The sequence below is a fragment of the Macrotis lagotis genome, chromosome 1 (genome assembly GCF_037893015.1).
Source record: "Macrotis lagotis isolate mMagLag1 chromosome 1, bilby.v1.9.chrom.fasta, whole genome shotgun sequence".
Classification (NCBI taxonomy): Eukaryota; Metazoa; Chordata; class Mammalia; order Peramelemorphia; family Peramelidae; genus Macrotis; species Macrotis lagotis.
The window spans coordinates 271,343,862-271,415,950 of NC_133658.1; the positions used below are offsets into that span (position 1 = coordinate 271,343,862).

Genomic DNA, 72,089 nt, shown 5'->3' on the forward strand with positions numbered 1-72,089 from the left:
TGACCCTTTATGTACCCATAGACCATAGTAGACCAGTACTATCTGTAATCTATGGGGTCTTCTTGGCAAAGTTATTGGAGTGATTTGCTATTTCCTTCTCCAGTAGATTAAGGCAAACAAAGGTTATGTGACTTGCCCAGGTCACACATCTAGATTCAGAGGCTGAATTTGAACTCAGGTCTTTCTGACTCCAGGCCCAGCACTCTATCCACTTAGCAACCTAGCTACCTCCTTTAGATGCACTTAAGCATGCTCTAATGAGATTCTCTAAAATGATACTATGTGATCTACCAACCAAAAACTTATGATTCCAAAATTCATTCCTGACTATATATGTACTTGAGTGGTCCCCATAAGTAAGCGTGCTGATCTATGGAACAAAGTATGACAAGACACTTTAAAAAATTAGAGATAAATATTTATAGGGTTTGAAAGATTACACCTCCAGATTCTAACAGAAAATAAATACATTCAGTCAGTCAATCAATAAGCATTTATTGAACATCATCTCTATTCACTGCAGTATAAAAATAGCAGGCGAGTTACTGTTATTATTCCTTCTAATCTGTAACTCCAAAGGTCTTGACAGTGGTAATCCAATCTATTTCAGCAAGAGTGTGTCAGTGTATTAGTAAATTAAACACAGAGTGTTATTTTTAGTGCCTTTTTTTAACATTTAAAAAAATATTTTAATAGATATCAACATATAGTATAGTCAAAATCTTCAAATTGCATGAAATTAAAAAAAACTTTCAGAATATAGACTTAGTGAAAGAAACTGCTACCCTTTGGGAACATGATGAGCTTTAACTCATTCCCATTGGGCTTCACACTATGGCATAGTAGTAAGTAGAGAGCCAGCCCTGAAGTCAGGAGGACTTGATTTCAAATCTGGCTTCAGACACTTACTAGCTGTGTGATCTTGGGCAAGTTCTTTAACCCTGATTGCTCAGAAGCTAGGGCAATCTCCCTAGATTCCTATCTGGTCACTGGACACAGATTACTCTGGAGGAGAAAGTGAGGCTGGTGACTGAGCACAGCACCCCCTCACTCAAATCCAATTCACATGCATGTCATGGCATCACCTCCCTGATGTCATGGTTTTCTTTGAAAATGAAGGGAAAACATTAAGACTTGTATTGTTCCAAAGATGCTTTCAATGTCTACTTTAAATGAAATAACATCTCAATTCTTTTTTTAAATTAAAAAGCCAATTTTTAATTCACAGGTAATAGTCTAGATGTCATTAAATTTCATACAATAATAGCAGAGTAGAGATTTGTCTCAGGACTACTTCTTTCCAAACTTCATTGAAAAAGATGAGAAGGTGATAGTGATGGAGACTTCACTTGTAATTTAATTGGAATAGAGAACTTCTAAGTGAGGAAACTTCTTTCAGGAATACAGATTGATACCTTTTCTGCTGATAGATTTAGAGTTTGTTAGGTCACTGAAAACATAAGGAACCTTCACCAGCACCAGTTTGTATTGGGAACCAGTCTGAACCAGGTCTTTCTGGTTCCAGAGTCAGATTTCTTTCCCTTGTACTTGATAGAATGAAATATAATTAGTTATCCCTTCTACTTCATGACTTACTCCCATCCTCTTTCGCTATATTTTGGGTGTGAATAAGAAATTAAATCAGAAATCTTGGAATTTTTGTGAAAGTCACAGATGACACAAAAAAATTTAGAAACTAAGAGTTGGACTAGTTTACAACTACACTAATTGGGCATTTATCTCAATTTTTCCACATCCCCTCCAACAATTATCATTTCCCTTCTCTGCCATGTTAAGCAATCTGATAGGTATGAGATGATATCTCAAAGTTGTTTTAATTTGTATTTCTCTTATCAGTAGTGATTTAGAGCATTTTTCATGTAACTATTGATTCCCCTTGAAAACAGTCTGTTCATATCCTTTCACTATTATCAACATGGAATAGCTCTTATTTTTATAAATTTTGTCTCACCTGCCTCTGTATTTGAGAAATGAAACCTTTATAGAGAAACTTGCTATAAAAATTTTCTACTTTCCTGTTTTCTATCTAATTTTATCTTCATTAGATTTTTTGTGTAAAAAGCTTTTTAATTTGTGTAATTAAGAGGATCTGTTTTGCTTCCTGTGATCCTCTATATTTCTTTATTGTGCATATGCTCTTATCCATAGATCTGGCACATAAATATTTCTATGCTTCCCTAATTTGCTTACAATAATCCCCCTGTATGTCTAAACAATTTATCCATTTCAACCTTAACTTGGTAAATGGTGTGAGATATTGTTCTATGCCTAGTTTCTGCCAAACTATTTTCCATTTTCCCAGTAATTTTTTTGTCAAATGTTGACTTCTTATCCCCCAAACTTGGATTTTAGGATTTATCAAACACTAGATTAGTATGGTTATTTACTAGTGTGTATTATGACCCAATTCCATATCACTGATACACTTCTCTGTTTTTTTTTTTTGGTCTGGAAACATGTATATTTATTTATTCTTATTTTTTGTACAGATGACTTTTTTTATACATTACTAAAATATTCTTGTTTAAGTAAACATAATACCCCCAAAAAATATAGACCCGTATGAGTGAGAAGTAAAGGAAAGAGAAAAATTAAAATTAAAATTAATAGTAATAATAATAATAGGTGCAGCCAAGATGGTGCAGTGGATGAAGCACTGGTCCTGGAGCCAGGAGCACCTGGGTTCAAACCCGGCCTCAGACACCCAACAATCACCCAGCTGTGCAGCTCCAGGCAAGCCACCCAGCCCCATTTGCTCAGCAACCCCCCCCAAAAAATAATGCTAATAAAAATATGCTTCAGTTTGTGTTCCAACACTTCCAGCTCTGTCATAGGTGGATCACATTCTTTAGGATAAGTCCATCACAAAAGCTACTTCCATATTTTTCCACCATTGCCAATGCTGATCACAACTCCCTCCACTCGTACTTCCCCACTACCATATACTATATTTTCTCTCTCCTTTCACTCTGTCCCTCTTCTTAAATGTGCTGTAGGGTAGCTGAGTGGTGCAGCAGACAGATCCCCAGCCCTGGTGCCAAGAGACCCCAAGCCCACATACCACCCCTTAGGCCCAGCATCCACTCAGTCCTATGGTCCCAGACAGGCCATCTAATCACAGTCCATTGTAAGAAGTAAAAAAAAAAAGAAAAAAGAAAATGTGTTTTATCTGATAACTCTCCCCCCCACAGTCCATCTTCTCCTCCATCACTCACATGCCCCCCTTTCCCCCTCTAGATGTCTATACCCCATTGAGTATATATGCTATTTCCTCTCCTAGCCATCTCTGAGAGCAAAGATTCCCCCATTCCCCCTTGCCTTCCCCCCTTCCATATCATTGCAATAGCTCATTGTAATAAAAAAAATCTTATTAAATTAAATATCTTAGCCTATTCCACCTCTCCTTTTTCTTTCTCCCATTACCTTGGCCATTTAGCCATTGACTCCATTTTTACACCACATTATATCTTCAAATCCAGCTCTCTCCTGTGCTTCATCTGTAAAAGCTCCTTCTACCTGATCTATTAAATGAGAAGGTTCATATGAGTATTATCAGTATCATTTTTCTATGCAGGAATACATGCATTTTATCATCATCATTAAGTCCCTCATATTTTACCCTTCTCTTCCACTCTCTGTGCTTCACCTGAGTCCTGTATTTGAAGATCAAACTTTCTGTTCAACTCTGGCCATTACAACAGGAACATTTGAAATTCCCCTAGTTCATTGAAAGTCCATCTTTTTTCCTGGAAGAAGATGTTCAGTTTTGCTGGGTAGTTGATTCTCAGTTACATTCTGAGCTCTTTTGCCTTCCAGAATATTATATTCCAAGCCCCATGCAATTTTGATGTAGTTGCTGCTAAGTCCTGTGTGATCCTGACTGCAGCTCCACGATATTTGACTTGTGTCCTTCAGGCTACTTGTAAGAATTTCTCTTTGTCTTTGTAGTTCTGGAACTTGGCTATAATATTCCTGGGGTTGTTTTTTTTTTTTGGAAATCTTTCTGGGGGAGATTGGTGGATTTTCTTAATTTCTATTTTGCCTTCTGCTTCTAGGATATCAGTGCAATTTTCCTGTAGTAATTCTTTGAAAATGATGTCAAGTCTCTTTTCCTGATCATGACTTTCAGGTATTCCAATAATTTTAAAATTATCTTTCCTGAATCTGTTTTCCATATCAGTTGTTTTTTCATTGAGATGTTTCACATTTTCTTCAAATTTTTCATTTTTTTTTGGTTTTGGAGTATTGTATCTTGATTTCTCATAAAATCAGCAGTTTCCCTCAGTTCCATTCTTTGTCTGAAGAATTTGTTTTCCTCAGAGAGCTTTCTTATCTCTTTTCCCATCTGGATAATTCTGCTTTTTAAAAGCATTCTTCTCCTCAATAGCTTTTTGAATTGTTTTATCCATTTGACCTATGCTGGTTTTTAACATGTTATTTTCTTGAGCATTTTTTTGGATCTCCTTGACTAAGCTGCTGACTTCTTTTTCATATTTTTCCTGCATCTCTCTCATTTCTTTTCCCAATTTTTCTTCTATCTCCCTCACTTGATTTTCAAAGTCTTCTTTGAGCTCTGTCATAGCCTGAGCCCAGGTTCTGTTTTTCTTGGGAGTCTTTAGATGCAGGAGTTTTTACTTCCTCACCTTCAGATTGAGTATTTTGGTCCTTCTTGGGATCATAGAAAATGTATTTCTCAATGGTTTTCCTCTTTTTTCTCTGCTTACTCATTTCTCCAGCCTGTGCCTAGTTTTGGGTTGCTTCCTGAGCTTTTGAGTATTATTGGGACACCCCCCCCACACACACAAGGCTCTGTCTTCCCTCCTGGTCTGTGAATGACCACAAGTGCACCCCTCTGCCATGGGGCTAAGGCGTGGGGGGGGCCTGCTCTTCTATGGGGGGGTCTAGACTGTGATCAGAATCTGAATGTGGTCAGAGCCCCAGAGTCCTGTTCCAGGGTCATAGGACAGACCTCAACATTCTCTCTCCACTCCCCTACCTAGGCTCAGCACTCATGCCTGGGGGCTCCTCCTTACCAGCTTCATCTGCTTCCAGTTCCTGGATCTGAGCTGCCATAGCCACACTGCTTACTGAGTGCCCTGAGGGCTGGGCTTCATGTGCTCACTCTGGTAGAGGTCTCCCCGCTGATCCCCCAAGTTGTTCCCAGTGCTCCCTGGGATGTAGATCAGGAAACTGCCCCTGATGCTATGAGCCAGGGCTCCCAGCACCCTGAGGCTGACTCCGGGAAGCTGAAGTTACTTTACTCTGGTGGGCCACCCATATAACCCCATGAAGCGGAGCCTTTCCACTCTTTTCCAGGTTACCTTGGGCTGCAGAACTGCCTCACTGGATCCCTCTGTGGGTTCTGTCCCCTCAAAAATTCAGTTAGAGTTCTTATTTTATAAGTTTGGAAATTTCAGAGAGAGAGCACCTAAGAGAGGATCTTCTCCTGTCGCCATCTTGGCTCCACCACCTTTAATGCCCTTCTGGATCAATGGATCATACTTCCATAAATCCATAGAATTTTGAAGCTGAAGGAACCATAGGCATTATATCTTCAACATAAGATATGAAAGAGTTTTGTTTCTTCTTTCCAGCTTTGGATAATATTGCAGAATTTTTTGAGACTATTTCATATAGGACCAAGAAAAAGAACAAAATACCATCAAAATTTTTGGAAGTTAATTGAATTGAATTTGTGACCTCTGGTTCCACAGGACCTAGAATGTTAGTCCCATTTTCTTTCCTTTTCTCATTCTTCCAGACTGTTATGGCTCTGGGAGAAGAGAGAAAGGGGAATTGATAAAATTCCATAGGGAAGGGATGAAAAAAGATGGTACCATGGCAAAATTACATTGATGGCTTTTCAACTTATAGGAACATAATTTGTTCACCTGGGCTCATGGTGCAATAGTGAAGAGATTCTCATGACTATAAACCTTGATCTATATTTGAATGAATGAAAAATGAATAAAACAAAAATTAGGTGCATACTGCTTATGTATGTGTAAAGTATATCTGGGAGACAGATAGAAAAGCAAAACAGTCCGTATTCTCAAGGAATTCGATTTCTAATAGAGTAAAATAACATGTATGGAAATTGTGAGTGCAAGGCAGATGGAAAGGTTCCATGGTCTTTCTGGTGTAGTGTCAAAGCAGATGTGTCTTCTTTAATGTCATTTCCATTGATAAAAATCTTATCTAAAAGTAAAGGACTCAACTAAAGAAGAAGCAAAGGGCTCAGGGAGAGGACAGGGAAGCAGCCTGAAATGTTTTGTTGACATTCTTTTGATCAAGACATTGATTACAAACCAAAGCACAAGTCCTACCCCAATGACTAGGGAACCTGCAAGTTCTTGTCCCTGGTTCTAGGTCTCTCCTTTTAGAAAATGGTTATCTAAAGCAACAACAAAAGAAAGCATTGTAAATTATTTTGAGAATAGGAGTTTTCACTGCACATGATATTGTAATGAACTGAATTTACAAAGTGATAAGGGAGTGATTCTTTCTATTATTAGAAAGGTCACCAAAGAGTTCTTTTAAGGCAGAGTTCTCAGGATGCTCTCAAGTATTTGTTTACAGACCACAGTCTTATGGAGAAGCTAGGTCTCTGGATCAGCAGCTTAGAAACTTCAGGCTAAATTGCTAGGAGCCACAGAACCTAATGAACAAGGTGAAATTAATTTAGCACTACTCTAAAATGATAGTGTAAGTCACTAAGAAATTAGGATTTAATTTACATAGATTCAATTTGTATGCAACATTTCTGGGACATAGCTGTTTTGTCTCCACTAAAGCATTTCTTAGTGATGTAAGGAAAAAGAGTATCAGATTTAGAGCCAGAGGAGCCATTATAATTTGTGTGATCTTGAAGAAGTCCTTTCTCATCTCTAGGTCTCAGTTTCCTCATCTCTAAAAAGAAGGGAGTGGGTTATATGACTATGAAATTCTCTTCCAGCTGTTTATTTTTGACCCCATGATAGCTCATGATGTATAACAGGGGTTTTTACATTTTTGTGTGTCTTATGGATCCCTTTGGTGCCTTGGTGGATCCTATGACCCCTTCTTGGAATATTGTTTTTAAATAATATAAAGAAATGCTAAGCTCCAGTTATGGTAGTGAAAATAAAGATAGTTGAGTTTTGTTTTGTTTTGTTTTTTAATCCTTGAAGTTCATAAACTCCGTAAAATCTATCCATGGAACCCTCTATAGTCTGTGGACTTTAGGTTAAGATTTTCTATCAAAAGGAAAGTGACATTGGGTTTTCCAAGTTTAGGACAATGGAGCAATATCTTTGGCATATCCTATCAAGCTGGAAAGGATTCAAGATACTTGGAAGATACTGAGTTCACCCTCAAAATCAGATTATCAATTATTGAGGACTTTTATAAAAGAGATTCCTGTTCATTTATGGGAAGTCTCTTTCAGCTCTGAAATTCTATGTTTTTGAGTAAATTCCCCACAACAGTATATTTGCCATCCAAATATTAGCCCAGCAGAATGCTGAGAGATATAACCCCAGAAGGCTAATAAATATTCCTGAACTGATGAATATTTTTGACTAGAGCAACTAATGAAAATTGTCCACAGAGTATGGGGGAAGTCTCCACATTGATAAAATTACATGCATTTTAAATTATTAATTAAATTATTAATTATTAATTAATTTAATTAAATTATTGATTTTATATTATACTTAATTTCCTATTTAAATACCCTAGGAAGTAGGTCATGAAAGTATTATCTCTCACATTAAAGTTCAGAGAGGTTTAATGACTTACTAAAAGTCACACAGTAAGGACAGTGTTGAAATAGCAATTTCTTCCCCAAAGATAGTGTTAAGTAGTAAAAAAGAGGTTGTACAAATTTGTTGATTAAACAAATGGAGATGAACACCTTGATAAGATTCTTTGTCAAAGGTTAGTCTGAGTAAACAGTGAAACTCATCTTCCTTCTGGAGAGAGAGAAGAGCTATGCAGGATTTGGTGACTCAGAATCTTTCTCTGAAGTCAAGGATCAAGCCAATATTTATTCTCCTACAGGACCCACCCCTGAGCACTCATGCTCAGAGAAACAGCAGCTATCTGCCATCTCCTTTTAAAGAAAGAAGATGAAAGTAGTTGGAAAAGCAGACAATCTACAGGGAGAAGTAAAGAATAGAGTAAATTTAATAAGGAGAAAAAACTTTAAAAATCATCGTGTTCAATGTCCTGGAAAGGGAAATCCTTTTAGGAGTAGTGGGAAAAGGAGCAAAATCTGAGTCCTGCCTTTTCTTTCTCTGTATCTCTTGAAGAGGAAGGAAGGTCATAGGCATTGATTAATATGCATGTGCTAAGTGCTTTACAAATATTATCTCAAGAAGCTTAACCTCTCACAGTTTGTTTTCTCATCTTTGAAATAAGTGAGGTTTGAATAGATGAACTAAAGGTATCCTTCAAGTTTAAATTAAATATCTATGATTCCTCAATTACCTTACACAATTATCCTTCCTGTGTTTTTTCTAGGTACCCCAAATACCACTGGTTCTATTTAGGATCTTAAGCTGGGCTGTTGCCACCATCTTTAAGAGAAAACATGCACTTTTAAGAGAGATTAACAGCAAGAATTTAGGAGAAAAACTTTAGAATGGCTTTATTTCCCTTTTTTGGAAGGATTACTAGACTGGTAGACCAGGGGAATGCCATATACACAGTATACATCAACTTCAACAAACCATTTGGCAGTCTACTATGATGTACTAGTGAACAAGATAGAAAAAGAGGGGGATAGATGAAAGTAGAGACTCTGAATAGCCAGATCCACAGAATAGTCATTATTAGTCCAATTGGCAGTGTCCTTTCCAAGGAGGTACACATTGACAGTGAAGTTGACACACATTACCAGAGCTAGTTCAGTATTTGGGGGACTCCAAAAGAGCTAGTTCAGTATTTGGGGGACTCCAAAAGAAAGTCTGGGAGGGAAGAGATATTAGACTGACTACCAAACTCTGAAGGTCTACAGAGCCACTGTGCTAACCTCATTTCTGTATGCCTGCCAAGCCTGGAAAGTCTACCAGCACCATGTCAAGAAACTGAATCATTTCTATTTAAATTGTCTTAGGAGGATTCTGAAGATCACCTGGCAGAAGAAGAAGAAAGCAGACACTGAAGTCCTTTCTCAAACTAAATTGCTAAGCATTCAAACATTACTGCAGAAAATATAACTAAGATGGGCTGGACATGTTGTTAGAATGCCAGACATTCACTTGCCAAAAATATTATTTTATGGAGAACCCACATAGGGCAAGTGCTCACAAGGGGATCAGAAAAAGCAATACCAGGACACCCTTCAGATCTCATTGAAGAACTTTAGAACTGACTGTACAGCATGGAAGACACTGGCACAGGACTGCCCAGCATAGTGTGTCCTCATCAGTGAGGGTGCTGCACTCTATGAGGAAGGCAGAATTGAAGCAGCTCAAAGGAAATATGACATTTGTAAGTTTAGAGGATCCACCCCAGGTGTTCACATAGACTATTTGTGCCCAACCTGTGGTAGAGCATTCCAAGCTTCTATTGGTCTGATCAGTCACAGTCAGACACGTTGTAATTTGTCTCAAACCTAGTGATGTAATTTTGGTCTTCTTTGAAAACAAAAGACAATGTCAAAGGAGAGGAAAGTCTCTAGTGAAATGCCTTTTGGGGACCTGTTCTTGGTCCTACAATTAATATTTTTATCAACATCTTAAATAAAAATCATAGATATCACATTTATTCTATTGACAGATGATGCAAGCCTGGAAGATTAGCTGAAATAAAGGATAACATATTCAGGATTCAACATTTTCTTGATAGATTATAAGAACTGAATCTAAAAAGATGAAATGTAATGGAAAATAATGTAAATGTCTATATTTAGGAGGAAAACAGCATTGCTAAACAAATTTTTATATAAAAAGACTAGAACTTATAGTGAATTACAAGTCAAATGTGAAATAGAAGTGATAAAAATCAAATGTGATGATTTCAATAACAGGTATAGTATACAGAATGAAGAAGATGATAGTACTACAGTATTCTTCATGTGGTCAGTCCATGCTAATGAATTCTATTCATTTGTGGTACCACAGTTTTAGACGATCATGAACAATTTGGCGTATGACCAGAATAGTAAATGTGGTACTTTGCTATGATCAATCAATCAACAGGCATTTATTAGCATCTACTGTGTGAAAAGCATTATTCTAAGCAAAAGAAAAGAAATGATTTGGAGAAGAGACGTTTGGTCTGGGGTGGTCAAGAGAGGAAGTTGTGAGTATTTGTTAATTTAAAGTATTTGAAAGATTATCTTGTGGAAGAGGGATTGAAGTTATTGCCAAAGGGGATCCCCACCACTGGAGTTCTGTCAAAAGTTGGATGTCTGTCAGAATATTTTGGAGATGATTCCTGGTTGGATATAAATTGGATTAAATAACCTGTGAGGCCATTTCTAATACTAAATTTTAGTTTTTCAATTGGGAGAGGATTAAAGAGTCATTGGGAGGGTTTAAAAACCTAGGAGGGTACAAGTGTTAATCTCCTCCCTATCACACTTTCATTTTCTAAATAGAGAAGAACAGTAAAATTTGTTGATTAATGGAAAGACCATGAAGTCTAAAGGGTGCTAGACTGAGTCTCAATTTTTGACATCAGCTAGCTTCATGACTTTGGGCCAGTCACTTATCCTGGTCGTTTGTTTCTTCATTTTCCCCAAATCTCATGACTTTTTAAATCAATTCTTGTTCCCTTTGACTCTGTAGCCTTTGACAATGTAGATAACCCTCACCTCCTTAATATTCTTTTCTCTCTATCTTTCAGAACATCTTTCTCCTCCTACCTGTCTGATCTATCTCAGTCTCATTTGCTGGATGCTCATTCAGATCATGCCCTTTAACTACAGATGTCCCTCAGGATTCTATCCTGAAACCTCTTCTCTTTGCCTTTTATTTTGCTTCACACAGTAATCTCATCAGCTCCCATGGATTTAATTGTCATCTCTATGTTGATGATTCTCAAATGTACTTATTCTGTCCCAACCTCTTTGATGACCTTCAAGCTTGCATCTAAAATTAATTTCAGATATCTCAAAAGGGATGGCCACTAAACATCTTAAATGGAAAATATTCAAAATCAGACATTTTCTTTCCTTCTAAATCCTCTCACTACTACCTTCTTTATTACTATCAAAGGCATCGCCACCTTCCTTCAGGCTTGCAACCTAATTGTTAACCTTGAGTCGTTACTATATTTCACCAGCACTACCCTTATCCAGTCTGTGGCCAAAGCCCATGACTTTCACTTTGCAACAACCTCATATACACCTTCTTTTCTCTTATGACACTGCCACCACCCTGGTGCAGTACCTTATCACCTCATACCTAGACTATTGCAATAGGCTTCTACTGAGTCTTCCTGCCCCATGTCTCTTCCCCACTCCAATCCATCCTCAATCAGCCACTAAAGTAATTTTCCTAAAGCTGAGGTCTGATTATGTCACTCTCCCTTGGCCTTTCACACATCTATTCATCCACCCAATGGTATAAAGGAAAATGGACCAAATGACCTTTAAGACTTCTCCCAGGACTGACTTTCTGACTTTCTACTCCCCTAAAACTTTCAGTCATTTCCTTATAAGTCACAAAGTAAATGACCTGCCAAAGTCATCATTGTTATCATCATCATCATCATCATCATCATCATCTCTTTTTCTTCTTCTTCCTCTTCCCCTCTTTTTCCTCCTTCTTCTTTTATCATTGTTACAACATACATTAATTACAACATACATTAACCAAATGTTTTATATACATTATCTTGTTTGATGCCCACAACAAACATGAGAGTTTAGTGTTATTTTTATTTTGCAAGGCAGGAAACTAAGGTTCTGAGAGAAGTTAAGTGACTAATTTAGGGTCACACAGCTAGGAAATGACTGAGGAGAGAATGAAACCCAGGGCTAGCAAACACCAAATATAATACTCTATCATTTGTTCCATGCTGTCTTGAATTGGTAAATTGATAGTTGAACCAGAACTGGACATAGGATTCCAGGTAAGTCCCACCCTCATCCCCCTTGTCCCAGAAAACAGTATCCAAGCTCAGGTCAAAGCTTTTTCTTTTTTTTTTAATTTTAATCCCTACTCTAAGAGGAATCATTTTTGAGTATAAATAATTGATCATAATGTGCATGAGCTCAGAGTCTGCCATGTGGTTGGACCAGTGGCTTAGTTGGGAGGAAGAAGTCAGAGAGCTCATGCTTAAACACAGCCCATTTGGTAATGAATAGCAAGGAGGAGAGGGAAAGGTATGGGGCATGACAGCTTAATGGTGTTGGGTTAAAAGATTTTCTAAATTTGCTAGAGAGAGCGAGAAGCTCTAAGTGGAGAAGGTCCTACCATTACTCTTTCCTGGGGATGTCTCCACTGGCACCAGGGGGCAGAGGATGAGCTCTACATACAACTGATGAGCTGCAAGAGAGAAATGCATCCGTTCATTTCTATTCAGAAGGGGCATTTGTTGGCGCCTCATACTGAAATGCCAAAGCACTCAGACAGAGATATTGGACTGGGACAGGAAGGGGGGGAGGTTGGGGTAGATAGAAAGTCTCCTGCCCTCCTGTCTGGGCTGAGATCCAGAAGAGACTATACCTGTCCTGGACCAAGCTCCTAATGACCAGGGGCTACTTGCTCTTAAGCTCTTTTCCAAAATGCTGCCAGTGTTCTATTATTTTCCTTCAACTTCTACCCTCCATATCTCCAGTATTTCCTTTCCTTTCCTCTACCACTCTCCCCAGGGTCTTAGTGCAGATGCATATGATGTCACTGGACAAGAGCTGCATCCAGAAAATTGAGGGAACAAGTCTGCGTCTTTTTTTAAAATTTTAGTTCAACCTGATGAATTCTTTCCAGTTTTGAGTTCCAAAGCATATTCTCATTTCTGCTTGGCCAAGGAGGTCATTGTCAGAGTCATGATATTTTGTGTGTCTGTGTGTGTGTGTGTGTGTGTGTGTGTATGTGTGTGTGTGTGTGTGTGTGTCTGTGTGTCTGTGTGTCTGTGTCTATGTCTGTGTGTGTAGGTTTCTAAGGAAAACAATCTTTACTCCCTGAGAAACAGCACACCACAGTGTCCACTTGTAAAGGAACAAACAAAATTTTAAAGGTAACTTGGAAAGAGTTTTAGACTCCAAGTTAGAGAATCTGCTTTTGAATCCCACTCTACTTCTTGCTCACTACTTATAGGACTCTAGGCAAGTAAGCTAGTTACTGATGCTTTCTAAGCCTCAGTTTTCAGAGGGCAGTAATATTTTATTTTTGCATTTGTATTTTAATCTCCAAAGCCCAGAAAGCTCCCAGAAGACAAGAATCTTACTCAAACTTTGTTTCTCTCCTAGTTCTCAGAATAGTGCTCTCCATATAGTATCTACTTATCAAATATTTCTTGAACTTTCATTCATATATAAATTCATATATCATATATATATATGATATAAGTATATATGTATAATGATATGAAATGTCTCAACCTGAGATATATATATACATTTGGGTATATAGTCAATCATGATGTAAGGTGTGTACCTACTTAATGTCATTTAAATTTGCCCTCTCCATTTTATTTTTGGTTTTGTTTTTATTCTTTGTCCTTTCCTTTTAAAAGAAAAAAAAGAATACTTATTTAGGTATGTTTGCTCAGTATGTATTTGACTGAGAATGATGATGTCAGTTATTAATCAACAAGGATATATTAAGTGCTTCCCAGGTTCCAAGTACTGTGCTAATGTTGGGGGGGAAAGAAAGGCAAACTTTAATCCCTTCTCTCAAGGAGCTTGCAGCTAATGTTGGGTGGAGTAGGCCTGAATTTGAATTTGAACCTCCTGGGTTGGAAATGTCACTTTGCTACTTAAGTGCCCTGTGTGTCTTTAAACAAATCCCTTCCCTTCTCCATCCAAAAAATGAGAAAATTGAACAATGTGTTTTCTTACACTCATCACAGTCCTAAATAACCATCCCTCTGTTTAGATCCCCAGAGCAGGCATTCACACTGGCAGCCTTGCACACTTTGAAAGTTTAGCTATCACTAGCACCAAAACTGGTCTTGTGACAGGGTAGGTGACTGATTCTCTTCTAGAACTAGGATTCAGAAATGGGACCACAGATTCAGTTGTGACAAAGTAAACCAACAGAGTTCTCCTGAATTCAGACCTAAATCCTTTTATTTCTTATGGATCACCTTAATGCTAGTTGTCTTATATTGAGCATTCGTAGCCTGGGCCCCTTGGGTAGATTGTGGTGGGGGGTGGGGGGAGCAGTCTGTATTTCAGTAAAAAAAAAAAAAAAAATTACTTCTTTATTTTCATTTTATTGAAGGAAATTTAGCATTTCCTTCAATTATCTAAAAACATTATTTTTGAGGGGGTGCACAGTCTTTACCAGTCTATCAAGGGGGGTCCATGAAAAAAAGGAAAAAGTCTTAGTCTTAATGCCTGCCTTAGATGGTAACCAATATCCCTGTGGTAGAATTGCCTCATCCCTAAAAATAAGGATCACTTCTACTTGCTTGCAGTGCTCTGAGATCACCAGCATACATTAATGAAGTACCAAGTGGTTTGGCATGTAGCCAGTCTGGCTTGGGAGGGAGAGGGGATTTACTGTACTCACTCTAAGCCCAACATATGTTGGCCTCCACCCTCCTCTTTACTGCTCTCTGCACCTGGCTACAGCCCCTCTTGCCCTGTAATAGTTTTGAACAGACATCATATCATATCACCTTGTTACTAGAAAGGTCTTTTAAGATCTTTTATATAATGTCCTTATTTTGCTCAGAAAGAAACTGAGGCTCAAGGAGAAAAAAATATTCCAAATTATAAAGAGAGTAATTCAGTAACAAAGCTTTGACTAAATTCCAAGTCTACTTAACCCCTAATCAAGGGTTCTTTGGGCTATACCAAGGGTTCTCCCTGTTTAAACTCAGCCCAAGTTCTCTCCATTCTCCTCTTTCCTCTCCCCAGACTGTTTCCAGTCTACTGTCCTTAAAGACAAATTAACTCAACTTTGGCTCAGCCAGTCAATCTTTTCTTAAAGACACAGTTACTTCATTAGCATCCCTTGAGAACTTCAATTCCCCCCCCCCCCATTCTTTACATAGCTGAGAAATAAAGAAACGAAACGGAACAAGATTAATGAACCTGAGATTCTAGAATGGTTTCCTGGAGACAGAATAACCTAGGTTCAAATCCTTCCTTCCTCAAGACATTTGCTACCTGCATGATCCTGGGAAAGTCACTTAACCTAAGTCTAAGTTTCTTTTTCTGTAAAATCAAGAGATTGAGTTTGTTGGCCTTTAGGGATTCTTCCAGGATTAAGCTTGTGGTTCTCTCACCTGTTTAAATTGATCTAATAAAATCATTATTGTTCCCATCATGGTTACAGGTAGGAAATGGAATAGGAGAGACTCCTTTTAGTGTTGCTGTCTGATATCAGTGTTTGTACCAACCTTGTCCTAGTCTCACATACCTTAGAACTCTGAGATGCTGATATAAAACAAGTTCACAGCAGTTTAAGTCCCAGGCATTCTTTTGATTCACAGATGGCTGCACTTTCTTTAACCAAATTAACCCATTGTTACGTACAATTTCAGAGCTGGTTGCAACATTTGAAAAGTCAAATTCAACAATCTAAATGAAAAGAACAACCACACAAAATCATTAAAAATTAATGTTGCAACATTTCAAAGAACCAGTATGCCCCCAAAGAAGGGATACGAAAAATAACCCCCCTCCCCTTGTAGAGATGAGAGATCTATAGCTGGGGTACATTGGGTATATTTTCAGAGTTTTTCAAAGTATTGAACCATTTTGTTGATTCCCCCCACTTTTCTTCCTTCAAGGTTAGCCTCAAACTTTTACTCACTTTATGATCCTGGGAAAGGCCCTTGACTTCTGTCTGCCTTAGTTTTCTCAACTGTAAAATTTCTTGTTGTTATTAATGAACCATTTCAGGTGTTGGACTCTTCATGACCCTATTAAGGTTTTTCTTGGCAAAACTAATATAATGGTTTGCCATTTTCTTCTCCAGTTCATTTTACAATTGAGGAAACTGAGGCAAACAGGATTAAACTATTTGCCCAGGATCATATGGCTAGTATTTAAAGTCGGATTTGAACTCAGGTCTTCCTGACTCCAGGTTCCATACTCTGTCCACTGCATCACCTAACTGCCCCTCAAACAGGAGTAATAATACCACCTACTTCCTTAAGTGGTTGTGAGAATCAAATGTGATAATATTTGTAAACTGTTTATCAAAATCCCTGGCACATAGTTGGCAGTTAATAATTGCTTGTTTCTTTCCTTCCTCTTGTTTGTTTTTCTTTAAAATAGTATTTGTTGGGGCAGTTAGGTGGCACAGCAAATAGAGCACCAGCCTGGAGTCAGGAGGATCTGATTTCAAATCTGAACTCAGACACTTAATTACCTAGCTGTGTGACCTTGGGCAAGTCACTTAACCCCATTGCATTGCCAAAAAACCCCTAAAAATGATATTAGTTATATGGAATGGCTCAAATGGAGATGAAAATGAGGGGGAAAGCTTGATGCTGCAAAAAGAAAAGATATCAATAAAATTAATTTTTTAAAAAAATCATCTAACTTCTGGGGGACAGAACCAAGATGGCAGCATGAAGCTAGGAAGCTCCTGGAGCTTTTCCTGAAACTTTAAATCAAACCTCTAAACAGATCTTAAAGTGACAGGCCCACAAAAACATAGAGGAAACAAATTCTCAACTCAATATATTATGGTGGAATTTCAGTTAAAGGTCTACCTTACAGAGATAAAAGAGGAGCATAGCCCAGGGAAACAGAGAGAGCTGAAAATTCCTAGGAAGCACTAAGCCAAAGAGCAGCTTAGGTCTGGGCTCATTGCTCAGTGAGAGCAATGCCAATTTCCACACCAGCTTGGAAGACAAAGTTCAAGCCTCATAGGCACAGCCATAGACCCTAGCACAAAATGCTTGGGATTGTGCCCTCCTTGCCCCAGAAGTAGAGCTTAACCAACAAAATGAGCAAGGAAAAAAACAAGAAAAAACACTAACCATAATAAACTTCTAATCAGATAAGAATGCTAAAAACACCATTATACAGTACCTACCTGTGAAGCCTCAAAGGGGTTTTTTGCACTGAGCTCAAATCCAAAAAGATTTCTTACAAGAGTTCAAAAAGGATTTTAAAAATGAAAGAAGAGAAGAAAAATGGAGAAAAGAAATGAGATTCATGTAGGAAAATTATGAAAAATTGACTGAAAAAACAATGCTAACTTTAAAAGCAAAATTGGTAAAATGGAAATAAATCAACTCCTTTAAAAGTAAGCTTAACCAACTAGAAAAGAAAACAAAAAAGCTAACTGAAGAAAATAAAACCCTAAAAATAAGATTGGAGGAATGGAAACTAATGACTCTATGACATTCCAAGATTCCATCCAAAAAAACTAAAAGGATGAAAAAAATAGAAGAAAATGTAAAGTACCTCTTAGAAAAAATAACAGACCTGGAAAATAGTTCCAGAAGAGATAATTTATCAATTATTGGTCTACCTGAAAGCCACGAGCACAAAAAGAGCTGGGGCAATATCATGCAGGAAATTATCATGAAAAATTGCCCTAAGATGCCTGTACAAGAAGATAAAATAGTCCTTGATAGAATCCATTGAACACCTTTAGAAACAGATTACAAAATTTTAAAAAAATCTTTTAATTCAAGGAACCTAAGGACTAGAGAGGGGAAAAGAGTTTTCTTAAGCTCAAAAACAAGGTCATAGCAGATTTGGGACCAGAATCTTCATTGCTTCTTCTTCTGTCCCCATACTTTATTTGATATCATGACACAGAAACCATTCCTTGACCCTACAGGGCATATTTATATTTATTGTTTATTTATATTTATAGTATACCTTTTTAAAAATATTATTAAAATATAAATAATGGAAAATTAAGGTTGATTTTGGAGACTTTCATGGGGAGGGGAAGGAATTTCAAAGCAGCCTAATGGATGGTTAGGAAGTAAATGAAAGTTTGAAGAGCTGACATTTGGAATCTATGCCATAAATGAATACACACTCCCTAACAATAATGCTTAAGTTGTTAAGGGTGTATTCTACAGTGCCATTTCAGGGATAACTTTGATTCCTGGGGTTCTTTAATACCTACTATCAATCTTTCCTGCTTCAAAAATAGAAGGGTGTATATCATCTCTACTCTAACAACAGAAAATAGAAATCATGCCCTTCACTTTTGAAAACAATTTGTCACATGTGGTTGGGGGGTAGTTTTGTAGATAGCAGAAAAGTTGTCAAACAACTCTAAAACTTACTTTTATAATTTATATAAATAGATAAGGAGTAAAGTAAACAGAAACTATATATATACACACAATATATGTATGCATAAATGTGTGGCTATATGTGTATATATATATATATATACATATATATATACATATATGTATATATATATGTATATATATATATATAATGTAAATGAAAAGAATTGTTAAATAAAACCAAACACTGAGTATAATGACCATTCTTGGTTTCAGAGAAAATATGAGGAAGTACCTCCCTCCATTCAGTAGAGAGGCAGGGATTATTGGTGTAGAATGCTGCACACACTGTCAGATACATAAACAGGTGACTAGATCTGTGGTTTTGCCATATATGTTTTACTTGTACAAAGAAAATACTCATTTGCTGCATGGGGAGTCAATATAAAATATATTCATAAATAATTGTGATGTAAAATCAAAAGACAGTTTATTTCTTTTTAGAATGATTTTATTTATTTTGAGTTTTACAATTCTTTCCCCTATTCTTGCTTCCCTACCCTCACTCCCCACAGAAGGCATTCTGTTAGTTTTTACATTGTTTCCATGGTATACATTGATTTCAGTTGAATTTGATGAGAGAGAAATCATATTCTTATAAGAAAGAAAAGTAAAGTATTTGAGATAGCAAAATTACATAATAAGATAATGGGTTTTTTTTCCCCTAAATTGAAGGTAATAGTCAACAAAACACACAACATTCTCTTATAATTCAGGGTCTTGGGTTTTTGATGAAAAGATCAAAATGTCTATTTTCCTTTACAGTCTACCTACTTTTGCATGGATAGCTCAGGGGCCAGTGTAGGCTCAGCCCTGGTTCTTTGTTCTACAGCTTCCTGGGTGATATCTGCAAATGACTAATTGAAATACTTTATTATTCATTGTATTAATGATAGCATTTATTATTAATGGACCATTGGAAAAGTACATGATCATCATTAGTATTAACAATGTTATCTTATTATTTATTATTAAAGACTTCCTCATATGTCACTTTATGCCCTAATGAGTAATTGATTCCGCTATCCCCTTAGACATTTGCACGGTAACTTTTCTGCAAGATATATTTGGGAACAATATTTGGGAAGAAATGAACACACCCTTATCCGCTAAGGTTTTCCTCTATTGCTTTTCATAACTTACTTTATCATGCACAAATAAAGGATATTGCTTCAAGTAGAAATCATTTCATTAATTATGAATAAAGCATTTACAAATGACACCTTAATTTTAAAGTGATGATTAACTCATTTGGTTTTAATTCAAATGCAACACAGTCATCTTCAATTCTATGGGGGAAGGCAGAAGAGGGAGGAAGAAGAGACACTGTGCTAGATGTGTGAACTACAGAAAAAAACAACAGGAACCTTGAACTTGATGAAATTTCTCCTCTCTGGAAAAAAAAGAAACACAAACATATCATTGGAAAAAATAGAAGAATAGTAAATAGTAGCAAAAGGAAAAGATCACGTTCAAGGCAAAATGAGTGGGAGGGGAAGCCACGGATGCCAGGAGCTACTCAGGCTCTAAGGGTCCAATCAGTGACCTTGTGCTAGCAAAATCTGGGCCTGGAGCCAGAAAAGCACTCTCCCAAGTTGATAGTAGGCCCATTTTGTAACTGGTGTTATTTCATTAGCAATTTTATTCAGCTAGTTGGCAGTCTACCAAGATTTGGGTTAGCCTTCCCGCTTGGAATAATATGGTGCTTTCTGCATGATTCCACAAATCGTTGGATATTTACCTGTTTAAAATGCATTATCAAATCTGATTCACCATAAACAGCTCACTCTTCTTCATCAGTGTTTTAGGAAAGAGGACTTTTGGAAGAATTTCACCACTGTCATAGGACTGTGGGAGTCCCCCTTTATTGGTTCTGGGAATCTACAATCTTTCCCAATGCAATAGAATACTATAAGCTTCATATCATGATCAAGGCTTTTGCCATATCCATGAACTTGCCAGGTTAATTTTAAGTTGAAGGAGAGAGTGAAGCTGGTACAATAACATTTGCTACAGCTTCAAAGGTCAAGAAAACCTTGACAATTTGCTGAAACATAGACCATCTCTTCTTATATTCTGCCTGATTCCATTAGAAAAGCCACATTTGTTAAAACAGTTCAACCTTGACTAATACAAATTCTTACCAGGTCAGCACTAGACATTTGATCAAATGTTGCAAATTGTGCTTTAAAACTCATCCTAACTAATTACAGCTCAAAAATGTGTTCATCAGTGAAAAGATGCACTGAATTGGGAATCAGAGAACCTTGAATTTGAATTTCAGCTTTTCTACTATCCTTCCTATGTGACTTTGGGCAAGTCACTGAAGATCTCTGGGATTCAGTTTTCTAATTTGTAAAATGAAAGGGTTGGAGTAGATGACCTAGAAGGTCCCCGTTAACTCTAATTCTATGATTCTCTCAAGGTCTCAGAGAAGAAAATATTGATTTACTATTTAGAGTATGTCCATTCCCATCTGGTCTCATTCTAGGTAATATGGCATTTCCTGGGAGGACCATCCAAAGGATTTTGAAAACTGTCACTGCTATAAAGGAAAAGGGTAAGATATATTAAAATGGTGCTCATAGAGCAGTCCCTGAAAGCAGCATTGCCCATATTGCCAATTATACTCTTAATGTGCATTCTGTCACTTAGAACTAAAAATCGAGTGGTTTCATTAAAACAAGGAGGATTATACCAACATTTCCAAGCCCAAGAGAGTTTATTGCCCCCTGCCTTGAAAATTATCATGGAAACTTAACAAACTGCTGCCCAAGCCATATAATTATCAGAGAATGACCTAATAAAATGTCCCATAAACTTAAAAGAGATGCTTCAATAATATTTGTTTCTCTTCTGACCATATAGAGCACTTTTCTTTAATCCTAGGTCCAAAAGGCAAAGAATGAAAACAGCAAAAGAGGAATATCCATTGAAGGATTTCTTTTCTGTATTCTTGTTAGGCCTGTGATCATCTCTGGTGATCCATATATGTTCCACGTGTCAAAATGTTTATGTAGCTGAATAGAAATTATCCAGGGTTTTCCAGTGGCACATACAAATTCATTAAATTTAGTTATCATGGGAGTGGCTAGGTGGTGCAGTGGATAGAACACCAGCCTTGGAGTCAGGAGTACCTGGGTACAAATCTGACCTCAGACACTTAATAATTACCTAGCTGTGTGGCCTTTGGGCAAGCCACTTAACCCCATTGCCTTGAAAAATCTAAAAAGAATTTAGTTATCACTTATAATATTAATAGATCTCTACTTTTGAAAGGCAGTATGATGTCATGGAAAGCATCCTGAATGAGAAATCCAAGGACCTAAAGGATTTGGACCCAATTCTTTTAATATAATCTAGGAGACCTCAAAATGAACTTGTATTGAATGTGGTGGTACAGGCCTGTAATCCCTTCTGCTAGGGAAGACTGAGACTGGTGTATCAATTGAGTTCAAGAGTTCAGGGCTAAAGCTTATTGGGTATACAAGCTAAGTCTGGTTGTCCAGGAGAAGAAAGTCACCAGGCTACCTATGGAAGAGTAAATAAAACCAGAGTAGAGAAAAAATTGATTGGGTGAGTAAAACCTTTCATGCCAATCAGTGTAGGAATCAAACCTGCAAGTGGCTGAAAGAGAGAGAGAGAGAGAGAGAGAGAGAGAGAGAGAGAGAGAGAGAGAGAGAGAGAGGAAGGAAGGAAGGAAGGAAGGAAGGAAGGAAGGAAGGAAGGAAGGAAGGAAGGAAGGAAGGGGAAAAGGGGGGAAAAGGGAGAAAGGCAGGGAGGGAGGAATCCTTCAATGAATATTCTCCTTTGTGTTATTTCATCCTATACCTTTGGATCTGGAATTCCAGATAAGTTCTCTATATAATTAGAAGAGAAACTAGACAGACAGACAGAAACAGAGATAAAGAGTTAGAGAGACAGACAGACAGACAGACAGAAAGAGAGAGTGGGGGGGAGGGAAGGAAAGAAGTAGCCCCTCTCTCTGGGGCTACATTTTCTGAAAAAAATGAGGAATTGGTCCAAATGATCTTTAAGTTCTCTTCCAAATGTAAAATTATCTGTCTAGAGGAATAATTGAACAGTCTATTCATCCACACGTGGCATAGTAAGAGGCAACATAGTATATAATAGATAAGACCCTGATATGGATATTGGAAAGGACTTTGGATTCAAATCCCACCTCAGATGATTTTAGCTATATGTTTCTGGGTAGTCATTTAGCCTCCCTGAGACTCAGTTTCTTTATCTGTAACATGAAGAGATTGGCTCTGAGGGTCTCTAAGTTTTCTTCCAGTTCTAACTCTATGATTCTATGACCTTGGCCAGATCCAAAAACATTCCATGCTTTCATGAACATAGAAATTCCCTACCCCAATGCAAACTGGTAGCTCATCTGTCATTTAAAATCTTAGAGGTTGCTTAGGAGCACATAAAGGTTGAATGACTTGTTTTTTAGGTTTTTGCAAGGCAAATGGGGTTAAGTGGCTTGCCCAAAGGCCACACAGCTAGGTAATTATTAAGTGTCTAAGGTCACATTTGAACTCAGGTACTCCTGACTCCAGGGCTGGCGTTCTATCCACTGTGCCACCTAGCCACCCCTGAATGACTTCTCTAAGGTCACCTAGCTAATATACATCAGAAAGAAAATTTAAGTCAGGTCTTTTTGACTACAAGTCCATCCTTATAGCCATTGTGACACACTGTTTTCCAAAAATGCTTTCTTGAATCAGATGTCTTATTGAGTTAAAAATAGTAGATTTAACTTATGAAAAAGATTTATTGTCTTTATTATCTAATTCCCAGGAGCAATACTATGGTAGTAACACCCAATGTACATGTGGGAAAATGGTATAAAAATGAAATTGAGCATCAATGGTTTAGCTTATCATGGAAAAGGGAGATTTGAAAAAAAACCTACATAAAAGAATAAAATAGAGCCAACAGAGAGATTCAAATGAATAGGAGAGAAAGGCACTAGTAATCCTTTGGTGAGAAGAAAAATGGGGTTCTTCTCCATAACATTGAGGCAGAAGATTAAAGGGAACACAAAGCCTAAGGGCCAAGAAAGGAATAAGGAAGGTGTCTTAATTCCTAGAAAGATCATTGACAGCAGCATGGACTAATATTCCATTCTAGGACAGTTAACTGAAACAAGGAGAAAATTGAAAGAAAGGGTACAATAGAGGAAGAGAAGGAGAGAGGGAAGGAGAGAAATAAGGCAGACAGAGATATGGAAAGAAAGAAATAGACAGAGAGACTGACAGAGAGAGACAAACAGAGAGACAGAGGGATAGAGAAGAGACACAGAGAGAGAGACAGAGATAGACTATGAGATATATTTACAGGACTGTTACCTCCCACCCTTTGCATCTCTGTATATATTCAGCTTCAGGAAAAAGTCATGTCTACTCTATTGGAACTGAGGAAGCTACTGAACATAGGTCTAATTTTTACCCTATGCAAAAGCCTTGGCTGTTAAAATAATAGAGTTTTGGTGGTTAAAATTTGATCTGTCTATCCATATCAATCATACCCTATACTCATTGAATTCAACAACTATTTCAATCATCAACAATGCACAGGCCCTAGGTGATGGAAATACCAAAAAACTTCACAGAAAACCCACAAAAAACAACCACCAGTCCCCATCCTTAGGGAGCTTCCATTCCTGATATAATGTGAACACAAGGTGAGGGGACTTCTCCCCTAACACAAATGGCATCCACTCTGCACCTTCTCAGTCTATACAATTTTTGTCTATTTTTCTATCAATCCTCCATGAAACATCCACCCAATCAGCTAAAGGTTTTCCTCTGGTTCTGTTTAATATTAGCTGAGAATTAGTCTAGTGTCTGAGTCTACTCACCTCTTGGGACCATCCCTCCATATTTTCTGGTCATTCATGTACTTGATGATATGAGTCCATCACTGGGTACTTATGCAGCATTTGGGGGAGGGGATGGAAATGCATTGTCTTGCTTTTCAAATAATAGAATACTCAAAGGTCATCCACGATATTCTCCAGTAGTCAATACAAAACACTAACTGCACAGATCCAGAATGAATAGTTCTTAGAGTACTAAGACAATCTGGGATGATTCCAAGACTTACAAGATCTCTTCAGTGTAATATTAGTAAACGTGTTATGTCTATTAGGGATTTGGGCTTTGAACCCATGACCTCTGACTTCAAATGTAGCACATCTCCACTCTATCATACAAACTCTCCAGTTCGGTGAATAAAAATGTTCTTTTACGCAAAACAAACAAACAAAAGTTATGTCCCCAGTAGAATGTAAGTTCCTTTACATTTTTGTCTTAGATATAATGATGCCATTTTGGTCTTCTTCAATAATGAAGAACAAGAATCAAGTTTCTTTAAGGGCAGAGTCTGTTTTCCTTTTGCATTTGTATCCTTAGTGTTTGGTGTAGACCTAAAACATGGTAGATGCATCATAAATGCATTGATTAACACTATTCTAATGAATTGGGATTGGGTCATCTCCCTTTTAGAGATTCTCTACCACTAGTCATCACTTTCAAAGAAGGAAACTAAGTATTAGAGATGATTCTTTAATAATAAGCCCTCATCCCAGACTGGTTTCCAAATCACAGGAGCAACTCTTCCTGCAGTTGTAACTGCCATGAGATTTATTTAATAAGGTTTTTAGGCATTTACTGAAGGGTCTGGGTGGCACTCATTTCATGGGGTTATAAAATTATATTTCCTCAGATAGTCAAAAGTATTAAATGCACTTTGAAAAGTTAACTATAACATTTGCATTTTAATCTTACCCAATGCTTTGATTTCTGACAATGTGGGTGTGTATTTTTTTTCCCAGTGAGACATAGTGGTGAGACTAGCATAGATGATAGAAATCATAATGGCAAATGACAAGGAAAGTCAAAAGTCTGGAGGTAAAAGTTCCAACTGCAGAACTTCCATTGTTTATGATTTAGGAACAGAATATTCTGGAATTCACTGTTTAATAAAGAAATTTCAAATCCTCTTGATCTGAGGAGACAAAGACCCCAGAGTTTATAAAAGGGAAGGTCAAGGTAATCCTGACATCTGGTAGCCAAGGATGGGTCCTGTAAGCCCAAGGCACTGAATGAGTCTTACATTTGGAGTGAAATGTCTAATGACTCCACCCTCTAAAAGTTAGTTTTCTGGGGTATGATCACAGCCAGTGAGAATATGCATGAAATCAAAAGGAAAATGTACCCTCAGTGATACTTCCATATTTTGAAATATCTGTGATGTCATCATGTTGGACAACTCCCCCACCAATGCAAATTAAATCCTATTCTAAATGGACAATGATAATAGCTAGTATTTTTAGAATGCTTGAGGTTTGCAAATCTATTTAGAAATATTATTTTATAATTCTAATAATATCTTGGGCATTTAGATGATATTACTAACTTCATTTCATAGATGAGAAAAATGAGACAGACAGAAGTTAAGTCACTTTCCCAGGATCATGCAGCTTGTAAATAGTAAGGCTGAGTTTGAATTCAGGCTTTCTCACTTCAACTCTAGCTCTTGAGGCAGCTGGGAGGCATAGCTGATAGAATATTGGATATGAGTCTAAAGCTGACCTTGAACTTACTAGATGTGTGATCCTGGGCAAGTCATTTACATACTGTCTACCTTAGTTTTCTTAATTGTAAAATAAAGATAATAATAAAATTAATTTCCCAGGGCTACTGTGAAAATTGATTGAGATAATATTTATCAAGTGTTTGGCATAGTGCCTGGCTCATTCATATACCAAGGTTCTAAATAAACCCTCCTCCCTCCCTCCCTCCCTCCCTTCCTTCCTTCCTTCCTTCCTTCCTTCCTTCCTTCCTTCCTTCCTTCCTTCCTTCCTTCCTTCCTTCCTTCCTTCCTTCCCTCCTTCCTTCTTTCCCTCCCACTGTTCTATCTAGCTATATGAATTCCTAGGACTAAAAATAAATCCACCTCTTGGTGGTCAACCTTTCTACAATCAAGTCTTTCTCTACTTAGTCAGACTTGTCCTCAGATAAGTAGACCCATCAGTCCATCACTAGTCCAGCACCCAAAAATTTTCTGCAGTTTGCTAGTGAGACTTGGTGGGGATGAGATTCTATTGGAACATTCAATGACCACAAAGCCAGAAGAAGAAATTGAAGAAGGATTTGAACAGAGCTAAAGTCTTTTTGGAGAAGAATAGTACTGAAGTCCTCAGAAGCAGAAGGGTAGAGACTTGAAGGCTCCTGCTTCCAGGGGCCTACTGCTGCTGGCAGCTAGATGGAGTGCAGAGGTGTTTAGGAACAGGTGGTAAGCCTAGGTATTAACCTTTCCCTAGCCCTAGAATCTCAGTTGTCTCATTTCCCTATTTTTCAACACCAACTCACACATACACAGAGAGATATCTTCTACTGCCTCAAAATAAAGAAATACACATGACAGCAGAGAGATTGGAATTGGGTAAGAATTGCAATTCCCTCTCAGGTTGCCCCACTGGGAAAGGGGATAAGGCAGCCACACAAATCAGCTGGGGCACCTCAGACCCAGAGGCAGAAGGAAATTCAATCTCACTCTGAGTAAGCTGGCACAAGAATGAACATCAGAATTCCCTGCCGGTTTCATTCTCTCCCTTGGGGGAAAGATGCTCCCTGCATTCTGATATCTTGTGACTATTTCAGTGGCAAGTGTGGGGAAAAGCAGAAGCCCATTCAAAGCATGAAGGGAGCTCTGGGACTTCTTTAGTAACTGCTCTGCAAAGACGGAATGAGGTGGTTTGGTCTCCCGTGTACCTGAGCAATCCAGGATACGTGTCAGAGCTCTGAGAGCTAACTGTGCTTACAAATTACTCCTTGGAATCAGATCAAGAATTTCTCTGATCTGCCCTACTGCCACTGCACAAAGAATAAAGCACAATCCAAAAAAGATCAAAGACAAGCTCTAAGAAGCAAATGATATGAGCCCTGAGTCTCTCGCTCCCTTTGAGCCCCTCAGAAAAAGAGGCTCAGGAACTTTGGGAGATTCTCTATTATTATTGTAGTCTGAGTCCCAATCACAGATAAAGTTGCTAATTATAAGTACTATTGGAATGTGAGAACAAAGAGTGGAGTTTAAATTCCAACCCTATCCTTAACTAGCTACTTGGACAAGTCACCTTAGTCTTTTTTGACTTTAGCTTTGTCATTATCTGTAAAATGAAGAGCTAGACCTAGATCAGGCTTTCTTAAGAGACCATAATCATGTAGTGGTGGTGTGTGTATGGGGGGGTGGGGGGTGGCAGGGTGGAGGGAAACCTGTGAGACTGAGGCAGTGGGGAACTGTGAACTTCAGATGGGAAAATAGTTCATCCTTATTTTTGTTAACCTGAAATTTTTGTAAATTGAAATTCAATATTTCCTTCAATTATAACTTAAAAATGAAAACATTGTTCTGGAAAAGAAGTTCATGACCCACAAAAAGGTTAAGAAACCCTGTTCTAGATGATTTCTAAGATTTCTCCCAGTCTAAATACTATGATCCTATTCTCTATTATATCTTCCCCCCTGGGAAAAGAGACAAATTGAGAGGATTGGAAATTTTACTTTTGAAAATCATCAACTTTTTCCCTCTCTCTCTCTCCTTAAGATTCTGTGAACTGGCATTGGCTTAACAATTAAAGGTACTGAATGACTCACAATGGATTATCTGTTCAGCAGAGCATAGGCTTTCTACATTATAACAGCTACCTCAACACAAAGCACACAGATTCCCACAAACATATCTTATACCACAAGGATAGATTTTGGCTGACAATATAACCAAATCAATGATTATGGAAGAGACACTCTCAGATGTCCTTTTGTATCATGCAGTTGATTTATTAAGTTTAAGTGAAATTTGGGAATGATTCACATAGTTTCTATTACCAAACGTGACCCCAAAGCTCAACCTCATTTTACAGCAGGACTATTCAAAATATGGTCCATGGGTCACATGCAGCCCACAGTGTATTTTCTTGCAACCCTGCCTGTGGGTTTTAATTTTCACAAGCAAAAAAATATAATTTGCATGGAATGCAAATTGTATTTTTTTAATTCCATCACTAATATATAATCTCATTGATGTTAATTTTCTTGGGTGGTTTTAAGCAGTATTCTGAAAAGAATATATCCCATGGAATTTCCAATCAATCTGTGGGATGCATTGTCTGTACAATGCAGACTACTCTGTATGCACCTCCCTTTATGATGTTGTGTTGTTGCTTTGTTGTTTTGTGTTTGCTTTCATGCTTTATGCCTTCACCTGTCCCATTGATGATGCACATTCTCCCACTTTCTAAGAAGTTAGAAGTACCATGACTTTTCCTAGCACTTGCTAAACCTAACTGAGGAAAGATTATAAATTAACTATTATGTTAGTGTACTTTATTTTTTATTAGGGGTGTGGTCCTTGAATAATTATTATTTTATTTTTTATGCAGTCCTAAGATAGCCTAAAGTTGGACAACCCTGTTTTACAAGTAAAGAAACTGAGGCTAAGAGAGTGGAAGAATTTGTACCAAATCACAAAACTAGTCAGCAGTAGTCAGAATGGCAACTATAAGAGGTCATTAAAAATCATGGAATCCACCCTCCCTGCCCCCATCCCTGCCTTGATTTTATAGATAAGGAAACTAAAGCCCTGAAAGGGAGAATGATTTACTCAATATTACAGAGTGAGCTAGTGGCAAATGTCATTTGACAAAATCAGACAGTCAGTTTAGTTTGATCTAACATTTGTATGCTTCATATGTACAGGGCACTGTACTTGGTGCTGGGAATAAAATCTGAAAGGTGGTTTGAATGCAGGCCTCCCTGACTCCAGTGCCAGTACTATTTTCTACTTATAACTCATCTAAATTCTCACTTAACTCTGTATGACTCTGAGCAAATCACTTTGACTTTTTTGACTCTCAGTTTCCTAACATGAAAAATGGGTATAATACTATTACTTACCTTACCAGAGATTATGTATGTAAATCTATCTAGTAATGGAGATGGTGGCTGTGGTAATGGTGAGGAATAGTTGATAAGATATATACACAAAAATCTTTAAAAAACAAGTTTGAATGTGATAGAGAGGAATATAAGATTTGTAAAGGAAGAGCTCTGAGATAGAATTAGCGAAGGTTTCATAGAAGTAGTGACACCAGACCTGAGTCTAAAGGGATTTCATTATGGAAGTGGGTGCACAAGGACTATTTAAGTGAGCAAGGGGTGGAAGAGGGAAAATGAGATCAAGAAAAGGTTTCCAGGGGCAGCTGGGTGGTGCAGTGGATAGAGCACTAGCCTTGGAGATAGGGGTACTTGATATCAAATTCAGCCTCAGACAATTAAAAATTACTTAACTGTATGACCTTGGGCAAGTAACTTAACCCTATTGCCTTGCAAAAAAAAAGTTTCCAATTTAATTTGGTTCCCATTGAAACCCCCTTTGATTTAAAGTTGGGCTTCTCCCAACAACCAGCCCTCTACCCCAAGATACATTCACAGACATTCATGCCCTCACACCATGAGGTGTGTATAATCACTAGCTCCTGAAAACCCTGATTATATTAACCCCAATTATGAAACATGTGCTAGAACTATGGGGTCTAATTCTCACAAATAAATGTCAGTGAAGGGTCTTTTATTTTCCCCCCTCACATTTTCTGAGTCACAAGCTTGACTCTCACAAAACTTTGTTCCTATTTCTCCTAGAACATTTAATACCTCAGTTAAAAATTTGCTTCAACAAAAAACTTTCTGAAGCTCCGTAATACTATTGTCCTCCTTCTAAGATCACCTCTTACTTCCTGTTATTTTGTTTGTTCATAACTGTTTGCATGTTGCCTCCACAATTAGAATGTTAACTTGAAAGCAAAGCCTCTGATTAAAACAATCTCTCTAGTAAGGGTATACTCATTGCCTCCCAAGAAACATTCTACAAGTCCAATAGTGCAGAATGACTGAACAAATTATGGTACATTAATTTAGAGAGGCAAGACTGCAGATACCAAGCCAGTCTTGGAATCAGGAAGAGCCACGTTCAAATTCTACTTCCAACGAATACTGGCTGTGTGAACGTGACTAAATCCAATAACCTCTCAAGAGCCAAAGGCAATTCCAGAAGATTAGAAGTTAAGGATGACTTGTTGATCTATATTGTTGAATGGAGTTTTCCACACTGAAACTACAAATGTATACACACACAAACACACATATACACACAGACAGATATATATATATATATATATATATACACATACATAATATCATAGTATAATAAATAGATGCTTGTTGATTGACTGAGAAATATAATTAAGAAGCATACAAGCAAATATGGAATATGAAATGATACCAAATAAGCATAATTAGAACTGTTTATAAATATGTACATCTATTAATGCATATATTTATTATATTTTAATAACATAAAAGGAAGACAGAAAGAAAACAGGGACAAAGTATTGAAACTAGATAGGTCTGTAAGGTAAACAGCAAACACAAAATAATGTTTGTATTTCAATGTGTTAGATTGTGACAATTCTATCTTCTCAAAGGCTAGAGATTTTGCATACTATTTTGCTTCTTATTTCTTTATTTTGTAGATTTATTGAGTATATTATATAGATATTCTATCTTTTAATTTTTTATCAATTATTACTGAGCCTTTTGAAAATTTCAATTGAATTTCATGGGAATTATAATCTTTATTATACAGATAAGACAAGTGAGTTTCACAGTTTACATTCCTAAAGTCACAAAGCAGAGTCTAGAATACAACCTCAGACTCATGGCATTTCAGAGTTGGAAGGTATTCTAGATGAAAACCGTAGTTCTACTCATACTTAAAAAACAAACAAATAAATAAAAATTTCCTCTAAAATCTGCCTAACAAGTTATTAGCCAATCCCTGTTCTAAGACTTCCCAAGATAATTCTTTCTATTTCTGAAGAACTCAGATTATTTACTGTTTATTTACTCATTTATTCAATATGCATTGATTAAACATCTGATGTACCAGGTGCTGGGGATACAAAACCAAAAAAATTAAATGTCTTAGTTTGCATAGAACCTAACACTTGATAGCTGGGGAGATTTTTCTTATATTAAGCCTAAGACTTTCTCCCTGCAACTTCCACAGTTTAATTCAACAAATATTTATTAAGCATTTACTATGTGCAAAGACAAACATACAAAGTTTCTTCTCTAATGGTACTCAGAATATACTAGGAGTCACCTAACAAGTACATAAATAAATATGATACTGGGCTGAATGCCATAGGGAACAGAAATAGCTCATAGGCTAGAAGGAACTTCAAAGACCACCTGGTACAACCTCTTAATTTTATGATTGGGGTACAAGGAAGATACAAGGAAGTCAGGGGACCTGCCTGATCTCCCATATGTAGGAAGTATAAGAGGTAGGATTTAAGCTCAAATTCTTTGACTCCAGAATCAATGTTCTTTCCACTGCTACAAAATATAAAGAAAATATGGGAGGGATTCATTATTAATTACCATTTGCTAGTAGGAAAAGTGAAACTTTATGGAAAAAGAGGTTCCTGAGTTAATCAACTGGAGAGAGCCTGAAAGAATGCACAAAGAAGAGGACAGGCAGGAATAGGTAACAAAAGTTTGACTGTGATATAATGCAGCTAAAAGTCAGTAGAATGAAAAAAAAAGGCTAGAAAGGTAGATGAGAATCAATTTATAGATGGTTCTCAATGCCAATCTATGTATATTTTACTCAATGTGGAGCTGAAGTTTCCTAATATCATAGATTTAGAGGACTCTTATCTTATAGATGAAAAAGATGAACCCCCAAAAGAATGTATGATTTCTCAGTGTCACAGAGGAAGTGGCAGAACAAAGGCTATGTAGAATCACAGAGCTTCAAAATAGGATCTCAAAAACCATCTAGTCCAGGGCTGTCCAAAATGCAACCTGCATACTAGTTCACATGTGGGGTTACTTAAATGCTTTAGTAAACAAAGCCAAGCTACCACAATAAAATGGAAAATCAAAATATATTGTCCATTGTTTCAATAAAAAACTTTTAAAAGTAAGATTGAGGGGTGGCTAGGTGGCGCAGTTGAATAGAGCGCCAGCCTTGGAGTCAGGAGCACCTGGGTTCAAATCCGACCTCAGACACTTAATAATTACCTAGCCTTGAGCAAGCCACTTTACCCCATTGCCTTGAAATATTAAAAAAAAATAAGATTGGACAGTTCTGATCTAGTCAAACTCATACATGGAAAAGGAAACAACCTTTGCTTGTAGATATCAAATAAGGAGGATCCCACTTTCTTTCAAGTAATCCATCCCACTTTGATGAAGTCTTAATTTTTAGGAAGTTTGTTTCCTTCAAGTCCATATTTACCAGCTTTTCAATTTTCCTATTTCTCTGAGGCCCGTCCTCTGTGACCAAGTGAAACAAGTGTATTCCTTCTGTAAGGCAGCTCTTAAAATACTTGAAAAGAGCTATCATGTGATCCTCTAACTCTTCTCTTCTAGAACAAACATCTGCAGTTTCTTCAATCCAACTTTTTAAGGCATGAATGCAAAGCCCTTCCTCTACCATCTGTGTCTAACCTTTTAGACCTTCTGGACTGCACCACCCAAAACTTTTCAAAGAACACATAAAAATTTAATATATATTTATGCCTAAAATGTACCCATATTACCAATGAATATAATAATAAAATTTAATAATGCCATGTGAGGGTTGCATGCAGTCCATAGGCCACAGGTTGAACACACACTTATACCTAGGCAGATTCCCTGTCTCTCAATCCAGGTCATTTGCTTTGTATTGATTTTGAGTAGGCATCATGACCAGATCCATGTACTAGGAAGATTATTGACCTCCGAAGTCAAAACTTGTTTCGTTGTGACTCTCGAAATTTTCCATTCTTATTGTCCTTTCAAAGTTCCAAATAGAGAGAAAATCTCTGATAAAATTTTGATGCAAATTGAAAGTCTCATGGAGTCAAAACTTTGAACCCATTCATATCACATATATCTTCATAAAAGAGAAAAAAAACTTAGTCATAAAACAACACTTTCTAGTGGTGGGATTCAAATAAATTAACAGCCAGTTCTCTGCTCTAATGACCATTTTAAGTATACAAAAAGATATACATAAAGGTAGTTTAATATTTCATGCATTTAATAATCAAATTAGAACAATAAAAAAGATACACAAAACTAGATTATATTACTCACAGTAAGTAATGTATCCTTAAGGAGTAAAAGCAGACACGTGACTACAACAGCCAATGTTGGAACATATGCAGAACCAAAACTCATTCTACTTAGTCTAACTCTCTTTTGTTCTTCTGCTTCCATGGCTTCTGAAATAGGCAATAAGATAATCCTTGAAATCTATATTTCCATTGGCCAATGTTTCCTATTGGTCTTATCATTTAGAGCACTCATAATATCTCTGGGGAATTGGGGATACAAAACAAAGCAGAAACAAATGATAACTTGTCACCCTCTGGCTATTTTTCAGTTTTTCTCTTTACATTATATATTTGTTTACTGAAGTAAAAAAAAATGAGGGAAATAAATTGTAGTATTTCACCAAAAGTATAATGAACTTTAAGAAATGAATAAATAAATATTACAAGGATAGTTTCATTAATTTTTTTTCACCTATGGGCATTACTACAGGCACTAAGAAAATGCTGTTGTGTAGATGAACATTAAAAAAGAGTAAGGAATGTAAATTTATAATTTCCACATTGGGAGACTGCCCAAGTGTCCACCTTAGGAATGAGAAAAGCCATTTTAACAACCTATTCACTGAAATCAGCATAAAATTAGGTATCAATTCTGCCAAATCAGCATGAATCAAATGAATTCCACCACTGACATTTTCCCTAAAATGCACTAAACAGTATGAAGGTATTTCAAAATTAATGAAATGCTCCCAAGAGAAAATTTGAATCATGTGAATTAACATTGTCAAAAATAGGGTTTTCTCATAAGAGTTCAACAAACAGTTATTAAGCACTTTTTGTTTACAAAGCCCTTTACCAGCTGCTGTGTGTACAAAAATAAAAAAAATAGACACTATATTCAAACTATTTACTAGAAGGAATATAAAGAGAAATTTAATGAATGTGATATGGACAAGATCAAAGTGTTTTCTAAAAGTTTGTGAAGAGAGAAATCTCTTTCAAAAATGAAGAGGAAAGGGAGCAGCTAGGTAGCAGGTAGGTGGCACAATGAAGTCAGATGGACTTGAGTTCAAATCCAGGCTCAGACACTTAATAATTATCTAGCTGTGTGGTCTTGGGCAAGTCACTTAACCCTATTGCCTTGCCAAAAAAAAAAGTGAGGAAGATGATCCATCAGTTAATTAGCAAATACTTTTTAGGAATCTGCTGTGGATCAGGCTCACTATTGCTAGGAATAAATACAAAGAAGAAGCAATCCCTACTCTCAAGGATTATTTATTCTAATGCAGAGATAACAAATGCAATTATTAGTATTTACAGAAAAAATTAACCCTGGAGTTAGATAGGAAGTAATTATAATGAAGTTAGTCAGATGGGTTATAGCATTGGGTCTGAAGTTAGGAAGCTCTGAGTTCAAATATAGCCACCCTGAGCAAGTCACTTGATCCATGTCTGCCTCAATTTTCTCAACTGCAAAATGGAGGTGATAATATAATAGAACCTACTTCATGAGGGGATTTTAGCTAGTTAATAAATGTTTGTAAGGGAAAGATGGCACTGATGGCGTTGAGGTTGTTTCTAGAAAGAAGCAAGAGATTCTACGAGGCAGATATGAAATGACCAGGGTAGATCAAGGACTAAGAAATGTTTCATAAAGCATTTGACCCTGGGCGATAGTCTTCTTTGTCATATCACTGAGATGGAAAAGATCCAACCTGACTTAAAATAAGAGCTCTCAAGAAGAGAATTTTCCCTGACTCCTCCCTAAAATAATCACAAAATGAGACTGAATAGCCTCAAGACAGCTAGGACTTTTAGTAGAAGGTGGTACTTGGAGAAATGGAGAAAAGCCAAAGTCTGAATATTCTCCCTTTCCCTTAGTTGTTTGGCATGGTTCCAGCCTTAGAGCTCTGAGTTCAGCCAAAACCACTACCTTTCCCCATCCTACAGCTGCCAAACAGTGGCAGGCAGAGTATCATTACTGTAATAGGTTGCAATGATGCTAAACATGAAAAGATTGCTTTCCAGTAAAACTGCTGACATGTGGGACTATCCTGGGAAAGAGAATGTGAGAGAGACAGGCCTCACAGATCTATAGTATGGGTGATGGTTCAGCCTTGAATCAATTTTCAATCCTTGAAACTAAAACCCTCTTGATTTATGAAATTCCACAAGTCACTTCTTTGTAATGTGGCCCATGCCAAGGAGTTCAGAGAAGAACTAGTTTTCCTAAAACCTCTTCTTGAACAAACTGGGCAGATTTTGCATCCTAGGATATATGAGAAGTCCACAATATTTACACATTTAGTGCCTCTTTTCTGTTATGGAAGTGACCTTGAGTTCTCCAGGGCTATGTCAAAAGTGTTCAAGTTTTGGTAGTTCCCACAAAGGGGAAAGGCTTAAAATGTGATCTCAGTGATATACAGTTACACAATGATACACATTATGGGGGTTAAGGCACAACATTACCATCATCTGGAAAACTTATGTAAAATGTTTTGACCCTCCCTTCATACCATAGAAGGAAAAAGACTGAATCTTTTATTTTCCTTTTATGGAGTGTTCATGTCATCTGTGGCTTCTGCAAAACTCCCCCCCAAATTTCCATTTAAATTTTATGTTAATGAAACATATATCAAAATTGTGATGGGGAAAGTTACTATGTGGAAGGAATAACTGTACTGTATACCTGTTGTATAATAACCAAAAGAATGCAAGCTCCTTGAGGACAAGAACTATTTTTATTTTGTTTGTTTCCTCTGTATCCCCAGTGCCAAGTCCAAGTGCCAAGTACATATTTAACAACTGCCTTTGAACTGAAGTAAACAATCTTGCTAAGTTCAGAGGGATTCTTCTTCATCAAAAGGATGACTAATTAGTGATTAATTGTTTCTGGCAAAAGTCATATATACACAGACACACTGCTAGAGAGACTGTGAGTATGTGGGAGCTAGAGCTGAAAGGGTTCTTAGAGTTTATCCAGTCCGACCTCCTCATTTAACACATGAGGTAGCTGAGTCTCAAGGACAAAGGATGGTATTCCCAGGGTCCCATGGAGAGTAAGCATCAGAAGTAAGGTTTGAAGCCAGTGCTCTTTCCATTAGGCTACACTGCCTCCATGTGGAAAGAATGTACTCTCATGAACCAAAAGAATCAAAGGATCCTTAAAAGATCCCTAGAGGATACTGAGAGAATTCCCTCAGAAATCAGAAATCCTTAAAGTATTAAGGCATGTTCCCAGCCATGCTACTACAAACACATTGGATTTCCATGATTTTCATGTAAAACACAAGTTATTTGAGTTTGTTAAAGGTTCAGAACTAGTTTTCTTTCCAAATCATTTGATCATCTCCTATATGTGGATTTCATGAAAAAGGCTGTTCATTTGTCTCCACAGACTGTGAAGAGCTAAATTAATTATTTAAACAAGTAATTTGAATTGGGAGTTTAGAAGCTCTTGATGAAAAGGCACTATGTAAGTGCACAGAGTTATTGTTCTTCATCTTTAGCTACGAACTATATAAATATAACTTGAACCAATTAACCTTGACAAAATTTCTTACTGCAATTTTTTCTCATTTATAAGATATGTCAGTCAGTTTCTTGGTCAACTTGCTGATGAATCCTTTTTCTATATCACTTGATTTTTATTCTACAGATTACATTGAATTATTTCAAACCACAGTGCAAAAAAAATCACACACTTTAACTAGACAGGCAAACATCCTGCTTTCTGCTACTGGCAGAATTTAGACTACAAATTAGTATAACAATGGAGGGGAAAACAAAAAGAAAAGCATAAAATAGAATGGGTGCAATAATTCCCTTACGATTGGAACTGATGAGGAAATAGTTTTAAGAAATGAATGGATAGAGCAATAAAGAAAAGATATATTCCTTTATGTCTACCTCTTCTGGATGAACACAAAATTCATAGGAGTTTTTCCTGTACTGATCGTCCAGGTATAACAAGTTTCTTCCAAGGTGATATAACATTGGTAAGAATTACAAAATCAAGCACAAGGAAAATCACAGAAAGGTGGTTATAAGCCATATAGAAATAACAGCATGGCTGTGAATGCAACTGGTTTGCAGATTCAATTAAACAAACAAACAAAAAATATAACCTTTAATGAGTGGATACTACATATATGTTATGCTAAGACAAGGCTATGAAACACAATGTAGACATATTGTGTAACATTACTGAAATATATAAAACACAAATATGAATAGTCTGGAGAATTAGGGGATAAATAAACATTAACTGATACAAAGTAAAGCAGGTAGAACCAGTAAAAAATATACTTGATGGGGGAAAAAGGTAACAAAAATTAAAAGATAATGATTTTTTCTTTTCAAGAAAAAATATATTAACTTGATAAAAGCATCCAAGTTTTATAAAAATATACTTTGACATATACTTGAAAATGAAAATGTGAGAAAAGAAAACAAGTGATACATAGTATCCTTCATTTGGAAGGAACCTTTAAGTTCAAATAGTTCATACCATACTTGAAATACAGTTCTCCTCTATAACAGCATTTTCTTGAAAAAAATATTGAGAACTTTTGTTTGATTGAAGACCCTCAGGGAGTCTCTGAAACCCTCTCAGGGGGACCACAATGTTGAAACTGTTTTCATAATCATACAAAGATGTTTTAGTTTCTACACAGTAAATAATTAAAAAGTATAAAAGAACAAAAGTTCTTGGGGTGGGATGAGGTAGGGTAGAAGAATCCTTAATATATTTTTAAACATGTAAAGCGTGCTTGAGGCCCAAATGTTTGAGAAATGCTGTATGATTAAAAATGAATTTTTAAAAAACTTAAAAGCCAGTTCAACAAAACTAACAAATACATTATCTTCCTTAACACTTCTTCATACAGCATCTACTTGAAGACCTTTAGTGACAGGGACTTCATTAGTTCCAACCATTTTTGGACAGCTCTATCCATAAAGAAATATTTCATGATTTTGAGCTGAAATTCATTCTTCTGTGACCCAGTGATCCAAGTCTGCCCTCTGGAGCCAATCAAGAGAATTCTAAAGTTCCTAGGTGGAAGTCCTTTAAATATTTAGAGGGAATGATTGTGGTTTTTGTTGCTTCAACTTTAATATTAACACTAACAGGTCATATTTACATTGTTCTTTAAAGGTTCCAAAAATAATATTTTATTATCTCATTTTATCATCATAGCAGCCTTGTGAGATGACTAACATTTCTCATCCCCATTTTACAGGGGTGAAAATTGAAGCTCAAAGGCCAGGTATTCCTTACTTCAAGCCTGGCATTATATTCTCTAAATCATAGTATTTCTTATGAATCTCATATGGCAAGATTTTTATATTCTCTGACTATCCTAGTCCCCCTTCTCTAGACACTGCATCTTTTCAGCATATCATTCAATTAATTTGTTCCAGGCACTGGATATAAAAAGAAGAATAAAAGCCCTTTCCTCAAAGAATTTATGATGATGACAAGGTTTGTTCTTCATTCTCAAAGACCATGACATCAGGGAAGGTGATGCCATGAACTGGATTTGATTGAGTGGATGTTATGCTAAGTCACCAGCTTCACTTTATCCTCTGAGTCATCTGGGTCTAGTGGCCAGATATGAATCAAATATGAAGAGTCATATGTACATATGTATATATAAAATATATCCAAAATAAATATATAAATACAAGATAATTTGGAGAGAAGAAGGCACTAGCTTCTGAGGGAGAGGAATCAGGAAAAGGAATCATGTGATCCTTGAAACAAACTTAAAGGAAATCAGGGATGATAAGAGATAGAAGAAAGGAGAGAGTTACAGACAAAGAAAGCAAGGAAACTGGAAAAGGAGTGTCATTTATAAAGTAAGACATATATATATATATATATATATATATATATATATATATATATATATATATATATATCAAGGTACCCTCTAAAATACCATGCCCAGAATTCAATACAAAAAAAAATCAAATGTACAAATACTTCTGCCATGATAATGGATATTTGGTACAGGCTGTTAGATCCATCCCAAAATGGGGCAGGGACAACTGTGGGCTTACTTCCTATTATTTTTCCTTAAGGAAAAAAAAGAACTTAAGGGCTCAAGTTATTTGAATCCATCCTTTCAATATCCGATTAGGGCATATGAATTTTTGAAGTCAAAATTAGTGCTATCTCCCATTTGCTATACAGTCTTCTCATTAATAGAAAAGGCTTTCAAGCTTATGGTGTGAAATCATTTTCCTCTTCCATGAGAAGCATAGTGCACTTTCTACAGTTATCCCCGAATAGCTATAAAGACACAAGGGTTATTTAGTTTTGTACTTTCTTTCTCTCCCTTAATGCCCTCCCTCCCTAAGAGCCATCAAGGACACTCCATAAGAAAATGGAAGAGGAGGTTTAGTATTTCCCCTCCTCTTAAGAACCACAACACAATTAGGCAAATTCTTAAGAAAGCAGTACAATCTGTGCAGGACTTTGAAGGTGAAGGGAAACAAGGGAATAAGCATTTATTTAGTGTCTACTATGTATCAGGAACCTGATAAGCACTTAACAAATATTATCTCTTTTGTTTCTCACAACAATGAAGGTGAAGGGAAACAAGGGAATAAGCATTTATTTAGTGTCTACTATGTATCAGGAACCTGATAAGCACTTAACAAATATTATCTCTTTTGTTTCTCACAACAACCTTGCGACAGAGGTATTATTATGATCCCATTCTATATTTATGTAGAGAAATAAACACCCAGGTTAGTTAAGTAATTTATCCAGGACCCTGCACCATCAATCAGATTCTGAGGAAAGATTTCAATTAAAGTCTTCTTGACTTTAAGCTCAGTGCTCTCTTCACTGTAGCAAAAAGAAGCAAGGATAGTTCCATTAGGGAAAGTATGAACACAGGGCTGAAGAGGGGAATGCAGACAGTTTTGGTTACAGTTTGGACTAATATGCAAGTACAGCTAAGTTTCAGAAAAGGAAAAGAGTGAAGCAAAGATAGAAGAGTAGGTTGGGATCATATTATGAAGATTCCAAAAGCTGTTGACTTAAAATGAAACCCTTGATTATAAATGCTACTTAAAAGACTCCAAAGGTCAAGAAAGTACTTATATTCAAAGCTCCTCTAACACTGGCTACTGGTTAGCAAACAAGACTCTCTTGTCAGCATTACATGTACATTTGTAAGGGGCAGAATTGCAAATATCACAGAACCTGAATCATTCAAGGAATATTCATTCAGATTCATTAGATTGACTTAAAGAGGCTTCAATGAAAGGGAATGAAGACATTTTGGAAAGGATTTTTTTGTTCTATTTTTTTAACAAGAAGTATGAAAAAAATATAAAAAGTTTATCTTGTCTTACCCTCAGCTACTAGAAAACTAAATGAACAAGAACACTGATCTTCAGCATTTTTACTAATTCAGGTTTGAAGGTGATGGATATTGGTGATTGGCGTACTTGGCAAATGTGGCAGGATATATTGGATGGGGATGGTGGGGAAGAAGGGAGGATGTAGAACAAGTGATACTCCAAACAATCAATAGAAATGGCTGTCATTTATAGAGTATTTTAAGATTTGTAAATTATTTTACAAATATCATTCCAAATGGCTCTCACAACAACATTGAAGTAGGTGCCATTATTAGCTCCATCTTGTATATAAGGAAATAGAAACTTTGAAAGAGTTTGAGGAAATTGAATAGGATCATCCAATAAATCCAAAGCAGGATTTGAACTTAGGTCTTCTTGATTCCAGATTTTGCACCCTTTGGAACCATGGTGCCATAATAGCAATTGCATGCAAGCCAGATAGTTCATCAATGCAAGCAAATCCAGATGACTGAGATAGAATCATTCAACTATTAGAAAGGAAGATGTGTCTGTGTGTGTGTGTGGGGGGGGAGATTTGATAATGTTGTCAGTGAAGTTACCTTATGTGGTCCTTGGAATTAATATGCCAATCACTTCCTACTCTGTGCTTAGCTGGATCTAAGCCACTGGAAACCTGAACAATTTGGTTATTACTACTACTACTACTACTACTACTACTACTACTACTACTACTACTACTACTACTACTACTACACTACTATTACTAGTACTATTACTAATTACAACTACTATGCCTACTATGACTACTTCGACCATGACCATGACTATGACTAGGGACAGGTAGGTGAATAGAGCACCAGGTATGGAGCCACGAAGATCCAAGTTCAAATCTGGCCTTAGTTATTTACTAGTTGGATATCCCTAGGTGAATCATTTAACCCCTATTTGCCTCAGTTTCTCATGGGTTAAATGGGAGCACACTGGAGAAGGAAATGGCAAACTACTAAGTGTCATTGTCAAGAAAACATAGCCTCAAATATGAATAAACAACAAACTACTTCTATTAGTACCCCTATCATAGCCACCCACAGTAATAACTAGCCTTTAAAGGTTACAAAGCATCTTATACATGTTATCTCATCTGACCTTCATAAAAATCTCAGGAGGTAGAAAAGAAAACTGAGGCAGACAAAATTAAGTGACTTGCCCCTTTGTTCACATAGCTACTAAGTAAGATTGAATTTTAACTCAGATCATCCTAAATTCAAGTCCAGAACTACATGCATTGTGTCATTCAGCTGCTTTTCAATGAAAGACTATGAAGGCAAATAGCAGTAATTATTGCTTCCTAGATACATTACTAGTCCAGGGGCTAGTTGCTTGTATACAAGGATTAGATTTCTCTTTAGTTAATTGTCTGTTTTTAACTATACTTAACTAGAACCTAAGCCAGGAAGACTTATTTTCATGAGTTCAAATCTGGAAGTGTGATCCTGGGCAAGAAACTAAATTGTTGGTCTCAGTTTTCTCATCTGTAAAATGAGCTGGAGAAAGAAATGGCAAATTACTCTAGTATCTTTGCCAAGAAAAATGTAATGGGGTCATAAAGAGTCAGATATGACTAAAGCAACTAAATATCAAGCTTCTTGAAGGCAGGAAATGTTTTCCCCAGAGCACTTAACATAATAATAATAAAGTTTGTCCTTCATTTCTGAAAAAGACAACAACATCAGAGAAGTGATGTCATGACAAGCACATGAGCTGGATTTGACTGAAGCACTGCTCTAAGTCACTAGCTTCACTTTCTCCTCCAGAGCCAACTGGGTCCAGTGGCCACATATAGATTAGGATGGCTTTAGATGGCACTGGATGCAACCAGGGTTAAGTGATTTGCCCAAGGTCACACATCTAGTAAGAATCAAGTGTCTGGGCTGGATTCGAATTCCTGTTCTCCTGATTCTAAGGCTAATACTTTATTCATGCACCCTAGCTAGGTGCAGAGGAAGTATGAAGCCGAATTGAGCTGAAAATAATGGAGGAACATTTTTTAAAATTAAATGCATTCTAAGAACGACTATTGCAATATCTTGTTATTATAGTATTTGAGTTAATGATATATAAAAACAAACAATCAAAAAACAGAAAAGAAAGCAGCTTAACAGGAAAACCTATAGCCAAAAAAAAAATGAATAGAAAAAAAGGGGGTAATAATTTGTACACAAATACTTAGAGATGAAAAGCAAATGATTTCATTAAAAACAAGAAGGAATTTGTGTCTGTGCAAAGAAAGACCCCAAGTACAGAGAAAAGCCTCCAATTGGTGAGGTCTCTTAATATATATCTCCAGGGGCCTAAATGGATATGGAGGAAGAATATAATAGAGCAAAGTAAAATATAGTGAGACTAAGTTACAGAGGCAGAGAAAAATAAGACAGTTACCAAGGTAAGACAAAAAAGGGGGGTAAAATTGAGCTCTATACATTAAAAGAAAGTTAACAAAACTGCAAGAAAGAAACAAATGTATCAGGATTAAAGAATGAATCATAGCTTCAGGGATTCAATGCTGGAGGAAAACAAAAACTTCAGAGAATTACACAGGCTTTCTGTTGTCCTGGGTTTGGCAACTCTAAAGATATAATGGCTAATACAAAAAGAGTAATGTAATTCCCTACCTTTTTGACTCCAATCCTGATAATGGAGACTCAGGTTGGTCTTTTTCATTGTCCCACACAGTTCTGATATTTATGGTGAAACCATAATGTGGTGCTTCCAATGCTGACCTGATTGATTGCTTCACTTCCCTGAGGACTCATTCAGTTCAGGTCTACTCTGCAAGTTTTTATTAAGTATGGTTACATAAAAACAAATAAACAAACAAAAAACCATTGTACTAGGTATTGTGAACCTGAAAGCCAAAGAACAAATCCATACCTGCCCTCAAAGAGATGGCCAACCAAGTACTTCCCAATCCCCATGATAGCAATGTCATAATCATTGCTCCACGTAAACCCCTGCTTTAATTGGCCATTTTTATGGGTTGCTGTGGTCAGAAAACATTCATCTCATGTTGTTCAACCTCCTGACAATAAGTCTCCCATCTTTTTTTCACAATTGATATTTTATTTTTCCAATTACATGTTTTGAAAGTTTTTCGACATTCATCCACATGCATATGCACATTTGTGTTACATAATTTCTTTTCACCCTCCCTTCCCACTCCCCTCCCCTCAATGGTGAAAAGTCTGATGAACACTGTACATATACGTTTGTGTTTAACATGTTTACAGATTAGTCATTTTATGTATATATATATATATATATATATATATATATATATATATATATATATGAATTAGGACTTAGGGAGAAGAAAAAAAAACATGAGATAGGAAAGAGAAAAATAAGAGAAATTTTTATAAAGTTAATGTAGTGGGGAAGCATTGGCCCTTAAGTCAGGAAGACCTGAGTTCAAAAATGACCTCAAACACTTAATAACTACCTAACTATGTGACCTTGGGCATGTCACTTAACCCCATTGTCTTAAATTTAAAAAAAAGTGGACATAGTATCATCCAGATTCTGTAGGTTTTTCTTATTTTGTTTTGTTTTTCTTCCTCTGAATGTGGATAACATTGTCCATATCAGGTGTCCCAAGGTTTTCCTAGATCTTTGAACTGCTGAGAGGAGCTGCATCCATCAAGGTTGATCAACTCACAATGTTGCTGTTAATAGGTACAATGTTCTTTTGGTTCTGCTCCCTTCACTCAGCATCAGTTTCTGTAATTCATTCCATGTTTCTTTAGATTCTGACCATTCATGGTTTCTTAGAAAACAATAGTACTCCATAATATTCAAACACGATAACTTGTTTAGCCATTCTCCAACTGATGAATGTTCCTTCAATTTCCAATCCTTTGCCACTACAAAAAGAGCTGTTGTGAATATTTTGGAACATGTGGGAACCTTAATCCCAAAAAGATAAAACATAGACTATTGTAAAGTTCATTCTTGAAGTTTTCCTATTTTAGTAGGAGCTCCAGAGCTCAGAGTCTAATTCTTCATAAATGCTTCCTGACAGCTGACACTACCCCTTCACTTTGAACAATTTCTGAAAAGCCCAAAACAAAACTGTTGCAATACAAAAAGCATACTTCAAGTACTTACATTCTACTGTGGGGAAAGACAACAGGGTACCTTCAGAATCCTAATATGTTTAAATATTTCAAAGGAAATTGAATAGGACAAATAGAGGGGTGGTTTTATCCTCTTTCCTTGGCATTGAGAGGAAAGGAAAGGGTTGGTCAAAGGAATGTATAGAATATACTTCTAGAATCCAATGTCCTCTCAATGCCTCCTGGAAGCAAATAGGAGAAGAATTTTAGTGAATTTAGTGAATGATCTGAGGAAATCATGGAAACTACTTTTTACTGGCTAAAAGTGGTTCTCAGAGACAAAGATTAATAGCAGAAGCTTACATCATTTCATAAGATTGTAAGTGTAGATGGGAATTCACAAGGTTCTTGCTACTCAGGAAAGTTATTTTATTTTATTTAGACAACTAAACTGTGGGATCACAATGTCAAAGTAACTGAAATTTCTCACCTTTTACACAGAAATCTGGGATTCAAGAAAAACCATTGCCCATAAATGCTACAATATATCTTCCATGTGCTTCCTGGAAACTGCCATTACCTAGGCTTGAAAAGTCCAATCCAAACTCTTCCCTCAGGCCAAATAAATAAATTCATGGAGGTTGCATATGTATCTGATCCATAGCAACCATCATCAGTTCATGAGATGGGGTTGGGAAGCAAAAGGGAGGAAGGTTTCTCCTCTTTTGCAATCCATACCTGCTCTCCTCTTTTGCAATTCATACCTGGTTGAACTCTAACCTGTCCTCCAAATAGGAAAAATGGAGGGGGGGAGGAAAACGACAGACATTTTGTCAACATTTTTAGAGACTACAGAGAGGAATAGCTCATGTGATAAAAGTTCTCCTGAATTCCAATTAGCCTCTAACACCACCAGTCCAGAGTTTATTATAACCTCTTAACAAAATGACAATACAAACGTCTGTACTTCACTGGGACCCCAGATAAAGAATCACTACTTGTCAATTAATGAGATTGATTATTACCCTTAACAAATTGGTCAGGAGCCTCTCTTTATTAGCTCCTTCCCCTCCCCTTACAGTATCATTTCTTTTTTTATCCAAGTGTATAACATTCTCTTGCACATGGAATAGAAATCTCTAAGGAAAGGCACACTGAGGACATTAAAGTTCTGTGAACTTCTAGATTCACCATTTAGATGCTGTTTCAAAGATTGCAAACAATTTAAGTATTAAAATCTGAATTGAATTTATTCCTCCTAAATATACCAAGATGAGATCATCTCAGCCTACTATAGGAGGAAGCTTATATATCTTCTTATGTTACTTGAATGTAGAGCAGGAAGAAACAGAGATCTATCCCCTGAGGAAAGACTGCCAAGGAATGGACTGTATGTTTTTCACCTGCTCAGGGAATCGATTTCTTCTTGCTGTTACCTCATAACTAGGTGAGAAGACTTCAGACTGTGGATACACTAGAGTACTGATCCTGGGGTCAGGAGGATTTGAGTTCAAATCTGACCTCAGATATTTGACACTCGCTAGCTATATGACCTGGGATAAGTCACTTAACCCCATTACCTCACACCCAAAAAAAGGCTGCTAAAAGTCAGGTCAACTATCTCCTATATCAGAGGTATCCAGCCTCTTAGGTCTTCTGAGCTATATGACCTAAGAAAACTTGTCAAGGGTCACATATAGAGTTAAATATTTATTTATGCATATATGATATATTAATAAACACGTACTATTTATTTATGCGTAAATAAATGATCGCATATTAAATTATATATGCAACCCGTGACAAGTTTTTTTTGGATGATGTGGTCCAGAAGAACTAAAAGGTTCTATGTGCTCCAAAGCAACCACTTGCATCAGTATTAGCACAAAACATCCTGTTGTCATTCTGCTGTCTCATATGGGATATGGAGAATCTCCATGGCAAAGAAGAGCAACCTTCTCTTGGACTTCAGACCTTCCTTTTTCTGCTTTTCTTGTTCTTTGGGGGTAGAGGAGTGGTACCTTCCACTCAGTACTGAACATTCTCATATTTAATGAAACCCTGCACATCCCAGTGACATTAAACACCTGTAGGAAGACTGTCATCTAAACCTTATTCCATAGCCCTTCCCATTTCATTTCTCATTCCCATTCCCCTCAACCTTCCCACCTCAAAGTTTCATATTAACTACACCCAGACCTTCTACTGTGTCCTCTGGAATGCCTGTTCCAAAGGAAGCAACCATGATTTTATTCCTATCCTCATTCTATCTACTATCTCTTTTTGAAACCTGGCTTTCCCCTCATGACACACTCCCTGGTCACCCTTTCCATAATTAGCTGTACCTTTCCTCATTCTCCTCAGCTGACTGGCCATGGTGAAGAAGTTGAAATGCTCCTTTCTCCACATTCCCACTTTGAACTTTTCCCTACTTAACCCTTTACTCAATAACCTCTTTCCTTTAAGATTCACGCTATTCTTATTTACCAACCAATCAAAATCCTGTTAGCTATTATCTATAGACTTCCAAGTCACTCCCCTTTCTTACTCAATGAATTTGATGCCTGGCTTACAATTTCTCCTCCCCAACTCCTGCCCTTATACTTGGGCACTTAGATATATGATACCTTAACCACTCAGTTCCAACCTGCTCACTTCTCAAGAACTACTCCTCCAACCCATGTCAGACACACACACACACACACACACACACACACACACACAGTCATATTCTATTTTTTTTGTTTGTTTTTTGGCAAGGCATTGTGATTAAATGACTTTCCCAATGTCACACAGATAGGGAGTATAAATGCCTGAGGGTGAATTTGAACTCACATCCTCTTGACTCCAGGGTTGGTACTCTATCCACTACCACCTAGCTGTCTCTGATCATAATCTTTTGATCTTGCCGTCACCCACAAATGTACTACCCCATGCCAAGAATTCTGAAATCCCCTAATCTGACTATGACTTCTTGCCTTTTCATCTATCCCTCTGTCTTGTTTCACATAATTCTATTCTTTAACCATACCATGACCCCTCAATTCTCTCCCAGACTCTCTCCCCAGAACTAGCCATTTTTTCTCTCCTTTTCCCATCTTGACTCTTTGAAGAACTAATTCAACACTGTCTTCCTCTCTTGAATCTCTACCCTATTTATAATATCATTGGAAATACCCAGTTAAGCCTCAGCCTTGTATCCTTCCATCATCTGTTGCTTTCATGCTTATAGACATGCTACTAAATGAGGATAGAGAAAATGACATAACTATTTACTGGATCCCCTATGCATTTATATTACATGACCTCAGTTGAGCCCTCACTTATCGCACTCTCAACAGCAGCTATTCCAAACCTTTTCATCTCTCCTGAAGTTTTCCATGGCTCCCCTCCCCAACTACTTTAACTGAGAAGTTTGCCACATCTTTTACAGAAAAAAATTGAAATCATTTGACTATGAACTCCCTCTTTTGCCCTCTTCCTCATCACCTGTCACTCAGATATTTTCTCTGCCATTCTTTGCTCCTTAACCCCTGTTTCACATGATGAAGTTGCCTTAATCCTTACCAGGACTAACCTCTCTACTTCTTCAAATCATGCCATTCTAACTCATCTCCTCAAAAAAGATTGTCCCCATTATCCCTATGCTTTCACTTACTTTCTCTCCTTCTTTACTGGCTCATTTTTTTACTGTCTATAAACATGACCATGTCATCTATATCCTGAAAAAGCTTGTCATTTGATCTTTCTATCCATGTTCCTTGTCATCTTTTATCTCTTCCTCTGCCCTTTGTAGCTAAATTCTAAAAAAGTCATCCATAAAAGGTAACACCACTTTTTCTTCTCTCATACTCTTTTTAATCCCTTAACAATCAGTCCACTGAAATTGCTCTCTCCAAAGTTACTAATGATTTCTTAGTTGCCAAATTCAATGACTTTTTCTCAGTCTTCATCCTTATTGACTTCTCTGCAGCCCTTGATACTCTTGATTACTCTTTTCCTTTTTTCTCCTCTCTCTAAGTCTTTGAGATGCCATTTCTTCCTTGAATCTCCTTTTCCCCATTTAACCACTCCTTCTCTGTATACTTTGCTGGATCCTTCTCCAGCTTATGCCTTCTAATCATAGGTGTCCCTCAGGGTTCTATCCTGGGCAATCTTCTCCCTCTATGTTACTTCACTGGATGATCTCACCAACTCCCAAGGTTTTAATAACCATCTCTATGCCAATGATTTTCAAATCTACCTATCCTGCCCCAATCTCTGTTGACTAAAATCCCTTTCTCTACAGAAAGTCTTACCCAATCCCCCTTAATTCCAGTGCCTTCCCTCTGTTAATTATTTCCTATTTATCTTATATATAGCTTATTTCATATGTATTTGAATGTGCCCCCCCCCATTAGATTGTAAGCTTTTTGAAGTCAGTACAGTCCTTTGTCTTTTTTATATTCCTGGTGCTTAGTAAAGTGTCTGGCACATTGTAGACATTTAATAAAGATTTTTAAGGATTGATTGATCAAAACCAAGCACCTCATTTTATAGAAAACGAGACTAAACAAGGGAAGTGATATAATCAAGGTAATACTAAAGAGCTGAGTTGAGAATCAGACCAAGGTTTTCAGATTTCAAGTTCAAGGCTTTCATTATTTTCTGTAAGTCATAGGTCAGAGAAGAGGAAAATATAAAACATCCTCTCAGTTTTTCAGTAGTTATATTAAAAGGGAATGTTTAATAAACATCACTGGTGCCCCTGGTCCCCTATTCAGACACTGAAAAGATTCTTGATTTTTTCCCTGGTTGGGTTGTTAACCAACCTGTCAAGCAATGACACTCTGTGTTTGAAATTCACCACCATTTCCCCACAGCTCTCAGGGTAAGAATATGCTAAGCACTCACATCTAAATAAGCCATTCCATATGTGTAGGGGTGTTCCATAGTCCCAGATACCAGGACATGAATTTCCATATTCATGCTTTATTAATGACATAGAATGAGGTTCCCACCATTTGGATATCACCCCTGATAATTAAAGGTGACCTACCTACCTTTGCTGTATGAAAGACTTCCACATGGTGAGCTATAAAAATGTAAGCACCAATTTTCCAGTTGAAAGTGGTCCCCATTAAAACAATCCCCACTGGTTTTCAGCATGGACAGCAGCTTAATTTAACCTAGGTCCAATAAGCAAAGAAGAGGAAAGTAGTTGCAGAAGTGGAATCAATGAATATCCCCCCACCCCCAAATCAATCAATGGGGAGGCTGCAGATATTATCTTCATTAGCCATTGTTAAGAATATTAGTTTCTTGTTTAAAGTAAGTTCTTTTTACACATATATTGCTTATCTACTTGATTGATTTTAACCCCAATATACTTTCTTTATATTCATAAAAGTAGCATAAATGACCAAAATCAAGAAAATGATAATAAAAAGGCCTCCTAGTATGAGAAAGGGCATTGGATTTAAAGGCAGAGGACCTTCCTCTAAAACAGAGGTGTGCTGAAAAATATACAATACACTTTAAAGTTTAATTTGCATCATTGATATTTTTTCCTCTAGTTTCTTAAGTTAACACAATCAAGAAAACAATTTATCAGGTCACAATTTGTAGCATTTGCTGATTTCTAAGGTATATAATAATATAAATGCTCAGCCTTAAAATTTAACAAGCTCCCAAGTTGACCCTTGCACACTCCTGGTTTAATCTACTGCAACTTCTGTGTTGTTCTCAAGCTGTTTTCCCATTTGCATCAGTTTATTTTTCATCTACAAAAATGAGAAAATTGAATTAGATGACTTCTAAGGTTCTCTCTAGCACCCAGTCTCTGACTCCTATCATCCTTCTTTCCCAATCAGATAATATCTGGAGCATTTCATTGAGTTTAGGAAAGATAGAGTTGGAGCAGAACTTGTCATAAGGGAACCAAGATAATGGCATACAAAAATAAGTTGAAGGATGGTCAAAGGACTGGCATCTGGAAAATAGGTTCAAGGAAAAGAATTTGGAATAATTGGTGGAAATGCAGAGAAATATATTTTTAAGGAATATTTTTAAGGAAAAACACCTGATAGTGATATTTTAGAGACTATTCTTTTGATACAGATTTGATCAGTTGACTAGATACATAGCAAAAGACAAGAGAAAGAATCTTGAATGTATTGTCAGAAAACCTAATTCACATTCCACCTTTGCTACTTAGGACTTACAGGACCTTGGATAAATTCCCTAATCTCTCTGGCCCCAAATTTTCTGATGTATATTATGAAGGGGTTGGATTAAATTACCTCTAATGTCACTTTCAGATCTATAAAGCTCTGACCTTTGAAATTTATTACTAATCTGATATTCTATAGTTCTTTTCTATTGTTCTGTCATTTCAACTGTGTTCAACTCTTTCTGACCCCCATTTGGGGCATCCATAAATACTGGACTGGTTTGTCATGTCCATCTCTTTTACTGATAAAAACCTGAGCTAGACAAAGTTAAGTGACTTGCTCAGGGTCACACAGCTAAAAGATGTCTGAGGCCAGATTTGAAATCAAGAAGATGAGTCTTCCTAACTTCAGACCTGGCATTCTATTCACTACTGAAAGTTGTTAGACTATATTATTACAAATTAAACCTTGGCATCAGAATGTAGTTTGAATGGGTTAAAAATAAAATTAAGAGTGTTTGTTCTGCTACACAGAATTCTGAAATGTGAAAGGTTAAAAGTTCTCTGAACTTCTTCTGTTGTTCATTTTCCTTATTATATCACTAAAGTTTTAATCCCCAAAACAATATGTTCTCTTTATTACTACTGAGTATTTTCTTTCTTGGAAGTACTTCTATGCCAGGGTTACACTTATATATCAAAGATAAATGGCCTAGTTCATCTAGCAAAATAATAGCAAAATAACAAGACATAGAGTCATCCTCCACTCTCCCCTATTCATGCATAAGGATAGATATCAGGAGCATATTTCTCAGCTAAGGCCATTATCCCAGAATACTAATAGAAGGAGTTAGTTAATATAATATTAATTATAGTAAAATAAGAGGAGTTTTCTGTTCAACTTGTTAAATTTAGGGGTGGCTAGGTGGCGCAGTGGATAGAGCACCAGCCCTGGAGTCAGGAGTACCTGAGTTCAAATGCAGCCTCAGACACTTAATAATTACCTAGCTGTGTGGCCTTGGGCAAGCCACTTAACCCCATTTGCCTTGCAAAAAAAAAAAAAAACCTAAAAAAAATTTATAAGGTGATAAACGTTGTTAGGGATGTAAAATCAGAATTGAATAAGGTCTCATACACTTTTTAGACATGTGATCCTAGACAAGTCACAGAACCTCCTCCAGTCTTAGTTTTCTCTTCTGTAAAATGAGGACAATAACAGTATATTAAAAGGATCAAAAGAAATAGCTTTTGTGTAGGACTTTGTAAATCATAAATCCCTAATATGTTCAGTTAGTTTTTTTCTTCAGTAGTATCCAGCTCTTCTTGGGAAAGCTACTGGAGTGGCTTGCCATTTCTTTCTTTAGCCTATTTTACAGATGAGAGACCTAAGGTAAATAGAGGTTAAGCTACTTGGCCAAAGTCACACAGCTAGTGTGTGAGGCTTAATTTTAACTCAGATCTTATATGTGTCTTCATATAAAATCACTTTATAAATATTAGTTATTATTGCTTTATCAACATCATCATCATCATTTGAAGATTCTTTTGAGTTGGAAACACTCTCATTGTGAAGACATCTAAAAAAGGTGTCAAGGGCTCTCCCATTTTGCCCTATTTCTTTCAAAGGGATCCCAATTCTTGATTTCCCTGTAGATATAAATTGAAACTTACTTAGCTTCTATGAAAATAAAGAGTTGAGATAACAATTTATATATGAGTACCAAAGAGTCCTATTTCATCCCCACCAGGTTCCAGTGGAATGATTATCTTCTGCTCCAGAGATAGCAATACCTGAAGCTCAGCAATGGAGCAGCAACAGGACCTCCTGACCACTGGTTCTTGGGTCTGAGTGCCTCTTGCCAGCCTTGAAGAGGTATTGATAGTGACATATGAGGAGGCACATATGACTCCAGGAGAAGTGAAGCTTATATCCAGGGAACCTATGTTTTCTGGAAAGAGGAGTGGAAATCCTGATTAGTGCCAACCTTGGAGTTGTTTCCATAATAAATACAAATTTGTGACTTTGAGGATCCAGCCTTTTAACGAAATAAAGTATGGAAGGGGACAGTATTCCTTGTTTATTCAAGCCTCCTAAAGAAAGTAAAATTGTATGCATGGTCTCTGAAGCTGAAGGAGTGAGACTTGGAATTTAGCCTCCAATCTATCCAGTAGTTATTTTGACAGTGTAAATTCAGTGGGAAGGAAATTGTCTCTCTTGCAGCACTAGGTTCATATTATCTTCTGAGGAGAGGACAAACCATGTTATGGTGCCAAGAATGATTCTGAGGAATAATCCAGGTCCTAGAGAACAAAGGCACATTAGAAAGAATTGTACCAGCTACTTGTGGGTTACTGTGAGTCATTAATGTGGTTTGTGCATTTTCTATAGAGCAAAATGAATGCTGATTTGCATACCCATTGTTATTTCCAGTGATTGCATGACAATTGACTGCTTTACTCATATCTCAATCTCCCTAAATATATTTGATCCACATTTTGACATTTCTTAGGGGCAGCTCTGGATGGAAACAAAATGAGACAGAGAGAGTGGGATGCTAGTTAAAGTTTAACAACTGGCTTCCCAGGGAGGGGGGGAAGTATGCACATCTTAATTTTAAATTTAATCTACATTAACATTTTCTCTCTTACTTCAAGTCATGATTGATACTGTTTGCCAATTTCTAAATTTTAAATGCTCATACAGAAAATTTCACAATGGTTTTGGGGGAGTTGGTCTAATCTAACTCCAGAAGCCCCCAAGAAGAGATTGAGGCTGTATAAACCCAGGGTTCAGGAACACTAGATGTAATGACTCACATTTCTATGTGCCATAAGGTTTGACCCCACAATAATCCTGGGATGTAACTAAAGTAAGAGGCCAGGTGGGATGGGGGGAAGGGGGAATAGAGGTGGAGTCTCAAGCATGAATGCAATGTTAAGCTTTAATGATTAATAATTTAATCATGATAATAATAGCTAACATTTATATAGAATTTATAATGTGCCAGTCACTGGGCTAAGCATTTTATAATTATTATCTCATTTAATCCTCATCACAACTCTGGGTACTAATATTATCCCCATTATACAGATAAACAAACTGAGATTAATAGATGTTCTGACTTACCCAGGGTCACACAGTTAGTAAATATCTGAGTCAAATTTGAACTGAAGTCTTCCTAACACAAGGCTCAGCTATCCATGCCCCCTGTACCTTACAGTCCAATAATAACTTTAAACTGCATGGAGACTTTTGGAACATTATACACACATATAAACATATATGTGCACACGCATGTGTATTGTATGGGCATGTGCATGTATACATATGTGTAAATAAAGCATAAACATTACCTATTGCTTATTATGTGTTATACATTATTGTATAATACATAGAAAATGTATACACACGGACATTTAGGTATGTGTGCATAGATAAATAAGATATAAACATGTACACATATATGTTAGAACACCTTTTTTGAAGATTATAAGATCTTTATAAATCATAAATATGGAACCAGAAGAAACCTTAGAATCATCTAGTCTGAGTTCTCATTTTATAGCTAAAGAAACAGAGGCCCAGAGAGATTAAATGACATTCCAAGGTCACACAGGTAGTTTCATTGGCAGAATATGAACCCAAGACTTCTGACTTCAAACCCATCTTGCCTTTCACCATAGAGTAATACTTCTGCTTAAATGAAAATAAAGGAAAATATATTGACTTCATGAAATGGTAATTAAACAATATGGAATCAAAAGGCAGAACTGTAATTAGGGATTCTAAGTTGGAGAAAAAATAGTGGAAAAGGCACCTTAAGACATTTTTAAAAAAAGACAAATTCATTTGAGGGAGGGAAGAGACTGTGGCTATAAAGACACAAAACCTCTGATTGGAGAGAAACATTGACATGGTATGATCACAGCTTGGGAGGCCACCAGCTCGGGAGAGCTGATTGGGGAGAAGCTCCCTTATTTAGTTCTACTAATTATGTGCTAAGGTCAATGGTTTCCATCTGCTGAAGGATTACAGTTCCCCTAAACTACAAATCTGTCAGAAGTACTGGGATCAGGTCCCAATTTTGTTACTTATCAGCTGTGTGACTTGGGACAAGTCATTTTATATCTCCAAGCCTCAGCTTCCTCATCTGCAAAATAATACTTTTCCTACCTCACTATATTGTGAGGAAAACACCTAAAAGCCTACATAAGTAGTTGATAATTACTTAATGCATTGTATGGGAATTTGAGAAAGGTAGAATAATTCACTTCCCAACAATTCTGACAGTAAGTTCTCCTAAGTGGAGAAAAAGGAAGGGGAAGTCTAATAGCGTGGTTTTTCTTTCCTTCTAATATTCAGCCGATGCTTCTAAGAAGCTTGTTATTAAGAGTGGATAGAGTGCTGGGCCTGGAATCAGGAAAACTTCCTGAGTTCAAATCTGGCTTCAGATAATTACTATCTGTGTGACCCTGGGCAAGTCATTTAACCTTGTTTGCCTCAGCTTCCCCATTTGTAAAATGAGCTGGAGAAGGAAATGGCAAACCACTTCAGTTATCTCTGACAAGAAAACCCCAATTGCGATCACAATGATTCAGCTGCAAATGACAAACAACTGAACATATCTTTCATTGTTGGCTTTGCAATTCTGAGGAATTGAAACTTAGAAAAATAATGACTAAAGAATTAAGGAAGGGAGACCAACATGGGAAGCTTGAGGTCATGGAGGGATAAACCAAGTTGAGATGTAATTTCTCCTGAGGTTAAAAAAAAAAGGTTGTGGTCAGTACAAGACAATCAATTGTCTTGCACAAATTTACTCTCTTCCTGAGTGGAAAATTATTCCATCAACTCTTGAGGGAAGGGATTAAAAAAAAAGACAAAATGTCCTTTCTTCTCCAAGTTTACTTTGCCAAAGCCATGGAATAAGGAATGGGCTGACTCATAAACATGTTTCCTAGTAAGCCCAAGTTTCAGAAGAGTGGAAAATATTGGAAGGAATCATAAATTTAGAGATAGAAATTACTTTAGATACCATTAAGTTCAATTTCATCATTTTATGGATGAAGGAACTGAGTCTTAGCAAGGTTAAGTGACCAGTTCAAGTTCACACTAGTAAAATGTCTTCCTGGCTCCCAATTCAGTACATTATCCACTATAAAATGCTTAGATAATGCTGATATCCAAATATCAACACAGCATATGGCTTACCTGACCTCAACAATCTGAGAAGAGCCTGTCTACCTAACTGCTAGGATTCTGTTTTTCCCTGAATAAGCCTGACACCTGATCAGAAAATGGGTAGCCCCTTCATTCTAGGAATTTCATCCACAAGAAGGGAATCAAGAAAAAGTGGAAGGGACAGCTAGGTGGAGCAGTGGACAGAGCACTGACCCTGGAGTCAGGAGTACTGAATTAAAATCCAATCTCAGACACTTAATAATTGCCTAGCTGTGTGACCTTGGGCAAGTTGCTTAACCCCATTGTCATTAAAAAAGAAACCATGGAGGAGAGAAGACAGAGGAAGGGAGGAAAGGAAAGGGGAGGAGAGAGGAGAAGAAAAGGGGAGAGAAGGAGAAAAGGAGAGTAGAGGAAGGGAGGGAAGGCAAGGGAAGAGAAGAAGTGAGGGAGCAGGAAGAGGAAGAGAGAAAGCAAAGAAGAGAGGGAAAGGGAAGAGGAGATAGACTGAAGGTCTATCATATACATAATCTTTATTCTCTACTTTAGGATACAAACTTGTTAACAGACCACATACATGACCAGTTGGATTGTCATCTGTTCTATAAGTCTAATAAGTGGGGGGTCCAATAAAATGCAAATGACTTTGGGAACAGATATACTCTTCAGATTACAGATAGATGTACAGATAGACTGAAAATTCCTATTCACTTTATAGAAAAATAGCAGAGCAAAGAGTAAAATGAAATAAAATTGCCTTATTGTAAAGAAGTGACAAAAAAACTTGCAACTGGTTATTGATAGTGAAATAGTTCTGTGAATTTGATTTAAATTAATATGTTAACCAAAGGAAGGAAAGTACCATAGGTATTTAGGGAAAAAAAACAGGTAGAGGGAAAATAGCAATAGACTACTAAGCATTAGAAGACATGATTAACTGTGACATAAAGCAAGTCAATTTATCTACAGTCTCAGTTTCTTCATCTATAAAATGAAAGGTACTAGATGATCTCCAAGATCCCAAATGGATAAAAAATAAAATTGAACTTTTTAGGGATAATGAAAACGCAAAAACCAATTAACCAAAAATATCAGGTAAACTCATTGAAGACTTCCTGGGTTTTAGACAAGTCATCTATGCTCTCTAATGGAATATTAGCACCATTCATGTAAATCCCTTTTTTTCCTCAGGATAATAGAATTTAGAACTAGAGGGGGTTTTAGAGATTACCAAGTCCAGCCCCTCAAGTTCAAAGAGGCAAGTTAACTCCTTCCCTAGTCATACAGATCTTAAGCTGCAGAAGAGGGATTCAAACCCAGATCCTTTGATCCCACATCTAAAGTCCTTTCATCAATGGTATCTGATTTAAGGATAATAAAACTCTCCATTTTAATTGAGAGGTTAAATCAATGATACTTTGTCCATTTGTAAAAGAATACTTCCATGGGAGCAATTTCCTTTGGAAGCACAACAATGGCACTTATTCTTAATTATGCCTTTACTATGAAAGCCTTAAAAAAGATTTACTCTTTCTAGTAACAAGTGCTCCCATTCATGGTCACTGTTGCCCTCTCCTGGTCTAATATAGTATATCTGGGTCTTTTAACTTAAAAAAATATAGAGATATAGAAAGTGTGTGTGTGTGTGTGTGTGTGTGTGTGTGTGTGTGTGTGTATACATAAATATATATCTATGTATATACAGGGAGAGGGGAGAGAGTGAGGAGGGAGGGAACGAGGGAAAGAGAGAGAGAGAGAGAGAGAGAGAGAGAGAGCAAGCGAGTTGTATACTAGTTAAATTTCTGGATTTTCTAACTGAAATAGAGCCATTAGAGATATCACTGTATAGTCATTCATCCACTATAAAAACTCATGCTCCTAAATGGCATCCAAATTTGTGAAATTTAAATGCCCAATTGATCTTAGAGTCAGAAGATCAGACAGAAGCATCCAAAATTAAGTGATATGATATAGTTATAGATTAAATTCTAATTAAACATTTCCTAAGAATTCCTTCTGTCAACAATAACAACCATAAGACAATTTTAAAAACCCAGAATCAATCAGCTTCAGAAGGATCCATGGAGATTGCAAAACAACCAAGTTGCATGACAGATCTGGAAAAGATCACAGACATCTAGTCCCATGTGAAAAAAGGATTCACTCAGCAACATTCCTGTCAAATTATGTCAGTCTTTGTTTAAGAGGTAACTCACTATCTCTTAAGGCATTTTTGTATAACTTTAATTGTTAGAATGGTTTTTCTAACACAGAGCAACATCTATCTGTCTCTGCAAATTCATTTTCCCTTCGTCTGCCATCAAAACTAAAACCATTATTTTAATGGAGAAACTGAGGAAGAAGAGGGACTTAAGATTTCATCAACAACCAATTACAATAAGGAGCAGAATGTGGTGAACATTTTTGGACATGGTCAATATGGAGATTTGTTTTATTTGAACACACATCTGCTATAAGGGTTTTATTTTTTATTTCATTGCTGAGGTAGGGGAAGAAAGACTTGTGAAGGGCAAGAAGGACTAGTTTTGGGGTTGCCAAAGTGAAAACTAAAGTTAGAAAAAGGTCAATGAAATATTTAAAAACATGTAAAAGAGGGGGTGGCTAGGTGGCATAGTGGATAAAGCACTGGCCTTGGAGTCAGGAGTACCTGGGTTCAAATCCGGTCTCAGACATTTAATAATTACCTAGCTGTGTGGCCTTGGGCAAGCCACTTAACCCCATTTGCCTTGCAAAAACCTAAAAAAATAAATAAGTAAAAATATGTAAAAGAAATGAAGATTAGTGTGAAGATCAACAGGAAAAAAGTATGACAGCTTAGGAGATATGTTGAAAGTATCATCTGCTTTTAAAGAGGAAAGCAAGATGCTTTAATACAGATTTGTAACTTCATACAATCTTCTTTTTCTGTTCTATTCCGTATATAGAAATTTGATGTGTTTGACTTCTCACCACATTTGATGTAGGTGAAGTTTAGGGTTTTTAAAAAAAGTATGTCTGTCAAGATGCTTTTATGAAGTTAAAATAAAGTATAAAATGATAATATGAAAATAATGAGAGAAAGAAAAATTAGCAATGGGACAGTTAGAGATAAGATAAGATCTTTTTTGCTATTCAGGCATTTCAATCATGTCTGACCTTTTGTGACCTCATTGGGAGTTTTCTTGGATAGATCCTGGAATGATTTGCCATTTCCTTCTTCAAGTCATGTTACAGATGAAGAAACTGAAGTAGACAGGGTTAAGTGACTTGCCCAGGGTCACACAGCTAGGAAGTATCTGAGGCCAGATTTGAACTCATGAGGAACAGTCTTCTTGACTCCAGGCCTTGCACTATTCATAGTGCCACTGGCTGCCCTACCCAAGATTCTATCTACAAGGAAAACACTGTGCTGGTGCTGGCAAAACAATATAATTCCTAAGTGATCACTTTTTAATGAACTTGAGTTCAATATATTGTTTGAGGGTCTCGGGGAATTCCAGCATGATGAATTTGATGTATCTAGATGTTCCCTCTCATTTAGACAAAGCTAATAGAAGTCAAAGGGAGAGGAAAGTCATAGCATTGGAGAGCACTTCCGGCACCAACTCTATGATCCAAAGACAAGAATGCTTCTAAGAACTCACAAACAGTAATAACTCATTCTTATAATACTTTCCCATAACAACACTATGGATTTAATTCTAGTGCAAGTGTTATTTTACAGATGAAGAAACAGAGGAAACAGTTTTGCACTGAAGGATGAAAAACTTGCTCATAGGCACACATTAAGTGACTGTACTGAGACATGAATCCAAGTCTAAGGGAGAGTCAAAACCATAACAATTATTGGAAATTTAATGAACTAAAAAGGTTGAGGAAGTAAACTCTCCCAGATGAACTTTTTTTTCTTTACCATGCTGTCTTCCCCTTTCTGACAAAAGTAAATCTTTGTTCTATATTATTAGACCTTCCACATTTGCTATCATTTTACTGTAAAGTAGCATTGATTCCCAGGCTGGGACTTACAAAAAGTTCCCAGAATTCAATTTCCACAATTGACATTTGAAGAAAACAGTATCCCTCTTGACTTGTATACTTCAAACTTTGATCTCTTGAATGGTTGCCTTTTTTTTTAGGTTTTTGCAAGGCAAATGGGGTTAAGTGGCTTGCCCAAGGCCACACAGCTAGGTAATTATTAAGTGTCTGAGACTGGATTTGAACCCAGGTACTCCTGACTCCATGGCCCGTGCTTTATCCACTGCACCACCTAGCCGCCCCCAATGGTTGCCTTTTTTACAAATTTATAGATTGTTGTGGATTGTCCCATTTTAAGCACACATTTCTTTGAGTTTTACATTAAACAACTTTTTTTTTAACCATTAGAGAGCCTTTCATTCTGTGATACAGCAGAAATTTTTTTTTTCCAGATGGGATAAATGTTCTTATGGCACTGTGGAAAGACTAGAGTCAAAGGACTTGCTTTTGAACCTCATTTCTAATTCTATGATGTAAAGCATATTACTTACTGGACTTCAGTGCCTTCATCTGTAAAATGAAGAGCTTGACTCAGATGACCTTTATTGGCCCTTCCAACTTCAAATCTATGATCCTTTGCACATCCTATCTGTAAATTTCACAGTAACCAAAACTGGGACCAATCCAGGTGAAAGTTACTTTTCCCATGGTTTACAATTTCAATTCATTTTCTACAAAGTAAATTAGAAACTGGTTATGCATTACATCTCTATCTACCCTATCTGTGCACTTTATTGCTTTCATGTCATGATTCCCCACTTTCTTTGATACAAATGGGCCTCCTTTCAAATTTAGAGGTTCCACTTAGTTTAGAAAAATTAAGCTTTCATTTGTCTCCTTCATCTGTCATCATTAACAGTGGCAGCTAACAGGTAGAATATATAGAATTCATGAATGATTACCAGTCATTACATTTTCAAGAAGTCATTATCACAGTATTTACAGGACCTATTTCATGAACTGCTGAACATCACAAATACTAATTATATTTTTCTGCACCTCTGTGAAAAGCAATATTGCCTGAGCTTTCCCTTAGATGGATAGCAATTCAGAGTTATTTTTAGATATATAGTCAAATTTCTTGATCACTAATGAATTATACTAATGCAAGAAACTATCATGTTCAAGACAGTACAATTTTGAATCAAATAGAGCAAGGTAAATAATATAGCTTTTTAACAAAAGCATTCTGTCATTATTAAGAGAAATTTTGCCAGTTTATTTGGAGTTATTTTAAAATGCAAGCTCCTTAGATTAAAATAAAACTGTTTTTATCCTTTTCTGTCACTTTATCAGTGAAGGGAACTCCTATGATCAAACCCTTCTAATTGATATCAGCAAGTGTTCAGAAACTTTATATATCAGAACTGGAAGCCTAGCCTTAATAGTTTCACCAATGTAAATCAATTGCTTCAGAGGTTGAGAGCCTAGAAACCACTTCAGTCAGTGACTACTTGATCTTTTTGCCAAGTAGAGAGCTATGGAAGTCAAGGGAAATACCATTTTAAAATTTAAACCCATTTGCAAAATTTTATGGAAGAAGATGACATAAAAATTATCAGTGGAAGTACCTCATAAGGCAGCAAAAAAGAATTCAAGGGGAAAAATGGAGAAAATTTTTTGGAAGAGGCAATTAAGCTAAATCATCCTTAGAGCATTTAAGAATGAAATTAGAACAACAAATAAAAATAAGGAAAATATATATAAAGATTTCTATAATAAATTCCATCAATAACAGGAGAAGCATCATTTTTGGACTCTACATCACATCCCTCGATATCCTTCACAAGTTCACTGAGGGTAAGGACTTTGTTTTTGTTTTTGTCTTTGGATCCCCAGGACCAGGTACACACTAAAAAATTAATAAATACTTGTTTTAATGGATGAATGAAATGGAACTAAGGAGGGGCGGAATAGTCTATCAACACAGTTTGGAAGGCACTGAGGTATCAATTCTCAAGATATTTGAAAGATGAAAAGACTAAATTTTGGTGGGTAAGGAAAATCTTTACAAAAAAAAGAAATTATATTATATTACTTTATCATTACCAAAAATTCAAGAAATTATAAAAACTTACCAATCTTTTATTACTTTCCCATCTCTACAATTTTACTAAGAATAATCTATCCATTTATCAAGATTTAACTTGTATATATTCTATATATGCTTATTTGTTTTATTATATTTTATTATGTTTTATTCTCTAATTGAATGCAAGGTCCTTGGATAACAGGGATTATTTCTTTTTTTTCCCTTTCTGTCAGCACAACAGATTCACTGATTGATTAATTGTTATTGCATGATGTTTGGAATACAATCCATGTGGAAGAGGGATTTCCTGTAGAAACTAAGATCCCTCCTCCTCCTTTTGCGGATGATATTTTGTTCATGACACAAAGTCCTGAATTATTAAGGACAATGGTTATCCTTCATTCCCAAAGAATACCATGACATCATGGAGTGATACCATGACAAGCACACATGAATTGAGTTTGAGTGAGGAGGTGCTATGCTAAGTCACCAGCCTCACTTTGTCCCAGAGTCATCTGGGTCCAGTGGCCAGATAAGAATCAGAACAACTGGAGATGACTCTGGATGCAAGGCAATTAGAGTTAAATGACTTGCCCAAGGTCACCAACTAGTTAATATCTGAGACTGGATTCAAACTCCCATCCTCCTGACTCCAAGACCAGTGCTCTATCCACTAAGTGAACCTCTTAAATGAAATCGATAATTAATTAAAAGACCTTAAGCTAACTAGCCACATCAAAAAAAGTGGATGACAAATGTTTATTGTAAGTCTATGATCAAAGTTGGACAAGGATAGAATTTGTCTGTAAGAACACAAATAGTGGATATATGTTGCAGATGGGCAATGAACTGATCTCATAAATGAACAAGGGAAGAATGTATTGAATTGCCTTAATTAGTGTTTTTAATAAATCCAGTCAACTCCATGAAATAAAACCCAATCTTTCTACCTTCAGTAGTATCTTTGCCACTGTCCCCAAAGCTGTGGGTCACCCAAAATGTAACAAAGGAGGCCATTCTCCATCTTAAAAAAATCTTCACTTGTTGCTGTAGTCCCCTGAAGTTATCCTCATATATGTCTATTGCTTTACATGACTATACTTCTAGCAAAATCTATCTCTACACTCTTTTGTTACCCACCCCACAGTTCTCAACAAATTTCAATCTGGCTTTGATCCCAATTGCTCAACTAAGACTGCCCTTTCCAGGAACATTAATGGTCTTTGTATTGCTAAATTCGATTATCTTTTCTCAGTTCTCATCTTACTTAGCCCTTCTGCAATATTTGATACCATTTACCACCACTTATCCTGAGCACTTTCTTCTCCAGGGGAATTCATGATATTGTTTTTTATTGGTTCTAACTTGTCCATGTGGGTCTTTTTTACAAGATCATTATCTATGTCCCATCTCCTATGTGGGTAGATGGGTGTACCTTGGGCCCTCTTCTTTCTTTATATTCCCTTTGGATAATTTTATCAACTCCCATGACTTGAACTGTACTTGTCATTCAAATAATTTCTAAATCTATATATCTAGCCCTCATCTCTCTCTTGAGTTCCAATCTTATATCATCAGCTGCCTCCACATGATAAAACTCAATGTAGTCAAAATTAAATTTAAAATTTAACTCATTATATTCTCCCCTAAACCCAGTCTTCCTCTTAACTTTTTTGTTTCTATCAAGAGTACCATCATCTCTCCAATGAGTTATCAAGTTATCAAGATGACTCCTAGGAGTCATCATTAACTCTTCCCTTTCCTTTACCCCCATATCCAAACAAATAGCCAATCAATTCTATTTCTATATCATTCCTTTCATCTATTCCCTGTTCATATAAATACCTCTCTGGTTCAAAATCTCATCACATATAGTTTGGATTATTGAAGAAAGTCTCTGAATTGGTGTCCTGGAACTTTTCCCAAGTACCTTTAGTTTGTGGTTTATTTGAGGGTTTTTTGCAAGGCACTGGGGTTAAGTGACTTGTCCAAGGTCACACAGCTAGGTAATTATTAAGTATCCGAGGCCACATTTGAACTTCTGACTCTACAACTGGTGCTCTATCCACTGTGCCACCTAGTTTCCCCTTTCCTAAGTAACTTTAAATGAGGCCACTAAACAGATCCTACAGTGAAAGAATCCACAAAAAAACAGTGAAAAAATTTTCAATTCAAGGTATCTTGGAGGATTTTCAGGGAAAGTCTGTCTCATGCGGGTAAAGGTGAAGTCCATTCCATTTTAGGCAGGAGTGCTGAGAAGCCAGTGGGAGGCTCTTAGTCACAGCACAGCTCAGGTCCTGGCTCAACAGGCCAACAGTAGCAAGCTGTGAGTGAAGCCCCCAACCTCCACTTGGTAGACAAAGTTCAGGCCCAGGAATACTGGTGCAGAAGGTAGACCAGGGTTGGGCTACCCTAATTCAGGGAGTAAATTGTGAGCATCTGAGACATGAGAGTCAAAAGCCAGGGATCAGAATCCAACACAAAAAGCTGAGGATGGTCTATGTCCCAGGAGAAGATTCAACTTTCTTGTTTTTCTTGCCATTGTTACTTTTTTCTTTTGTTAACATTTGATTTGTTTCCATTTATATACAATAGTAGTATCTACCTATCATTTTTGAAAGGTTTTGAATTTTACAGTATTTCCCCCATACTCCCTTCCCTCCCCCCCTACCCTGAAGGTTGTCTGATAGTCTTTACATTGTTTCCATGCTATACATTGATGTAAATTGAATGTGTTATAACAATAAATATAAACCCCCCCCAAGAATATGAGAAACCTCAAGAATAGAAAGAAATAAAAATTATTTCAGTCTGTGTTCAGATTCCAATGGCTCTGTCTCTGAGGTGAGTTGCTTTCTTTATCATAAGTTCACCAGAGAAGTTTCTTCAATATTTTTCCCCACAATTGCCATTACTAGCTGTACCTCCACTTTATTCCTCCCCACTCTCTTTTATTCTGTTCTCTCTCTCCTTTCATCCCGGCCCTGTCCAAAAATGTGTTGAATCTGAGTACCCTCTCCCTCAATCTTCCCTCTCTTCTATCTCCTATTCCCCCCTTCACTCCCCCCATTCCCCCTTATCCCATCCCTTTCTTCACATTTTTCCTCTAGAGTAAGATAGATTTCCTTACCCTGTTAAGTATGTATGTTTGTATGTTTGTGTGTGTGTGTGTGTGTGTGTGTGTGTGTTATTTCCTCTCTGAGCCATTTCTGGTGGGAATGAAGGCTCACTCATTCCTCCTTGCTTTCCCCCTTTCCACTCCATTGAAAAAGCTTTTTCTTGACTCTTATGTGAAATTTCTTAGCCTCTTCTTCATCATCTCCTTTCCCTTCCTCCCAGTACTTTCCTTTATCACCCATTGACTCATCTTTTTTGCTATATTATACCATTATATTCTGCTCCTTCCTATGTCCTGTTTATATATGCTCCTTCTAACACCTCTCATAAATGAGAAAGTTCATATGAGTTATCAATATCTTCTTCCCATTCAGGAAAGCAAACAGTTCAATATCGTTAAGTTTCTCATAGTCTTTCTCTTCCACTCCCTCTATGGTTCACTAGATTCCTGTACTTGGAGAACAAACTTTCTGTTCAGCTCTGGTTGTTTCGATAGGAAAGTTTGAAAGTCTATCTTTTCCCCTGAAAGAGGATGTTCAGTTTTGCTGGGTAGTTGTAAACCAAGATCTTTTGCCTTCTGGAATATCATATTCCAATCCCTATAAGCCCTTAATGTAGATGGTGCCAGATCCTGTGTAATCCTGACTATGGAGCCTCCATAGTTGAATTGTTTGTTTCTGTCAGTTTTTAGAATTTTCTCTTTGATTTGGGTGTTTTGAAATTTGACTATAATATTCCTGGAAGTTTTTCTTTTGGGATCTCTTTCAGGAGGTGACCAGGGAATTCTCTCGATTTCTATTTTACCCTCTGCTTCTAGGATCTCAAGGCAATTTTGCTGTATTATTTCTTGAAAAATGAAGTCTAGGCTCTTCTCCTGGTGTTGGCTTTCAATTAGCCCAATAATTTTTAAATTATTTCTTCTGGATCTGTTTTTGAGGTCAGTTGATTTTCCAATGAGATATTTCACATTTTCTTCTAATTTTTGGCTTTTTTGGAAGAGTTTTATTTCTTCTTGATATCTTGCAAAGTCATCAGCTTCCTTTAGTACCATTCTGCATTTGAAGGAGTTATTTTTTCAGAGAACTTTTTAATCTCCTTTTCTAGATGGCCAGTTCTGCTTTTTTTAGGGCATTGTTCTCCTCATTTGCCTTTTGTTTTGCTTTTTTTTTCCATTAGGCCTAAACTGGTTTTTAACATTATTTTCTTCAGTATTTTTTTGTACATCTTTCACCAAGCTGTTGATTTGGTTTTCATGATATTTCTGCATCGCTCTCATTTCTCCTCCCAATTTTTCCTCCATCTCCCTTAATTGTTTTTCAAAGTCTTTTTTTGAGTTCATCCATAGTCTGATCCCATTTTCTATTTCTCTTGGAGGTTTTGGATACAGAAGCTTCGATTTTGTCATCATCTGAGTATGTGTTTTGATTTTCCATGGGACTAAAATAATTCTCTATGGTCAGATTCTTCTTTTTCTGTTGTTTACTCACTTCCTCAACCCAAGACAGCACTTCCAAGACCTTGAGCTTTTGGGGTTTCTTTGGGGACACCCCACTGGGACCATTATTCCTCCAAGCTCTTATGCTCTCTTGCCTGTGCTATGGTAAGGAAGGGGAGGTGGTCTTAGTGTAGAAGTTCTTTCATTTTGCTGGCCATTCTTTATAACCTGAGCTTAGTCCTTCTCCAGTGTCTCCTCTTTGAGTTATCCCTGATCTTATTGCCAGTTTTCCCATTCTGTGGAATGGGACAATTCTGCTTTCTGTTTCTTGGCCAGGAACCTCTTAATTCTGAATGTTTTATGAGAGGACATGATGATAAGATGAAGCCAAGCTTCCACCATGATGGCTAGACAGGCAAAAAAGCTATGTTTACTTTTTAAAATCTTCTTTTATGTTTTTCTTTCTTTCTCATGGTTCCCACCACTCCTTACTTATAATTTTTTTCACAATATGACTAATATGGAAATATGTTGAATAAATTATACATTTATAACTTATATCAGATTTCTCACTGCCATGGGGAGGGTAGAGGGAAGGGAGACTGACAGAAAAATGTGGAATTCAAAAGCTTGAAAAAGGATGAATGTTGAAAACACTTTGCATGAAATTGGGGAAAAAGAAAAATAAAATAAAAAGATAAAAAGTAAAAAAAAATGAAGCTCAAGCATCACCTTTTACTGATTCCTCCAAATGCTATTGTCCTTCCTTCAAACTGCCTTGCATTTATTGTTATTCTCCTTTTATTTATTCTTTATATACTTATATATGGGTAACTAGGTAGCAGAATGGTTTAAGTGCCAGACCTGAAGGCAGAAATATTTACCTTCCTGAGATCAAATCCAGCCTCAGACACGTACTAATGGTGACCCTGGACAAGTCACTTAACCCTGTTTGCTTTAGCTTTCTCATTTATAAAATGAGCTGGAGGAGAAAAAAATGGCAAACCAATTTAATATAATCTAGTATCTTTGCCAAGAAAACTCCAAATGGGATTAGGGAGAATCAAACATAACTGAAAAAAGCCCAAACAAGTCTAATCCTTCCTTTCCACATAATAGCCCATTTAGTCAGCCATCACATACCACTTAAGTTTCACTTCTCTAGACCAATTATCACTAATGCCTTCAGCTGACCTTCAGTTGCCACAGTTTCCCATCTCTTCACTATCCTGGTCACTCTCTTTAGGAAACTCCTTGGTTTGAATGTCCTTCCTAATGTGAGCTGACACTCAGAGCTGAAAACAATATTCCAGAATGGTCTAATTGCGGAGGTAGGAAAAGAAGAATCCTTTCACATGATACATTATAATTCTATTTTTAATGTGATCTGAAGTTATTCTTCATGAATAACAATAACAGCTAGTATCTATATAGCACTTTTTATTAATTTTTATTAAAGATATTATTTGAGTTTTACAATTTTCCCCCCAATCTTACTTCCCTCCCCCACCCCCTCATCTGTATAGCACTTTAAAGTTTACAAAGTACTTTACAAATATAATCTAATTTGATCCTCACAACAGCCCTTTGAGGTAGGAGCTATTATTGTTCCCATTTTATATTTGAGGAAATTGAGAAAGACAGAGGGTGTGACTTTCCCAGGATCAAATAGATAGTAAGTGTTGAAGGCCATTTTTGACTTTAAGTCTTCCTAATTCCAGGACCAGTTCTCTATCTTGAGACACCTCACTGCCTCTATAATTCTCCATGGATATCCTGTCCCAATGAATCACTGAGGCATGAATGAGACCCTGAATTCTCAAGAGCTATTCTAGATTCTGTCCAGCCCTATGTAGAACACAGGATACAGCACTCTCTGAAGTCAGAAGAACCTGAGTTCAAATCCAGGCTCAGACAATTGACACTTACTAGTTATATGACCTTGAGCAAGTCACTAACCCTGACTGCCTCACATTTAGGGCCATCTCCTCAACCCATATGGCTTCAGAGGAGAAAGTGAGACTGGTGATGCAGCATAGCAGCCCCCTCATTCATATTCAATTCATGAGCTTGTCATGGCATCACCTTCCTGAAATCATGGTTTTCCTCAAGAATGAAGAACAAACAACAACATGGAAGATCTTTTCACCAGGCTAATTTAGTTTGAAGAGACTCATCACGAGAGTTCAGTCACTTGGTCATTATTCCTTTTAAAAAAAACAGGAATTCATGGAACCACAATGAAAATCACTTATCCTTGATACAATAGGATTATATGGTATTAGTTTTTCCCAGTCACTGTTGATTTATTCTGGTTTGCAGTCCAACACACTCATGTCCTCACATGCACGATATCGGGATACCACTTCCATCTTATATTTGTTAAAATTCAAATTTAAAACCAGTTTAATATCAACTGTGATAGAGAGGGCAGATAATAATAAAAATAATAACAATAGTGGTGATAATAAAGACCCACTATATGTTTGCAACATAGACATTATCTCATTTGATGTTCATAGCAAGTCTGAGATAGAAATTATTATTATCCTAAATTTACATAAAAAGTATTTGAAACTCAGAGAGCATTTGCTTAAGCGTCAGTAGTGGGATTCAATTCAGGACTATCTGATTTCAAGATAAAATTTATTAAAGATTCCATACAATCTGCAAGCAAAAGAATTAGTGAACCACTACATAGTAAAACAATATGGGAAACTGGTTCTCTTAATGACCAAGCCACATGGCAGAACCTTATACATATACACCTCAACTTTTGTTTTTGAATGAGCCTTTGTATTGGAATTAACTTGGACTGGTTTCCAGAAGCCAATAGTTAAATTTTCATTGTGCCCATTTACATCTCAGAAATAAGCAAACATTACAAATTAGAGTTTGAGATACTTCTGACCAAGATGGTGGAGAGAAGACAGGCACTGTGGTAAGGTCTCCTAATCTTCCCTCATATATAATATGAAACAAACCTCTAAATAGAAATTCAATCAACAAAACCCAGAAAAAGAAACTAGGAGAAGAACATGTACCTCAAGGTCTGTCTTCACGGATCGTGGGTGAGCGGGGTGCAGAGAGCAGAGAGCCTGATGGGAGAGGTGAGAGATGGACTAACCTAGGATCAGCCACAGAGGCATCAACTGTGGGAGCCACAGTCCAAGAGTCAACTGGGGCACGGAGGTGTTGGCTGTGGGACTGATGGTGCCACAGGCCAAGAGTCAACTGGGGTGCTCCAGCATGGCTAGAGGGTGAGTTCCAGTATAGAGAGCTGTAGACATCAATCCACTGAGGTCCTCTGGTCTGGAGGACATCAGACTCCATATCTTCATTTCAGCTGAACTCTCTTCCCAGAACAAACACAGTAACAGCACCCCCCACCCAGGCTCAGGCATGGGCAGCAGAACTCCCTCAGTTGTGAATAGGGATAGTAATTACCTTGCCATAGGGCATAGCCCACATTGTACAAGGATAAAAGTATCCAGCAGCATCACCCACCCCATCCAGGCCAAGGGAAAGGGCCTCAAATCTAGGTCACAGACACTCCAGAGAAAGCAATAAGCACTCCCTACTGGCCAGTCCACTTGGAGTTATTAAAGTCAGTTAGAAAATCCCCAAACACCCCCTACTGGCCAGCCCACTTAGAGTTACTAAACCCAGTGAACAAAGCCTCTAGGGATCCCAAAACCAAACCTCTGTGAATCAGCCCCTCCCCCAACACAAGATCTTAGGAAAAGGAAGAAAGGCAATCTGGGGGTCCATAGAAAAATACCTAGAAGGAAAAGACCCTAACTCAGAGAGATCTAGAAACTCTAAGGCAAATATGATTTAGTCTATAGCCCAGAAAGGATTCCTTTAAGAAATAAAGGAGTTTAAAAATCAATTGGAGGGGCGGCTAGGTGGCACAGTGGATAGAGCTACGGCCCTGGAGTCAGTAGTACCTGAGTTCAAAAACCAGGCTCAGACACTGAATAATTACCAACTGTGGCCTTGGGCAAGCCCCTTAACCCCACTGCCTTGCAAAAACTAAAAAAAAAATCAATTGGAAAATTTGGGAGAGAAAATTAACACCTTGCAAAAAGAAAACAAATTATTGGAAAATATTTATTACTAGTTATATGCAAAAGGAAAATAATTCTCTCAAAACCTCAATTGATCAAATGGAAAACTTTCAAAAATAGAATTGACCAATTGGAAAATGAGTTGCAAAAGGTAAATGAAGAAAATTCTTCTCTTAAAAAAAATAATGGAGTCTGTGGAAACTAATGACTTTACGAGACAGCAAGAGTCTGTTAAACAAAACCAAAAAATAAAAAAAAAATAGAAAAAAATGTAAAATACCTCTTCAGCAAAACCACTGATCTAGAGAATAGAACCAGGAGAGACAACTTAAGAATCATTGGTCTCCCTGAAAATATTGAAGAGAAAAAGCCTGGACTTAATATTACAGGATTTAACAATAGAAAATTGCTCTGACATCATGGAACCAGAGGGCATTATAGTTATTGAAAGAATACATCAATACCCTCCAGAAAGGAATCCCAAAATGAAAACACCAATGGATATTATGGCAAAATTCCAGAACTATCAGATAAAAGAGAAAATCCTGCAAGCAGCCAAAAAGAAACAATGTAGATACCAAGGAGCCACAGTAAGGATTACACAGGACCTGGATGCATCAACATTAAGGGATAGAAGGGCCTGGAATGCAAAATTCTGAAAAGCAAAGGAGCTTGGAATACAATCAAGAATTCACTATCCAGAAAAACTGAGCCTTCTCTTCCAGGGAAAAAGATGGACATTTAATGAAATAGGAGACTTCCACCATTTCCTGATGAAAAGACCAGAACTTAATAGAAAATTTGGACTTCAAACAGGAGATTCAAGAGATACATGAAAAAAAAAGGTTAAAAAAGGGTAAAGAAAAAAGACTGCTATTCAATAAGATGAAACTGGCTATAGCTCTACCTGGGAGAAAGACTTTAATAACTCTCAAGAACTGTAACTTTCTTAGAAAGAATATACTTAGCCAGAAGTGATGGACACTCGTGACTTATCCATGACTCTGATAGAATGGTTAAAAAAAAAACCTCCTTAA

At 36.8% G+C, this 72,089-nt stretch overlaps 1 long non-coding RNA gene across 1 annotated transcript; it reads left to right on the plus strand.

Moving 5' to 3' along the window:
• The first annotated feature begins 18,564 nt into the window (after window positions 1-18,564).
• Window positions 18,565-58,023, plus strand: LOC141504984 (uncharacterized). Its single transcript, XR_012473522.1, has 3 exons — window positions 18,565-20,959; window positions 44,567-44,653; window positions 52,933-58,023. It is a non-coding gene; the product is annotated as an uncharacterized LOC141504984 (long non-coding RNA).
• The last annotated feature ends 14,066 nt before the right edge of the window (window positions 58,024-72,089 follow it).